Genomic DNA, 70,267 nt, shown 5'->3' with positions numbered 1-70,267 from the left:
GTGCAGGACCGCGAAGCCGCCCTCCAGGCCGAGTATGAGACAGAAGCGGCTGGCTGGGCGGAAGCAAGGCAGACTCTGATCACTGGCTATGGTCAGATCGAAGATCTGGTTGACGGTAAGCCGCCTACTTCTTCGTCCTTTCTTGCCGTCTGCCGCTTTTGGCTCGTTTTCTGACTTGGTGTTTTCTCTTCTTTCTCTTTCTTTCTTGCACAGAGTACTTCCCTGACTACTCTACCACCGCCAACCAGATCATCGAGGCCCGCCGCCAAGCGCGAAGGCAGGCTGGCTTCGAGATTGCACCAAGCGCTGGCCGTTCGCTGGAGGAGCAGCTCTTGGCGATCCAGGCCCGTCTCCAGCCGACTCACCGACTGCTCCGCCGGCTTCAGTGTGCTGGGGCACAAGTATTGGCCGCCCTCTGGCCCGGCGAAGTGGTTCCTCGCACCCCCAGTCGGACTGCCGACTGGCTGGAAGTGGCGGTCGGCCGTTTTGAAGCCTGGAAGGCTTCGACGGCTCGGTCCGGCGCCAGGCGGGCGCTGGAGTTCATCAAATCTTGGTATCCCGGCCTCAGTCTGGATCAGCTAGCTACCTGGCGGCAGCAGGCCGACACGGAGCTGGAGCCGGCGTGGCCGGCTATCATCCGGCGGGCTTCGGCGATTGCCGACTACACCGACACCAGCGTCTTCGCCCCTGAGGTAGATGACAACGGTGTCGCCCAGCCGGAAGAGTGGTTCGGGCTGAACCCAGCAGACGGTGAAGACTCGGCGGAGGAGATCGACTCCAGCGACGAGGGCGAGGAGGAGGAGGAGGAGGAGGGTGAAGACGCCGAGCCGGATGGTGGAGCGGCCGACCGGCCTCAGCCTGACCGCGCCTCCAGCACTACGTCACGCGCGGGTGCGCTGCCTGCCGCCGGTGGTGACCAAGCTGAGACCCGCCAGCCGGCCACTCCTTCAGCCGGCGACGCCATCTCCACCGACCAGCCTGGCTCCCGCACCGCGCCTTAGTCTAGTCTGCTATCTTTTGTTTTCCTGTCTTGTCACTTTTGGAACAATATTCTGTTAAGTCTGCACAATTCCACCCACTGGGGTGTATTCGAGCTTATGTCTATTGCCGGCCTGTTGGGGGCTTTATATGTATATACGACTTATGCATGCATTTGGCTTTTCCTCGTTCTTTGCTTTTCATCCTTCTACTGTTTCCTTTGCCGCCCTCCCTTGGTTGCCGCCTCCCCAGTCAGACAGCTGCTCTGCAATCTGTGGTTGGAAGAGTGCTTGGCCAATTGGGAGGGCAAGTACTCTAGCTTTGTTGGATTAGAGCTAAGTGTTTAGGAAGCCGGCCAGCCGGCTGTTCTGACAGCCGGCAAGCATGGTTGGAAGCCGTCTTTTTGCTATATAAGTTCGTTTAGTCCTTAGCCGTTTTTCATGTGGGCACCCTTTCTGCCTTGGCTCTTGCTAGTCGGACAGTCGGTTCTTCGAGCTGTGACTTTCAACAAGAGAAGACTCGGGAGCCGGCACACTACTTGTTTGACTTCAGGTGGAACTTTTAATATAGCTCAAGGCGGCCAGTCCCCGGGCCGACTAGTCGAACCCGGTGCCAGACAAGAAATCAAATGTAATAGTACATTCATGGATATGACACTCGTCATTCATAGATAAATGAAGGCAGTCCCCGAGTACCGCTCGGGGGGCCTATTGGTTTGTACTTAATACAAAAGGGTAGCATGATACATACTGCTTTTAACTGTAAAATCTTCTCAGGAGGTTCGCGTTCCATGGTCGCTCCGACTCCTTGCCGAAGTCATCTCTCTTGCGTGCTCTTGATTTTTGCGCGTCGATCAAGTAGTAGGAGTCGTTGCCGAGTGCCTTGCTGATGACGAAGGGGCCTTCCCAAGGGGCCGAGAGCTTGTGTTGGCCGGCTGTTCGCTGGATCAGCCGAAGCACAAGGTCGCCCTCTTGGAAGGATCTTGGCTTGACCTTGCGGTTGTGGTAGCGGCGCAACCCTTGCTGGTAGATGGCGGACCGGCTGAGTGCTAACAGCCGGCCTTCTTCTAGTAGGTCGACGCTGTCTTCTCTTGCTTCCTTGGCCTCCGCCTCCGTGTACATGGTGATCCGAGGCGAGTTGAACTCGAGGTCGGTTGGGATGACAGCCTCGGCACCATATACAAGGAAGAACGGAGTGAAGCCGGTTGACTTGTTGGGTGTAGTGCGCAGACTCCAGAGGACAGCCGGCAGCTCATCGAGCCAGCAGCCGGCCGATCGCTCTAGTGGTACAACCAGTCGGGGCTTGATGCCGGAGAGGATGAGTCCATTTGCTCGCTCGACCTGGCCGTTTGACTGTGGGTGGGCAACGGACGCTAAGTCCAGTCGGATGCCCTGCGTCGCGCAGAAACGTGCCAGTGCTCCTTTGGCAAAGTTTGTGCCGTTGTCGGTGATGATGATGTGCGGCACGCCGTACCGAGTAGTGATGTCGGTGATGAATGTTACAGCAGTCGGCCCGTTCAGCTTCTTGATTGGCTTCGCTTCGATCCACTTTGTGAACTTGTCCACGGCGACCAGTAGATGTGTCAAGCCGCCGCGGGCTGTCTTGAAAGGGCCCACCATGTCCAGTCCCCAGACGGCAAAGGGCCAGGTGAGGGGAATGGTCTTGAGTCCAAAAGCCGGCAGGTGTTGCTTGGAACTGAAAACTTGGCATCCTCTGCAGCTCTTGACTATCTCTTTGACATCTTCCAAGGCGGTCGGCCAGAAGAAGCCGTGGCGGAAAGCCTTGGCCACAAGTGATCTTGAGGCTGCGTGGTGGCCGCATTCGCCTTGGTGGATATCCTTGAGGGTTGCCACTCCTTTTTCTGGCTCGACACAGCACTGGAAGACTCCAGTAACGCTGCGCTTGACAAGCTCTTTGTTGATTATTGCGTATGCTCCGGCTCGTCGTTGCACTAGTCTTGCTGAGATTTCATTAGCCGGCAGCTCTCTGCTGACTAGGAACTTGAGGATGGGCTGGGCCCATGATGGAGCAGTGACTTCTTCTTCTGTTAACGTAGCCACCATGACTCGGGTGGGTGGGTCGGGAGGCGTGGAATTGGAGTCGGTCGCCGCTTCTTGTGTTGCTGCAGTCCCCGGGCCGACTGCTATAGTCCCGGGGCCGGGTTCTGAAGTCCCCGGGTTGGGTGTGACTACGGCAGTCGGCGGGCCGGTTGTCGAAGTCCCCAAGCCGCCTGCGGGGTTCCACCAGTCGGGTCCGGCTGCATCTGGCGCAGGCGGTACGAAGGTGGAGTCCGACTCTGGAGACGGCTTGATGGACGGCTTGAGGAGGCGCTGTTGGGAGACGCCAGTCGGTATGGCTTGTCAGGTGGAGCCGATCCGTGCTAGGGCATCTTCTTGGTCGTTGTCGGCCCTTGGCACGTGAAGGAACTCGCACCCTTCGAAGTACCCGCTGATCTGCTGGACGAGGAATCGATAGCTCGCCATGTTCGCGTCCTTGGCGTCCCAGTCGCCAGACGACTGCTGGACCACCAAGTCTGAGTCGCCGTAACACAGAATCCGGCGTATGCCGAGCTCTTTGGCTAGCCGGAGCCCATGTACGAGTGCCTCGTACTCGGCCACGTTGTTGGAGGCGGCGAAGCGGATCTGTAGCATGTACTTGAGCTTGTCGCCTTTGGGAGAGGTGAGGACGATGCCGGCTCCCAAGCCGGTGCGCATCTTGGACCCGTCAAAGTGCATCCGCCAATGGGTAGAGTCGGGAGCCGGCGGTAGGTACTGGGTCTCGGCCCAGTCGACGAGGAAGTCGGCCAATGCTTGGGACTTGATGGCGGTGCGGGGTTGGTAAAAGATCGTGTAGGGCTCCAGTGCAATGGCCCATTTAGCCACCCGGCCGGATGCATCCCGGCTGCCTATGATCTCGGCGAGCGGGGCGGTGCACACGACCGTGATGGGGTGCTCTTGGAAGTAGGGCTTCAGTTTCTTGGCGGCGAAGTACACCCCATAGCACATCTTCTGGTAGTGCGGGTAGTTCTGCTTTGAGCTGGATAGCACTTCGCTTAGATTGTACACCGGCCTCTGGACTAGCTGGGCTCGGCCTTCTTCCGGGCGCTGGACCACAACAACAGTACTGACCACTCGGCTAGTCGCGGCGATGTAGAGGAGCATGGGCTCCTTTTCAGTTGGCGCTGCCAGGACGGGCGGAGTGGTCAGCATTTTCTTCAACTCATGGAAGGCTTGGTCGGCTTGGTCATTCCACTCGAAGTGAGTGGACTTCTTCATGAGTCGGTACAGGGGGAGAGCCTTCTCTCCTAGTCGGCTGATAAAGCGATTCAAGGAGGCCAAGCACCCGGTGAACTTCTGCACATCTCGCAGTTTGGTGGGAATCTCCATCCTCTCGATGGCCTTGATCTTCACAGGGTTGCACTCGATGCCGCGTTCGGAGACCAGGAAGCCTAGCAGCTGGCCAGCTGGTACTCTGAACACGCACTTCTCGGGGTTGAGCTTGATTTGGAATCGGCACAAGTTGGCGAATGTTTCTTTGAGATCTTCCAACAGGGTGCCGCGCTTTTCTGTCTTCACCACAATGTCATCTAGATAGACGTGGGCATTTCTGCCGAGTTGTTTCAGGAGGCATTTCTGCATGCAACGCTGAAAAGTGGCACCGGCATTCCTCAAGCCGAATGTCATAGTCAGGTAGCAGAAAGCTCCAAATGGTGTGATGAAGGCAGTCTTCAGGCGGTCTGCTGGGTCCAACTTGATCTGATGGTACCCTGAGTAGGCATCCAAAAAACTCAACAGCTCGCATCTGGCTGTGGAGTCTATCACTTGGTCCATCCGTGGCAGAGCAAACGGATCCTTGGGGCAGGCCTTGTTCAGGCTGGTGTAGTCTATACACATACGCCACTTGTTATTCTTCTTCAATATGAGAACTGGGTTGGCAAGCCACTCTGGAAAAAACACTTCCATAATAAAGCCAGCGGCAAGGAGCCGGGCTATCTCTTCTCCCACGATTCTTCGCTTCTCTTCTGACAGTCGGCGGAGGGGTTGCTTGACCGGCTTCGCGTCACCTCGGACATGTAATTTGTGCTCGGCGAAATCCTTCGGGACACCCGGCATGTCCTTTGGGGACCATGCAAAAATGTCTCGATTCTCACGGAGGAAGTCGACGAGCTCGCCTTCCTATTTACTGTCCAAGTTCGCCCCAATGACAGCGAACCTCTCCGGATTCTCTGGGTCCAGAGGTATCTTCTTCGTCTCTTTGGCAGGCTAGAAGGAGCCCTGCGCATCACAATCTTTGGGGTTGGGGGACAGGGCCGGCTGCTTGCCGGCCATGGCCACAACCCGCTCCAGCATCTTCTTCTCTTCTGCCACTACGAGGGACTCGGCCAGCCGGCTACTGGCCATGGCACACTCTATGGACTTCTTGTAATCACCGGCTACCGTGATGATCCCCTTCGAGCTCGGCATCTTCATCTTCAGGTAGGCGTAGTGGGGCACAGCCATGAACTTGGCCAGAGCAGGTCGGCCAAGCAAAGCATGGTAGGGGCTCTCCAGATCCACTACTTCGAACCAGATCGCTTCTCGGCGAAAATGATCTTTGTCTCCGAAGAGAACATCCATTTTAATCATGCCGATTGGGGAGCAAGACAAGCCGGGGACGATACCATGGAACACGGTTCGGCTTGGCATAAGCTGCTTTGCCTTGATGTTCAGCTTCTCCATGGTATCGCGGTATAGTATATTGATACTGCTTCCGCCATCTATCAGGACGCGGGAGAATCGGGCAGCTCGCCTCTCCGTCGCGAGGGTAACATCCAAGACCAGTGCATAGGAGCCAGGGGATGGCATCACCTCTGGGTGGTCGGCCTGGCTCCAGCTGATTGGCTTCTCTGACCAGTGCATGAACTCGGGAGCGCTGGAGGCGACTGCGTTGACCTCTTGATGCTGGCGGCGCCGACTACGCTTGTCATCGGCTTGGCTGGTGAAGACGATGTAGGCGGCGTGCTCTTCAGGGAACTTGTCCTGGATGGCTCCGACTGCCGGCCGAGCCGCCTGCTGCTGGGGGGCTGGAGGCGGCGGGCCGGGTGGCGGAGGCGGCAACAACCCTTCGCCCTTGGAGATTCGCGTGAGCCAGTGGCATTTTCGGGTCGTGTGGTTGGACGGCTTCGCGCCGCTGTGGAACTTGCAGGGGGCGTCGAGAGTCTGCTCGTAAGAGAAAGACGGCTGCCAAGCCGGCCTGCCGCCCTTCTTCTTGAGAGCGGGCCGCTCTTCGGGCTGCTCATCTTCAACTGTGGCCACCTGCCGACTGGTGGAAGTCGGCATGGGGGCCTTGCGCTTGTGATCGTTCCGGTAGGAGCGCCGATTGGAGTCGCCAGCCGGCGTCTTGGGAGCCGGAGCAATCACCTTCCCAGAGGCGTCTACTCGCAGCTCGGTCTTCATCGAGGAGTCGGCCGTGGCGTACTTGTCCGCGATGACCAGCAGTTCGTCGAGGGTAGCCGGCTCGTCGCAGAGGAGTCGGTGCTTGAGGAGGGTGCCCTCTCGGCACCCGGCGGTGAAGTACTCGATGGCCTGGACCTCGTGCACCCCCTCGCAGGAGTTGCGGAGCTCGGCCCACCGCGTGAGGTAGTCGCGGGTCGACTCGCTGGGCCCTTGGACGCATAGGGAGAGCTGGCGAGGCTTGGGAGGCCGCTTGTACGTGCTGGTGAAGTTGCGGACGAAGACTTCCGTGAAGTCCAGCCAGCTGTTGATGCTGTAGGGCTTGAGGCTGTCGAGCCAGGTGCGCGCCGTGCCTTGCAGCATGAGGGGGACGTATTTCACGGCCACGCGCCGATTGCCGTTGGCTATGCTGATAGCAATGGAGTAGTCGATGAGCCAAACTTCTGGCTTCACTGAGCCGTTGTACTTGGGCGTGTCTCTGGGGAGCGAGAACCCTTTGGGGAAGGGCTCGTCGCGGATGCGGGGGCCAAAGCATGGCGGGCCGACATCGTCTTCTTCTTCTAACGCCAGGGATCGAGCAAGGCGGTCAATCCGGTGGCGGGCGTCGTTCTCGCCGACTCCTTCTCGGCGGCCTAGTCGGTCTCAAAGAGTCGGGTGCGTGACGGGCGGCGGGGTGAGACGTCTCTCTCTTCGAGGCGGGGGAGGAGGCAGGTTTCCTTGGCGCTCCACCACTCGAGGGCGGCCTTCCGCGTCGCGCTCGATGGTGATATGAGTCCGGCTGCGGCTAGCAGCCGGCTCCTTATCTTTCTTCTGGCGGGCGCCGCTCGCAGTCGGCGAGCGGGACGTCGCAGCGTGCTCTCGGCGCGGGGGATGACTATCGGCGCGGGCGCCGGCTTCATGCCGTTCTGCAGCCGCGTCGATCAGCTGCTGGATCCGTCTTGTCATGTAGGGGAGTTCGTCGGCTCCCAGCCCATTTAGCTCTTCGGCGGCCGCCTGAGCGGCTCGCAGATTCTCGAGCGGGGTAGCGTAGACGGGGCGATCTGCCCCCAGCATGCTGGCAATAGCCGCACCGCGCTTCTGGACGAAGCCGGCTCGGCTCGGCCCGCTAGGCGGCGGCGTACCGAAGGCGGCGCGATCGACTTCGCGCTGGTGGGCCTCGGTGAGGCGTCTCATGGAGGCTATCTTCTGGCCTTCCGCGATGAGGGCGAGGCGGCGTGCCTCCAGGGTCTCGGCGTCGGCGTCGGCCGGGATGGGGACGGAGAGGTCATGCATTGCCGCTTGCAGGGCGTCGTGGGCATTCTCGCCCGAGTTGGCGACGTGGCTGATGACCAACACTTCGGTGACAGCGCTGCTGCCACTGTCAGCTCGAGGGAGAGGGTCGTCGAAGACCACCACGTCGGAGGGGTAGGCGTCGAGCGATGCCGTGTCAGAGTCGAAGAGCATCGGGTCGGTGGAGCCGATCGACTCCACATCTGCAGCGGGCTCGCTAGAGACGTGAAGCTGGTCGAGGAGGCTGACGAGGCGGCTCTCGGGGTAGTCCGTGCCCGCGTCGGACGCGGGCTCGTCGGAGATGCGAGTCTCGCCGAGAAGATCGGCGAGGCAGCTCGCCGCGCAGGCGTCGTCGACGCCTTGCAGCGCGTCGAGGCAAACGCCATCGGGCGCAGCAGGCTGGCTGCACTCGCGGGGGAGGAAGAGGGTTCCCGTCCAGAACAGGTCTCCGGACGACGGTGCACCTGGCCCCACGGTGGGCGCCAAATCTCGGGTGGTAGGTGCGACATATGCCAACGGATGGCCTATCATAGTGGGTGCCAGTAAGACGTCGCCGGTGCCTGGAAATGGGATGAGGCGAAGACATGCACGCCGGCGAATCTTACCTAGGTTCAGGGCTCTCCGAGGAGATAACACCCCTAGTCCTGCTCTGCGGGGTCTCCGCATGATCACTAGATCATAAAGGGTAGCTACAGATGCTCCTAGAGCTGCTTGGTTCAAGGGAGAAGAAGAGCAAGGCTAGCTCTCGCTTCCCTCTCTCTATGGTGTGTGTGTAATGCTAAGGAGCCAACCCTTTGCATGGGTGCCCCGGGGGGTTTATATAGGCCTACCGCCCGGGGGTACAATTGTAATCCGGCTGGGCGCGGGTCCCAGCCGTCAGTGTCTACACTCGCCGGCTTCTCCGCCGGCCGCTGGGGCCTGCCGACTGGTGGGTCCCGCCGGCTGCCGGCCTCTCGGTCGACAGGCCGGCCCCACCGCCTAGGGTCTTGTCGGTGGCTGCTTACTGTAGCCTCGTCCCTGATGACGAGGGCTTCGTCGAGGTAAGCGTGGCTACAGTGTGCCTCCTCGAGGGCTCTCACTGTAGCCTTACCTCGTCTTGTCTCCTTAATGTGGCACATGCTTCGAGGGAGGGGGTAGCCGGCTTCTGGGGGCCGGCTACGCCCTTGGCCGACTGGGGGAGGCCGGGCCGCCTTCGCACCTCTCTCTAGCTAAAGGGGCCCGCCGCCCGTGGGCCGTACTGGCGTCTGTCGTGGGTGACGTTGAGGCCAGCATGGCTACATTGCCGAGCCGGACGGGAGACGGCCGTCCCGTACGGCGTCCTGTGGCCATGCCTGCCTCGGGCTTCGGGGGTAGTGGGCCGCACTATGGCCACACCCCGTCTTGTCACCGTTACGTGGGTGTAGTTTTGGTAGGTGCGGTCTTGGCCGGCTTCTTGGAGTCGGCGCTCCTCGTGGCCGACTCTAGGGAGTTGGCGTTCTTCATGGCCGACTCTGGGGAGTCGGCCATCCCGTGGTTATCTTGGGGGGGAGGTTGCTGAGGCTGGGTCGCCTTCGGAGAGTCGGCTTCAGAAGTAGCCGGCCTGGGAAGGCGGCCCAATGCTTGAAATGCTTGAAGGCCCAAAGGCCTGATAATTTTTTGGAAGAGCCAGGGGCAGTCGGTTAGGCTACCCGTGGCCATTTACTCCGACAGATGCAAGTTTTGAAAAACATGCAGATGAAATGCAGATGATGACATGGCAAAATGCAACACGCAAGCAGCTGACAAGGCAAGGACGGCGAATAACTAGGTGACACCTGGCGCATCAGATCCGGGGCATTACAGTTCCCACCCAAGGTTGATGAATGGTTGGTATTTCAATCACGGAAGGCTGACTCAGAAGAAGCTATATTATATGACAACGAAGATTGGAAGTACGAAGTGAAAGAGCCAGGAGGAACCACAAACGATGGCCGCCAACATGGAGGTCGGGCCTTCAAGGTGTCATTAACACAATGTGATTGCTCTTGCGGGAGGCCATTGTTGCTTCATCTCCCATGCTCACACTTGTATACCACCGGTCGTGTTAGGAATGTGGACATCAATCACCCACGCACCGTGAGGGAGTCGGAGTTCTCAATCATGACAGTCAAGAAAACATGGGCTCCCCGCTTTCACCTGTACTTTGACCAATCACAATGGCCGGAGTACCATGGAGTTCAACTATGGCCGGATCCGGAGTTGATGGTTGTTAAACGGGGTAGACGTAAGACAAAGCGTCTTAGAGGCGACATGGACGGATGGGGCCATGGTGGCTGCCGCGAAGCGGGCAATGACCAATTCCAAGAGCCTCGTGAGAGCTCCAGTTGTGGGGAGTGCGAAGGTCATGGCAACAACAAAAGAAAATGTATGAAACCAAGGAAAAGGTCCAAGAAAAATGATGCAAGCACAAGCCAACCAAGTGGTAGCCAACAAGTGCCAAGCCAACCAAGAGGTAGCCAACAAGTGCGAAGGCAACCACGTGGTAGCCAACCTAGTGGTAGCCAACAAGTGCCAAGGCAACCAAGTGGTAGCCAACAAGTGCCAAGCCAACCAAGTGGTAGCCAACAAGTGCCAAGCCAACCAAGTGGTAGCCAACAAGTGCCAAGCCAACCAAGTGTTAGCCAAAGAGGATCTAGGCAACAAAGAGGTCGGCAACTAGGACTTACAAGAGGCCGTGGTGGTAGTAGAGCTCGTGGTGGTGGTCTAGGCCGTGGTGGTGGTGTTGGCCGTGGTGATGGTCTTGTTCGTGGTGATGGTCTTGGCCTTCGTGATGGTCTTGGCCTTGGTGGTGGACTTGGCCGTGGTGATGGACAAGGGCAAGGTCGTTATAGAGGAATGTTTGGATACCTCGATGGACCATTTCTGTATGTTGCTCACTAACTATAATGTTTCATATGTTCTTCTTTTTCATATGTTCTTGTTGTCTTTACTAACCATTATGTTTCACTCATTGTAGGTATGGCAGCTTCCCAACCCAACAAACCAACAATGAAGGAGGATGGCGAAGATGAGATGGCGGGATGGTGGGAGAAGGCTGCGAAGAAGCTGAGAGAGGAGGATGCAGCCGCACTAAAGAAGAAGAAGGAAGAGGAGCTTGAAGAGAAGAGGAAGGAACAAGTGAGAGCGTCAAATGCGTGTCACGCTAGGGAGCAAGCGTTGGTGAGGAAATGTGAGGAGGCACAGAAGAAGCGTCAAAAGGATTTTGAAGAAAGAACCATGAAGCTTTGAGCAATTGCAGCTGAAAAAAGAGAGAGGGAGAATCAGATATTCATGGAGAGGGCGGTTAAGGAGGCTCACCTCATAAGGAAAAGGGAGGAGGAAGAGGAAGAAGAGAGGAAGAAGAAGAAGAAGAAGAAGAAGGGAAAGGGGCCTTGCTCTACGCAATAGAGCTATGTCATCTTCAACTTGCTTGTGGACGATGACCGTGTTATCCTCTAAACTATGATCTTCGATTTGGTTGTGAACTACTATGTTTCATGAACTACTATGTCTCCTCCTCGATTTGGTTGTAAACTACTATGTGTCGTGAAGTACTATGTATTTCCTCCTCGATTTGGTTGTATGAACTACTCCTCAAGTTGAAGTAGTATGTGTTATGAACTACTCCCTCCGTTCCAAAATAGATGACCCAACTTTGTACTAACTTTAGTACAAAGTTGGGTCATCTATTTTGGAACGGAGGGAGTACTATGTGTCGTGAAGTACTTTGTGCATATGTTGTCTTCACAGTTGTTTGCTTGCTATGTATCAATCCTACTTCACATCATCGTACTATGTGTGCTTATGCAAAATTCACTAAGTCCAAGTGCAACGCCTAGCTCGTGGGCGTTGCACTGCTCAGTGTGGCGCCTCCAGGCTAGGCATTGCACAAATCTGTAACATGCAGAGCTTCTGTTGCTCTCAGCAGTGCAGCACCTAGCTCTGAGGCGTTGCACCCCTGGGAAGACCTATCCAGAGAGCAACAGAAACTTTGCAAGTTACAGACTTGTGCAACGCCTAGCTTGGAGGCACCACACTGAGTAGTGCAACGCCCACGCCTACCTTGGAGGCGCCACACTGAGCAGTGCAACGCCTAGCTCGTGGGCGTTGCACTGCTCAGTGTGGCGCCTCCAAGCTAGGCGTTGCACAAGTCTGTAACTTGCAAAGTTTCTGTTGCTCTCTGGACTGCTCTTCCCAGGCGTGCAACGCCTAAGAGCTAGGCGCTGCACTGCTGCGTGGGACGCCTAGCCCTGAGTTGTTGCACGCCTGGGCAGAGCTATCCAGAGAACAACAGAAACTTTGCAAGTTATAGACTTGTGCGACGCCTAGCTTGGAGGCGCCACACTGAGCAGTGCAACGCCTAGCTCGTGGGCGTTACACTGCTCAGTGTGGCGCCTCCAAGCTAGGCGTTGCACTGCTCAGTGTGGCGCCTCCAAGCTAGGCGTCGCACAAGTCTATAACTTGCAAAGCTTCTGTTGCTCTCTGGATAGCTGTACACAGGCGTGCAACGCCTCAGAGCTAGGCGTTGCACTACTGCGTGCAACGCCTATCCCAGAGGCATTGCACGCCTGTGTACAGCTACCAGAGAGCAACATAAAGTTTGCCTCCAGTTTGGGGCCACAAATTTGCTAAGTGTTGGTGTGGCGCCTAGCTGGGAGGCGCTGCACTGTATAATGCAACGCCTCAGAGCTAGGCGTTGCACTGTACAGTGTGGCGCCTCTCTGCTAGGCGCCACACAAACACTTAGTGTTTTTTTGTCCCTCAAACTGGGTCATCTTCAGGCACAGTTCAACATTTCCTAGAATAAACAGTAATGATCTTTAAGTTCAACAAAGACAACATTTCCTAGAGTGACCATCACAACAAGTTTAACATTACTAAGACATACAATCACTTCAAGTTCAACATAGAGCTACCACCACTCCAAGTTCAACGACATAACAAGTTCAACATTACTAAGAGCTACCATCACTCCAAGTTCAACATTACATATAGAGGACGACGACTAGTTCCTTGAGCGCTTTTTGGCTCCTCCCCCCTCCTGTTAGCTATCTTCTTCGCCTTCCTAGGAAGAGCAACCCGCTCCGGCTCCGGCTCCGGTTCCTCCTCGTCATCCACATAGTCATCCAAAGCCGCCATCCGCGAGGTGCCGACCGTCCTTTTGCCTCTTTGGGTGAAGTCGTCAGGAGTGTATTTATTGATTCCCTTCCTAGGCTTTAACTCGTATGCAGACCGAACTTGGTAGGTCCCCAAGGTCATATCATCAACAACCTATTACAAAAACAAAAGATATGGAAAGACTGTGTGTCAAGATATAGTTAGCAATGCATCAACAATTGAATATATGCTCATGCCATACCTCTTGGGTGACCACACCCACATCCTCATCCTCCAAACGATCAGCATGGCCAGAAGTGGATCTGATGGTATCGCCGACCTAGACCGTTCTGGTGATACATACTCGGGGTCACGACAACCGAAAAGGTTTGATAGCCGCCTTAACTTTTGGCCCTGGTGCTGCAACATGTACAAGTGAATGAGACATCGAACGTACCAACACATGTTAAGTGCTAGTTTGAAGGAGATGTGAACCTTAATGAATGCTCGAAGTGCACCTTCCCCTTCGCTTTTGCCAGCCGGGGTTGTTTCCAGAATAGTCTCGGTCTCATCAGCTGCTTTCTTGATCTGGGCACGCTATGAACAGAAACGTGTTAGGCAAGCGAAGATGTGAATAGTGCGAATGGAAAAGAAAAAAGGGCAAATACCACAAAGTTCATCATTGGAGCTGAAGGGATCACTGAGTTGCCTTTTCTGACTAATGCGTTGTACTGGTGCTGGGCTAGCTCATCAAAAACGGTGGGATCTTCCAAAATCTCCTCAGCATACGCCGGCTTGCATACCTCCACACGGGTACTTGCAAGAAACCATGTGAGATAGTTGTTGAATGCGATCGGGCAGTGCTCACGAAGCTGGGCTCGTTTTCCAGCCCTAGCTTGCTCCACACTGAGTGCGAACTGTACGACATACTTCCTGTGATGCTTGGCCCAATCCTTGATCTTTCGCTGCTTTTTCCTATCCAACCTGCAAGTTAGAAACAGAATATTAGCACCATCGAAACCGCCGAGAAGTTGCTGAGTGCTCAAGGTTAATTATATCTTACGCGTGTAGCAACTTGTCCGTGTCCTCCCACTCCGGCGAGTGTGGCTGGAACAAACCAAACTGGCGGAGCACCCGGTGTGGCAGGTGAAGCTCAACCGCCCAGTTGCATATGAGTGGGCACCGCATATGCCAGAGATCCCTATCCCTAGTGCACATCGGATTCAGCCTGAACTCTATAGGGTTACCAAAACTCTCTCCTTTTCCATACGGCTCCCATTCCACCTGCAAAATTGGTATCGAGTTACGATAGAAGCATGATAATCACTTATGCAATGTCGATTCACCTGCTCAGACGTGATTGCGTCCAGCTCGCTCTTGTACAACTTGTACATGACCGAGGGATCATCCGTCGTCTCATTTAACACATCCCACTTGTAAGCCCAAGTGGGGAGCCGTAGTGGGTCGTCTTTGTCGTCCCAATCCTCGTACTTCACGGTCTTCAGTCGTCCAACCGGCAAACACTCCCAGCTCCATATGGAAAGTGCGAGCATACAACCGCCAATACCTCCAGATTGCCTACAACAGGCTTCGTCCAACTGCACATAAAAGAGAACAAGGTTGAATTAACAGCAAGATCGCATTGATAAGGTAGCAATGAGTGAAAAAGAAACAACTTCATACCTGTCTATACAAGTAAGCCAGTGTCGCCGAACCCCAACTCCATTTGCTATCGAAGACGGTCAACGCCTTCAGCTACATCCATGGAGCATTCTTGCATGTGCCATCAGCAAACATAGTCATGGATATCACATACCACATGTAGACACGAGCATATGTCTTGACCGTGTCCTCATTAGCTTCCTCAGGGCAAGTACCAAAGTGCCATGTAATCCATGTGAAAGGAGCACCGGCTGCGACTCTTTCCTTCTTCTTGTCTTCTGCTTCTGGTTCCCGAGGCTCCGGAGGAACCATACCGATAAGGGCATGCATCTGCGCGCGCCACCCATCAGAATCGGTGTTCATACATAGAGGATTCCCATCGATAGGAAGACCGGTGATCATAGCAATATCCTGGAGCGTCACGGTCATCTCCCCAGTCCGAAGATGGAAACTGCGTGTCGCCGGCCTCCAATGATCAATAAGCGCAGTGATTGCTGCAGCATTGTTTGGTGGCGTCAACCGGCTGACCAACTGAATGAAAGGGAGAAGTCCTGTCTCCCTTACATACGGTGTGTATCGCTCATCATAGCGCATCCACCCAAGGTTGACCCCGTGAGACCGAAGCTTCAGAGGTGCAAGCTCCTACAAACAAACAAATCATAAAATTACATATGGGGCATTTGTGTTTGAAATAAACACGAAATTCATAACACCGGCCACTTTCATTATTACCCGCTGCTCCACCGATATAGCGTACGACCGGTGTTGTTTGTCCCAGTGATTATCGAGAAGCCAAACCATCCTAACAATTTGAAACAAAGCTTTCTTGTCAACACGATTATCTTTTGAATACAAATAAACTAAAGTACCCCTACTATATGCAAAATTCAAAGCATATGTATTCAAAGCATTCTTGTCAATACGAATATAATTTCAACACAAATAAACTAAACTAGGCCAACTTCATGCAAGATTCAAGACAAATATCTTTTCCATAGAAATAACATGTCAACCTATGTATCCAAACCATATCTTTTCAATAAAATCAACTAAACTAGGGTTGCAAAATTAGGTATCTAATACATGCAACATTCTAATCTAATCAAAGCAAACAAGGGTTCCCCAAAATCTTCAAAATAGATACATTATATGGATAGAAAGAAGGGGATTGGAGAAGAATACCTTCTAGGATGGATTGGTGAAGGAATCCACGAACCAAATCGTCAGATCTGAAGAATTTGGGAGAGGGGATTGAGAGGGGGAGAGGAGTGGGCCGCTGTCGCGGCTTCTTCTGTTTCTTGTAACTGGTGGTGCAATGGGGTGGGTGGGGGAGGAGAGGGTCGCCGCGGCTAGATAAGTCACAGTGCAGCACCCGAGCGCTAGGCGCTGCACATTACATGTGTGGCGCCTAGCTCGGAGGCGTTGCACTGCTGGGTGCGGGCCCATGGGCTGCCACGATGGACAGAGGTGCAACGCCCCCGAGCTAGGCGCTGCACCATGGGGTGTGGCGCCCGGCGGGCGCCACACAAAAAGGTCAGCCGCGTGAAATAGTTTCACGGGCAGTTCATTCTGTGATTTGATTATGCCCCGAGGTCAAAATTGTCAAATTTGCCAGTTACTATAACATCACACATATCAAGAAAAGATGAGTCTACAACGTAATAAATGAAGTGATGCATGACACAACACATATGTTACTAACCACTATGGAGGTAGTAACTTAGACTAGTAACATATGCATGTTACTAGTCTAAGTTACTATCCATTGTGACTAGTCTAATGCAGCAGCCTCTCTGAGTTCTTGAGCCCATCACGGTGTGGAGAAATGTTCCCAAACCGCCTGCATCTTTTCCTCTTGACTAGTCAGCACCATTCCATTATGCTTTAAGTTGAGCATAAATTTTTTCTGGCGTCTTGTCGATGGTTTGGCTTGAAAGAATTTAGTATTAGCATCTCCATCTTTTAACCAGTCGATCCTGGCCCGCTGCCTGCTGTGAGCACGCTGGATAGCCGCAATACTGGCAGATTCATCTTAAGTGTTGCCCTTAACTGTCTCTCCCCATCAGAGAGATCTCTCATGATATCTAGCCTTTCTTTCTTTTTTTTGCGGGGGATATCTAGCCTTTCGACAGTAGCATGTTGGACTCCGCGTATATATGGACGTTTGCGTCTATACTGATGTTAAAATATAGACTCTATGCAGGTGATCCTACAGACGGCACCGCCATCGAACAACACGTCTGACATTGTGGGACACCTCAATGACCCGGCCGAGCGACAGTCCGTACACCACGTAGTCGCCAAGGCTGAGCCACCTCACACACCACGGATGGCCGTCGTTGGATCGCCGACGTCATCGAGCTCGATCAAGTCGAGAACAGTGGTGACGCCGGTGACTAACGATCTGGGCCGTTGAGGTTTGTCGCCGACCCGACGATCTGACCAGGGCCGATGTAACTCCCGTCGAGGAGAGTGATGTCGCCGGCGTTCCCGGTTGTGACGGCGTCGTCGACGGAGAGAATCATGAAGGTGCTGGTGGGGACAGAGCAGTTACCAGGGTTGTACATACCGTCGCCGTCGGCCGGGATGACCAGACCGCGGTCCACAAACCCGCCGACTCCGAGCCAGTAAACATTGGTGGATGTTAGAGTAGTCATTATGGTATACGACTTCTAGTCCAAGTCAGTTTTGTACCCCTACCCCAAGTCGGTTTGTACCCTCTTATATACTCTTGTATGCCGCACCAAATTATCAATAAGCAACAGTTTTATTCAGCTTTCATGGTGTCAGATACCGGTCCCAGGGTTTAGGGTATGGCTCCGCCAACGCCACCGCCGCCGCCGCCGCCCGGCTACTTCGAGCGCCGGGCCGCACTCATCGCCAAGGCTGCCAACGCCGCGGCCGCTTCTCTCTTGGCCCTCACCATAGCTCCACAAAACTACCCTGCACCCATCCTCGCCGCACCAATATCTCTTGCTGACACAATCTCCGACGTCAGCCCCTACATCCCCATAGTTCTTGATCTCGCCGCCCACAACTACTACCATTGGAGACATCTCTTCGATCTCCACCTCGGCCGCTGCAACCTGCGCTCGCATGTCGCCGCCAACTGTCTTCCCCGCCCCGACGATCCGCAATGGTTGAAAGACAATCTCGCGATCGTCCAGTGGTTCTACACCCGCATCACCATCGAAATCTTCAACATGCTCGATCACGACGGCGCCACCGCTGCCAACATCTGGCACTCCCTCCGTCAGCTCTTCCAAAGCAACACCGACGCTCGGAAAAACGCTCTCCACACCGAGCTTCGCAATATGGTGCAAGGAGACGCCCCGGTGAACCTGTTCTGCCAGCGCGTTAAGACCATTGGTGATGAGCTCCGCGAACTCGGCGATACAGTTAGCGACTCACAGCTAATCAATATCGTCGTCGGCGGCCTCAGCGAAGACTTTGACAAGCAAGCCTCGTTCATACCGATGATACGGCCCCCTCCTACCTTCGCTGAAGTTCGTTCCTTGCTACAACTCGCGGCGGAAACACAAGCTCGCAAGGACTCTTGCCCCAAGGTCTTTCATGCTGCGGCTCATCCTCCTCTGCCGTCTACACCAGCGCCGCCTTCCAGGCCGGCTCCTGCCGCCGGGCCGTCCGCATCGTCATCTGTTCAACCGCCCCCAGGCTGGCGTCCTAGTCTGAACTACCGCGGCAAAAACCCTATCTACAGGCCGCCGTCGACTCGTTCGGTTCCGCCTACGACATCACCAGCACCGAGTCCTGCACCACCCACCAGTGCTCCATCTGCGGTTGCATGGCGGCCTCCTCATGATCCTTGGACGGGGCTTGTTCAAGCATGGCCCATGCCCTGGTCCGCTCCGTCCACCCTCGGTGCTCCGCCGGCATACTCAGGTGCCTGGCAACCCGGTCTTCGGCCGCCTACTGGTGCTCCCGGGGTTCTCAACCCCCGACAGCCGGCCAATGCCTATCACGCCGCCCCGACGTATGCTCCTTATGGTCATTACAGCACCGACGGCGGCGCCTACTACACACCTCAGCCGGCCGTGCTCCCGACGCCACCCCCACCACAGCCGGCCAATGCCTACTACACTCCCTAGCCGGCCCTACTGCCTTCACCATCGTATCCGCCGGCACTGCTTCCGACGCCACCCTCACCTGCGACGCCGAGCTGGGATCAAGCTGCCTTTCTCCAGGCCATGAATAACTTTGCTGCACAAGGAAACTCAGGTACGGATTGGATCTTTGATTCAGGGGCCTCTAGTCATATGTCTGCATCTAGTAATTGGTTATCTTCTTGCACTAAATCTCCTTTCCCTTCCATTATCCTTGGAGATGGATCATCTATTCCTATATATTGTGTTGGTCAGGCTCAACTTCCCTCTTCCACCAAACCTCTTTTACTTCGCAATGTTCTAGTTGCACCCGCCCTCATTAAAAATCTTATCTCTGTTCGCCAATTTACTTGCGACAATCTAGTTTCGGCTGAATTTGACCCTTTTGGTTTATCTGTGAAGGATTACCTGACCAAGGCCGAGATCGCTCGCTTCAATAGCTCCGGTGATCTTTATTCTCTTAATGAAGTTCCTGCAGCCACCCCTCCAACATCCATGCTGGCCTCCGTCGATCTCTGGCATCGTCGCTTGGGCCATCCCAACCCCGCCGTCTTAGCTTCTATGCTTAGTGAATTTACCATACCATGTAATAGGGACTCTCATAATTCTGTGTTTTGCGAGTCTTGTCAATTAGGCAAACATGTGCGTCTTCCCTTTAGTTCCTCTAGTTCTTGTAGCACTTATCCCTTTGAATTAATACATTGTGATTTATGGACCTCTCCCATTGCAAGTGTTTCGGGTTTTAAATACTACCTTGTTATCCTAGATGATTTCACCCACTTTGTCTGGACTTTTCCTCTACGCAACAAATCCGAGGTCCATTCTCTTTTCCTTAATTTTCAACGCTATGTGTCTGTTCACTTCTTCCTCCTAATTCGCTTTATCCAATGTGACAATGGTCGCGAGTTTGATAACATTAAAAATCGTACTTTCTTCTTACAACATGGCATCCTGCTTAGGTTCTCATGTCCCTACACCTCCCCTCAAAATGGTAAAGCAGAACGCTCTCTTCGCACCCTCAATGATATAGTTCGCACTCTCCTCATTCAATCATCTATGCCTCCCAAGTTTTGGGCTGAAGCCCTACACATGGCCACCTTCCTTCTAAATATTCGACCTTCCAAAACTAAACCCAACACTACTCCCTATTATTCCATCTTTCTTTCCCACCCCGACTACTCCGCGGTTCGTGTTTTCGGCTGTCTCTGTTTTCCCAATGCCTACGCCACTTCTGCAAATAAATTGTCACCACGCTCTATCCCATGTGCTTTTCTCGGCTTCTCTGACGAGCACAAAGGCTATCGTTGTCTCGACCTTCACACCGGACACGTTCATGTCTCTCGTCATGTCACGTTTGCTGAGCACATTTTTCCTTTCTCACAACGCACTACTACACCATCCAACACCCCTAGCTCCGCAAACACCCCCTCTCCCCATCCTTTCCAACTATATACTCCCCTACCTGCCGAACACAACTTATCACCACCACCATTAACACCCACCATAGCCAATCCCAACCATACACTCACCCCACCCGAGACGTCCCCAACACCCCCGGCCCCTGCTCCCTCCCCAACACCCCCGGCCCCTACTCCCACTCCACCACCCAGCCCTGCTCCCACTCCACCACCCAGCCCTACTCCTTCGTCCGACTCTTCCGTTGCGCCGGACTCACCAGTACCCACCTTACCCCCTCGTGCTATTCCTACAGCAGCCCCGATTAATGATCATCGCATGCGTACTAGGGCCAAATCAGGATTTCATCAACCCCAAGACCGCCTAAACCTTCATACCTCCGTATCTCTCACTTCTCTTCCAAAGAATTACAAAACTGCTCTACTTGATCCCAATTGGGCCGCTGCCATGCAAGAAGAATATAGTGCTATACTTCAAAACAACACCTAGCAACTTGTTCCTCGTCTTCCCAATACAAATATTGTTTCTGGCAAATGGATTTTTCGCCAAAAGTTCCACTCCGATGGGAGCCTCTCACGATATAAAGCCAGGTGGGTTTGTCGTGGCTTTTCTCAGCAACAAGGAATTGATTACGAAGAAACCTTCTCTCCTATTGTTAAACCTAGCACCATTCGCACCGTTCTTAGTGTTGTTGTCTCCTCTTCATGGCCCATTCACCAACTTGATGTTAAAAATGCTTTCCTTCATGGTTCCCTTCAAGAAACTGTCTACTGCCAGCAACCTCTGGGTTTTGAAAATCCATCCTTTCCAACTCATGTATGTCTTCTTTAGAAATCTCTCTACGGTCTTAAACAGGCCCCACGAGCTTGGTTTCAACGCTTCTCCTCCTTCATTCAAACAATAGGCTTCACTCCATCTCTCTCCGACACCTCTCTTTTTGTGTATCATCAAACTTCTGACACTGCCTATTTACTTCTCTATGTAGATGATATCATTCTTACCGCCTCCTCTCAAAAGTTCTTAGATCATATTGTCTCTCTTCTTAGATCTGAATTTTCTATGACTGACCTAGGACTCCTTCATCATTTCTTAGGCATTGCTATTGTTCGAGATTCCTCCAGCCTTTTTCTTTCCCAACGCCAGTATATTCTTGATTTTCTTAATCGTGCTGGTATGCTTGACTGTCAATCATCTCGCACTCCTGTCGATACTAGTTTTAAACTTTCGGCTACCGGTGAACCCTTTTCCGATCCTACTCTCTATCGTAGCCTAACAGGTGCTCTCCAATATCTCACCATTACTCGTTCTGAAATCTCTTTTGCTGTTCAACAAGCATGTCTCTATATGCATGATCCCCGGGTTCCTCACTATAATCATGTTAAACGCATTCTTCGGTATTTAAAAGGAACTCTCAATCATGGTCTCCACCTCAATAATTCTTCTCCAAACTCGCTTACCGCATACTCTGATGCAGACTGGGCTGGTTGTCCTGACACTCGAAGGTCCACTTCCAGTTTTTGTGTTTTTCTTGGTAACAATTTGATTTCTTGGTCTTCGAAAAGACAGGTTACAGTCTCACGTTCGTCGGCCGAGGCTGAGTATCGCGCTGTGGCACATGCCGTTGCAGATACAATCTGGATTCGGCAGTTACTCTCCGAACTACACAGGCCTATTGAGCAGGCCACTATTGTCTACTATGACAACATATCAGTAGTCTACATGACCAGCAATCCAGTTCAACACCGACGCACAAAGCATATTGACATTGATATTCATTTTGTTTGTGAAAAGGTTGCTCTTGGTCAGGTTCGGGTGCTTCATGTTCCCTCTACGGCTCAGTTTGCTGACATTTTCACCAAGGCACTGCCTACTAAGCCGTTTCAAAATATCTGTTTCAGTCTCAACGTCGTCGAGCCTGCCGTTGATACTGCGGGGGATGTTAGAGTAGTCATTATGGTATACGACTTCTAGTCCAAGTCAGTTTTGTACCCCTACCCCAAGTCGGTTTGTACCCTCTTATATACTCTTGTATGCCGCACCAAATCATTAATAAGCAACAGTTTTATGCAGCTTTCAGTGGAAACGGCTGCCTCCACGGCGGCCAAGCCCATCGATCTTATAGCGTCTTCACGATCTTTGGTTGATCTCCCGGCAACTCCTCCAGCCCGGTTTGGTTGATCTTAGCAGTAGTATTTTGTAGCCATGAGTCCCCGACTAGGTAAGGTACGTGATAAGTATACAGGACTTTCGTGCGTGCGTACACATGTGACGGATTACAATTGGACTGCCAATCTACATGTAATACTATATATTTCTGATCGCACCTCCGCTGCCTGCAAAATCATCTATATAAATCGTTCAGTCTGCGCTAGCTTGTTTCGTTCGCCGACATGGACAAGAACCCCATGCTCAGCGGTGGCAGGTACACAATCGATCCCATCCATAGCTTGACTTTCTACACCATATGTGACTTCAATATACTGTAAAGTTTTTGACCTGCGGACAACCCTGTTCCTCTTTTTCTGCTATACAATCACAGACGCGAAGAACGACGCAGCAAATTGAGACGCTATGACGACGAGTGTGGTACAAGGATGTGCGATGAACGCTATGACGACGATGCCACGCTCCGAACGACAGTGTTGGGCCGTGAAGTAGCTCTGAGAGAGGGCATGGCTTTGATGACGGCCTACTTCGGCGAGCTTAAGAAACTGGGCATGCTCCGTTGGGCATATTACAAGGAACATCGAGACAGCATAAAAGAATCGCTGGCCATAATCAACCGGAGAATCAAGAAATACAAAGAATGTCGCTTGGAGTCTGGATTGTTCTATTTGGTGCCAAATCTTATGACTGGCAGGGTCACGGTCCGGAGTCACTTGCACCACATGCCGATCAAGGAAGCAACGAGGAAGCGAAGGTTAGAACTCCAAAAGAGAGAAGATGCTCTCGACAGATATAACAAGGGTGGCCAGGGATCTGTGGTCTCCGACGACGCTACTTCTGTTTCCCCCGTAAAGAGATTGTTGTTCTCCACTATGTGCTCCATGATCGTAGGTTGTGTAATTATCTTTGTTTAAAACTTCTTTCGTGTCTAAGCCTTTGAGCACGTAAGGTATGATAGCCTTACCGTGTTTTAGGCTGAAGCCTAATTTCAAGATGCTCCCAAATTAATCTGGGCAGTATAATCCTTTAGCACTTCACCTTTTTCTTCCTTTCTTCCTCCTCTGTTCCGGTAACCGGCAACGTTTCATCCTGTGAGAACTCTTTTCCTTCTCTGGATTCAGGAGAGATGATTTATAGCACGCAGGTCCGATGGACTCATCAGTTTGTACTGCCCTGCTGCTTCGCATGTCCATGCCATCATTCTTTCCATGAACTTGACAACGTGTTGTTGCAGTTGTTCCATTGGTCACTATTTTCACTTCTATTTCTTTATAAAAAAGGTTTTCGCCCCGCTTTATATATAAACCACCGACCGTACAAACACACCGATACAAACACACGTCACTACCGCACACGACACACACCCAAGGCAAATACAAAGGTGCCAAGCACCGCCACGCCACCCCAACGACTACCAAACAACATGAATCGCTTGGAGCCAACGCAATCTTCCGAGGAGAGGCGAGGCGGATAACGACGGAGCAAGGACTCCAGGACGGTGCCTCCAGAAGGGCACGACTATGGGTAGCCGCTACCGTCCGATCACGAAGATCAAGTTTTCACCTGGAGCATCACGAAGGAGTGGGAACACCGCGACGGAGCCTTCATGAAGGATACGGCGTCCACGGACGTCGCCACCGTCGGCCCATGAGCAAGTGGTGTACCCCGGCGCTCACACCCCTCCAACGCACCCTACCTCCGCCAACCACCCGCAACCAAACCACCCGCGTGGCCATGGCTGCACACCCGCACCTGAGACGCGAGCTCCGCCCACAAACGTCGCGTCTCCCACCGCCAAGGCCGCCGCCTGCATCCAGACACCCCCAAGACCAGCCAAAGTCACCGGCTTTGGCCCAAAGGACGCACCCGACCGCCAAACCGCAGCATACGTCCCGCCTCGAACAACGCCGGAGCTACATCGGCCCGCACTCGGCCGGGGAAAGGGGGAGGAGGGGGAGCGGACGCATCCGGACCGGCACACCCCCGTGCCGTTGACGGGTGGCCCGAACTCTCGTCGGCGCCTCCCATCCCTCCAGCCTACCTCCCCACCGGACACCCCCTTTGTCGCCCCACCTCGGCAGCCGGCGCAGCTCCACGTGAGACCACCAACACACACCCGTCCGCCGGAAAGGAAAACCCCAAGGTCCGCTGCCGACCACCAAGAAAGCTCACCGGGGAGCCCATCCGCGCTGCCCGCCGCCGCCCAACCACCGGAGCACCTGGAGCCGGCGAGCCCGCCCACCGACCTGCCGCTGCTGCGACGCTGCAGCCCCTGCCGCCCTCGGCCCGTGTCGCCCGGCCCCAGATCCAGCCGCGCCCGTCAGATCTGGCCACGCCGTCGCCGATCTCGGAGAGCCGAGCACGCACCAACACCTGGCCGCCCGCCGAGGGGGAGCAGAGGAACCGGAGCTCCACCTCTGCCCGCTGCACCGCCGTGTCGCCCGGCACAGCTCCACGCTCCGACCCGAGGCGCCGGCCCGCGCCAGCACCGCCCGAGCAGGAGGACGACGAGGCCCCGCCGCCGCCGGCGACGGCTGGGTTTTGCCCAGCCGCGCCCACGGGCGGCGGCGAGGGAGGGGGAGGGGAGAGGGGGCGGAGACCGGCGGGATTTAGGGTTGCCCCCCGGTCGCCTCGCGGGAGCGACGCGGGGGGAGGAGGACTCCACTTCTATTTCTTTTATAATAATTTGGTTGTGCTCTTAACATCGTGTTGTTGTAGAGGCTTGATTTCTTCTCAATATTATTATATTTCAACAAAATATAAAAAATCACTTACATCCGACTATATTTGTAAATTTACACTGAGAATTGTGTGTCAAGTAGTAATATTAATTACTCAGACTTGCCTTGCACGTGTAAGGCAAGCACAAAGAAATTTTTAGTATGGGTCACTTCTATTGTGTATCATTAGTGCATTATTAGGCCCTCTTTGTTAATTCGCAAAACAAAAAGTCCTCTTTGTTCATATATGATGACAAATATATATGCCTACTAACTAGGGTGAACAAAAGAAACAAGTCTGAGGTTACACATATGTTGGGTGTCCACGCAACCAGTGACAAACAAAGTTAAGAAGTAGCCAAATTTCACCGTGCATGCTTAAAGAGATGTACACAAGGGATGGTAGTTTAGAAGAAAAAATATTTATAATATAGCTAATCTAGTATCGTGCAACAACACAGTACTCCTACTGTAAAAAAAACACATTACTCCTCGTCCCCTACTTCTCTTATTGCCTCCATGAGGCTCGGCACCACGTTGGTAAGTGCAAGCCTTAACCCTGCCGAGCAAGGCCGCTCACTATTCTCCACGGTGGGGCTGGCATCACTAGTGAGCGTTCCAACGATGCATCCTCGAAGGTATGCCTCGCATGCCCTAAGCACGAATCTTCCACGGTGACGGAAGTGATCCTTGATGAACTCCTCGAATCCCTGCGGTGGGCGGCGTAATAGGTGGAGCATGGCCCGTAGGGTCGAAGAGCGATGACGCGTAAGGCGGTTCCGCCCGATTGCAGGTGGGCGGTGCACCTCGTCGCCGACCTTGCCACGCCGGCGCTTCTGATCTACGAGCGGGGCATCCTACTCCGACGCGGCGACTCCCCGGTGTTGACCCTTCTTGACGACCGCGGCGTACGGGTCGACTCGACGCGGGTACACGGGGAGATCCCGATCTGGGAGGGGACTCAGGTGCGGTTTCCTTGTCACGTTGTTTTGGTCGGCAGGGGATTGAGTCCCGGGGCGGAGGCGCGGCGCGATGCGCAGATCGAGGCGGAGGAGGAGAGAGAACGTCGGGAAGGGAGGCGGATTAAAGCTACGGCACGGAGCGGAGCGGCCATTCCCTCCCCTCTCGACGAAACACACCTCCCTTCTCTCCCACGAGCGAGCTCCCCGAAGGTAGGCGGTCATGGATTCCTGGAAGCAGAGACTCGAGAGGAGGGCTCTGGTGATAGCCAACGGCGACAAAGAGAAGCTGGCGAAGCTGCGGGAGATCATCTCCAGGTTCTCGACGGAGAGCAATCTGAAGAAGGCGGCGGGGTGTGCCTACCGGAGGCTCACCGAGGCGGAGGACTGGCGCCTCACTCCGTCAGGCGAGCCGGTGAGGGCGCTCCGGATGCTGCTGTGGGTGATGGAGGAGGCGGAATCAGACGATCCGATGCAGGCCATGAAGTGGATTGCGTTTCGTTCGTGTCGCACCGTCCCTGCGGATCCACCTGGATTCGTGGTCGGCGTGGTGATGGGTCTCCCCGCCCCAGCTCCGGTGGCGTCCAGGGCTGCAGTGGTGGAGAGGCGGCCAGATCTGGGGCGCGCCGAGGGCAGGAGGGGGATGAAGCTTGGGACGAAGAAGAAGATCTAGAAGAAGATGTCGTTGATTCTGAGGAGGTCACCGCGCTTCCCTCGCCGTTCCCCACGCCTGCTCGGTCTCGCTCGCTCCCAGGGACGAGAGTAGGAGCCTCGCCGGTGGGCGGCCGCTTCTGGTTGCTCGCCGGTGAGGTTTCCGACGAGGAGACTGGGCTCCCGTTGGATCTGCAAGGTACGATTCCCCCTTTTTCCAAATATGGCAGTGAACCTACATCGATAGGCGATAATAGAAGTAATAATAAGAGAAAAAAGCGGCTGATAGCTGCAAAAATCATAGAATGTAGTGATGAGAAGTGTGTTAATAGCCCTGCTCATGGGAAAAAACAGAGAGAGATGCTCGCCCCTGATCAGGTTTTACTGGGAAGGGAGGTTGTTAATAAAATGAGTAGAATTCAATATGTCCAAATTCCAGATTTCTGGTCTAATGAGGCAAACTATATTGAGGAAATGGAAATCAACAATGGCTTGGGTTGTTGTGTGGGGGATTACTCTGTCAGAAAAGGAGAATTTGGGGAAAGTGAGATATGGGGGCAAAATGGGCAACGGGAAGAAACGCCTTTGATAAATATGCTTTCTGAAAGTTTTGGCAGTATAAATAAAGCGCCTCTCTCCCTGTGGGGGGAAGAGTGTGATCCCCTCGAGGATTTAGGGTTTCCACCTCTTCCGCCGCCACCAGAAAGAGAGAAAGTAGAAGAGATGAACAGAGGTTTTGGGAATAATCGTGGAGGGGGAAGATTCAACCGTGGTGGCAGAGATGGTTTCCATTACAGAAAGAAAGAAGAAGATGTAGATAGATACAAAGGCACTTTCTCTCAGATTGGCAGGACGCCCGAAGGGTTTAGCTCAAGATCCACCATTGGGACTTCTAGCTACCAGGGAAATGGAGGCGGGACGCAGCTCCCAGATGCTGGTAGAACTACAGAAGACAATGATAGAGAGGGGGGCAAGCCAGAGGCTAACAGAGCCGGATCTGAGAACAAAGGTAAAGATCCTGTCCCTGGTGTCATTCCTCCTCCTGAATTTCTTCAACAGCAATAGTGGTTTGGGGCTCTCCTTGCCCAGATGGCACAACAGGGTGTTGGCATGGTAACTGGAACTGGCAAGCAAAAAGAGGAGGGGAAGATGATCGAGGGTGAGAGAGAGAAAGGGATGCAAAGCAGAGAGGTTAGCTACGGAGGAGATGTGGATAATGGTTCTGGATCCAGGCAAAATCAAAACGCTTGGGGGGGGAATGGCAGATTTCCACAGAGAGAAGGCCCTGATCTAGGAAAAAGTGGGAATAACTTCAGAATTCCCTGTAACAAGTGCAAAGATTTCAGACATCAAACTAGAGACTGCAAGCTTCCTAACTGTATCATATGTGGAAAAAATTCTCACATCACTGAAGACTGTAACTGGATGAAACAGATTAAGCCCCTGCCTAAATATGTTGGATATGCAGCCAGAGGTTTGGGAGTGCTCTTGGTTCAAAATTCCAAGGAGGTGGTGAGTAGTGAGCAGATTAACCCGATGGGAATTGTCACTATTGCATCTGAGGAGATCAATTAGACACAATTCTTGGAGGGGTTTAGCTACATGTTCAAATGGGACTGGCAATGGAGATGCAAAAAACATGGGGACAGGGCTTATCTCATGAGGTTCCCCAACAAGAGCAGACTGACTGAATTACACAAGTTTGGGAACTTTGACCTGTTGGGGACAAAGGTTGTCATAAATGTGGATAGTTGGACCTATGATACACAAGCCATAGGAAAGTTGCACACTGTGTGGGTGAAAATTGGCAAAATGCCTGAGTGTTTCAGACATTTTTTGGGGCTTGTGAAGTAGCTGCTACTATTGGCCCAGTCATGGAGATAGATATGACAACAATTCTGCTTGAAAAAAATTAGAGCCAGGGTGGGAGTGAGAGACTTTGAAAAAATTCCTACACATACTGAAGTAACAGACAAAGACCTCATGATATACAGAGTCACCTTGGAACTTGAAAAAGTGGTGGAACAGGGGTGGTATGAAGACAAGAGGAAACATGTGGATGTTGAAACAGACAGAGAATGTGAATCTGCAGACATGAGAAAAAAGATCAAGATTGGTGGAGTAGATATTGAAGGAAACAAAGAAAACATCTCCCTGGGAAGTGTGGGACTCAAGCAATTTGAGGATATGAGGAAAAAAATGAAGAGATCATGAACATTCAGAAAGAATATCTGGCTGAGGTGGGTTTGAGAAAAAAAAAGTTGAAGCTGATTTAGATAGACTAGTACATAGAATTCAAGAGATGGAGGAAGACAAAAACAAACAAAGAACCTGGAGGGCTGTGGAAGAACAGAAATACACTTCATGGGAAGAGGAGAAGAGAGCTATGTTAGATATGATCAAGAAGCAGCAAGTGATGATAGACAAATGTATGGAAAAGGTAGACCAGTGGGATAAAAAAGAAATCTCTGGAGATGATATGGGAGATAAAAATGACTCTGATAAAGACAATATTCAAGATCCTCTGATAGAAGACAATTACACTGAACCAGTGGATTATAATGCTAGCCAGGATTCTGTGGAATCTCTGGGATCAAAACTGGGGATCTTTGATAAAGAGGGGAAGGAAAAAGACAAAGAAGGTCCAACCAGAAGAAGTGACAGAAATCTAGATAAAAAGGACTCCAAGATTGAAGATCTGGCTAAGGAGAGAGCTGCTGATAAAGATAACTATGGTAAGTCCCCAACCCTTACTAAGGATCAAATCTCTTTGTTTGAAATGGCAGAGAAAGTAGGGGTGGACTTGGGATGTACTATTGACCTGGTCAGCGAAAACCTAGACCTGATTTCCAATATGGAACAGGCTAGAAGAGATATATATCTACAAAACATAAGAAATCAAGAGGAAAAAGAGAAAAATGAAAGCTCTCCAAATCAAATTGATATTGGTGATGCTAAACTAGAAGAACTGTGCTCAGGTGATGATCACTCTGATGCAGAAATGGATCTTGATTACTATGACACCCTGAGGAAAATATTCTCTAGTAATAAGAAAAATAAGAGTGGCACCTCAGCTGCTAGTGCTGGGAAGCTTGCTATATCTTTTAGGGGAGGGAGGAAGAAGAAAAAGAAACAATGAAAGGGATATTTTGGAATGTGAGGGGGATTAGACAGGACACAAAGAAAAACTTTGTTAGAGAGGCAATCATAGAGAAAATTTTAGATTTTGTTGGCCTTTTGGAGACCATTAAGGGTGACTTTATAAAAAATGAATTACACAACCTTGCTGGGGGGGGGGGGGAATTTCCTCTGGGAATGGGTTGCCCCTCGAGGCAAATCTGGAGGAATATTGGTAGGAATTAATAATGATAATTTTGACTTGTTACAAGTGGAAAAAGGCACACATTTTATTAGAACACTGCTTTTTGATTAAAAAAAAGCCAAGTTTAGTTGGAACTTGGTGAATGTCTATGGTGATGCTCAAAGAGAAGGGAAAGCAGCTTTTTTAGCTGAATTATCTAGGTTGTATCAAGATAACCCTCTCCCTTGTGTCATTGGGGGGATTTCAATATCATTAGGAACAGTGCAGAGAAAAATAAACCTGGGGGGTGGATCACTTCAGCTTTGTTTTTAATGCTATTATTGAACATGCTGGATTAAGAGACATCTCAATCAGTGGGAGACAATTCACTTGGGCAAATAATATGCCAAACCCTACATATGAGAAACTTGATAGGGTCTTGGTATGCCCAGATTGGGAAGATAAATACCCCATGACTATGGTCATAGCATTAGAAAGAGAGATTTCAGATCACACTCCACTGCTGTTGGATTCTGGTGAGCATAGAAATGCTCCTCCCATTTTCAGATTTGAAAATGCATGGATGCATATGGAAGGATTTAAGGAATTTGTGGAAAAAAAACTGGGAGGTGAGGTGTAATGGATCTAGTATGGACACTTGGCAAAAGAGACTCAGAAACATTAGACAAAAAGTCAAAGGGTGGGTTTTAAATGCTAATGCTATGTATAGGAAAAGAAAGAAGGAACTGTTAAATATGCTGGACATGATAGATAAGAATGCAGAATTGAGAGGGATTAATGCCCAAGAAAGAATTATGCAGAAAGAATTGAGAAGAGAATTAAAAGAAATCTTCAAATTAGAAGAAATCAAGTGGTTACAGAGATACAAAGATAAGGAAATCAAAGAAGGAGATTCCAATACTAGATATTATCATGCCAGAGTGAATGGGAGGAGAAGGAAGAATAGGATTGTCAGGTTAGAACAGGATGAGGGTGTGATTGAGGGAGAGAAAGAGCTGATTGAGTATATCACTACATTCTATAAAAATCTTTTTGGTCAAGCTGAAAACTCTACCATCAATCTCAACATACAAGGATCTGCAGAGATCTCTCCTCAAACACAAGATGAATTGGTTAAGGACTTCTCCATGGAAGAGATTAGGGAAGTGGTGTTCTCCATGGAAAAAAAAACAAAAGCCCAGGCCCTGATGGATTTGCTATTGAATTCTATCAAAACTTCTGGGATTTAATCAAAAATGATATAAAAAACATTCTGGATGATTTCCACAAAGGTGTGGTTGATTTAGCTAGGTTGAATTATGGGATCATTACCTTGGTCCCAAAGGTCAAAGATGCCAAACAGATACAGAAATTCAGGCCCATTTGCCTGTTGAATGTCAGCTTCAAAATCATCACTAAAGTCCTGATGAACAGGCTTAGTAAGGTTGTTAACCCCATCATCTCCCCCATTCAAACTGCTTTTGTGAAAGGCAGATACATTATGGAGGGAGTGGTGATCCTTCATGAAGCTATAAATTCAATCAAAATGAAAAAACAAAATGCTATGCTATTTAAGGTAGATTTTGAAAAGGCGTATGACAAAATCAAATGGCCTTTTGTCCATAAAATGCTGAAACTCAAAAATTTTCCTGACAAGTGGTGTGACTGGGTGATGCACACCATGAGGAGGGGGACAAGTGGGTGTGAAGGTAAATGACAATATTGGAAAGTTTTTTAAAACTTTTAAAGGGCTTCGCCAGGGGGACTCATTATCCCCCCTGTTGTTTGATCTAGCTGTTGACGCCCTAGCCATTATTATGGACAGAGCTAGAAATGAGGGATTTATTAAAGGGGTTCTCACTGACAATCATGAAAATGGAGTGAACATGCTGCAATATGCAGATGACACCATATTCCTAATCCAGGATGATGAGGTGTCAGCGAGAAATCTCAAATTTATTCTGACTGCTTTTGAACAAATGTCAGGACTCACGATTAATTTTCATAAAAGTGACATATACCTCTTTGGAGAAGCTAAGGACAAGAAAGAAATATATCAAGAGATTTTTACTTGTGCGTTGGGGGAGATGCCACTGAAATACCTAGGCCTGCCGGTCCATAATAAAAGGATCAGTAATGGGATGTGGAGGAATGTAACTGAGAAAATAGAGAAAAGATGTGCGTGCTGGCAAGGCAGATTGCTCAATATTGCTGGCAGAGTCACGTTAGTACAATCGTGCCTAACAAACATTCCTATATACATGATGTCTTTCTATCTGCTCCCTGTTGGGGTCAGGAAAAAAGTTGATTTCTTCAGGGCGAGACTGGTATGGCAAGCGGAAGAGGATAAAAAAAAGTATCATTTAGTTAACTGGAAAACATGCTGCCTTCCTAAACAACAAGGAGGTCTCGGGCTAATCAATCTAGAGAAATTTAACATTGCCTTGCTAGCTAAATGGATTTGGAAACTAGAAGCTGAGGAGGGACTTTGGCAAGACATCATTAGATCTAAATATATCCAGAACAAATGCTTGTCGGGCATTAAAAAAAGACAGGGGGACTCGCAATTCTGGACTAGCCTGATAAGTATCAAGAATTTAGTTTTCCCCCACATTAAAAAAATTAGGGGATGGGAGAAATACCAGATTCTGGGAAGATTGGTGGGTGGATGACAAACCACTAAAAGAAGCATGCCCCTCATTGTATGCGATTAGCAATGACAGAGAAATTACTGTCAGAGGGGTGATTGAAAAAGGGTGGAATGCTATGTCTTTCAGAAGAAAAATAGATGGAGGCTATGGGGGACTGTGGGATAGCCTTAAAAGAAGATGTGAGGACATAATGATGCACGGGGGCAGAGACAAGCCCATGTGGATGCTCAATGCTAACAGAATATTCACTGTAAAATCCCTATATCTACACCTAGTCCGTACTGACATGGGTTTTCCATACAAATTCCTGTGGAAAGTCAAAGTACCTGCAAAAATCAAGTTCTTTCTTTGGTTGCTAAGCAAAAAAAGTATCCTTACTAGAGACACCCTATTAAAAAGAGGGTGGAAAGGGGACAAACATTGTGTGTTTTGTGGATAGGAGGAAAACATTGATCATCTTTTCTTCTCTTGTTCGGTTGCCAGAATCATTTGGAATCTGGTGAGATGTTCATTTGACTTTAAGAAAACTCCCATAAACATTGATGACTGTTTTGGGGGGTGGCTAAACAATTTTAACAAAGAAAGTAAAAAAACTGGTGTTGATTGGCACTTCTGCTCTGCTTTGGGCGATTTGGAATTGCCGCAATGACATTGTGTTTGATAAGAAAAAGGTAAACGACCCGATTGGGATCGTTAAACGAATATGCTGCTGGATTACTGATTGGGCTATTTTGCAGAAAAAGGGCCCAGGGGAAAGAATGCTGACTTTGGGGGCAAGACTCATCGAGCAGGTGGCAAGTGAGATCTTCAAAGCTTCGCAAGGATGGCGCTTCGGGGTTCCGCGGCTGAAGGATTAGGGAAGCCGCGACATTTCAAGAGCTTGCTGCTGCTTTGCTTTATATTTGTCTTCTCCTTCGTTTAGCCTTTTGTGATGGAAACTTGTTATGATCTGGATATCCCGGGGGTGGGGGGTTGTGTCCCTGGCCACTCCCTGCGTGGGTTTCGCTTTTACTCTATGTTCCGCTTCTTACTATAAGACTTCTAGACTGCTCGTGGCTTCGGCCTGGTTTCTATAATGGAAATCGGAGGGGAAACCCTCTTTTGCTAAAAAAAAATGGCCCGTAGGGTGAGCAGATATGCCTTCTCGTTGTAAGGCAGCGCGTTGCGGCGGCCCTCCGGCGTGCCAACCAGGTCTTCGTAGCCTGCCTCATTGTAGTATGGCTGGTTATTGAGGACCAGGCCTTGGATGGACACGAGGACTTGAAGGAGGGTTGACATCGCCCGGGACCAGACCTCGGTGCCATCGCCACCAAAAGTGTTGAGCAGGCTGAGGCACACGGTGCCGGAGGCATATAGGTTGGGGTTGAGGCGGAGGCCAAACGAGTGGTAGTATACTTGCGGTGGTGCGGCCGGGTAGGACAACGGCAGTTGCAAGTCAAAAAAGAATAGCCCGTCCTGGTACGGGGTTCCACTTGCCCCGACAATCACCGCCCTGAGCAGGTCCATGCGATCTTTAAATGCACACACATAGATGGTGTCTGCATATGTACGTGAAAAGTTCATCGGTACTTCCATGCGCTCCATACTACTCCTTTTGTTTGAAATTAGATGATGCTCAAACGGATGTATCTAGACGTTTTTAGTGTCAGATACATCTGTTTGAGCTTATAACTAATTTTGGACGGAGGAAGTACTAGCTGGGTTTGGGTGGTAATGTACCTGGTAAGTCATTCATTAGTATTTTCCATTCCTTCTGCACGGTCTTAACCCACGTCTTTTCATTGCCGCCGTCCTACAGGTCATTTCCAAAAGAACATTGGTTAACTACATATATGAATCTGTATAAAATCTTTGCAGTGGTTCAACTATGCACCTCTATATCATATATATACAAACACGCTTCGAAAATGCCGTTTTTTGTAATGAGCAGTGTACCTGTGGGTTCATGGCTTCAAGGTAATGATGATCTGATGGGCTCTGCACTATATCAAAGCGTGGCAAGCGAAACGGATCGCCGCCATCACCAGTGGCATCTGTGGCCTTCTTGCCCTCATCCGGAGAGTCGTGGCTACCGGCGGTTGCATCGATGCTTGTCACCGCAGCAATGCTAGATAACATTGCAAGGCTTTCGCCACTACTGGAGAGAAGCATAGACACTTCGACGTTTTCACCCGCCACAGGTGACTCTGATATTGATGGCCAGGCCCGGTCCCGATGGGGGGGCAGGGGGGGCGGCCGCCCCGGGCCCCCGAAAGGGAGGGGCCCCCACCCAGGGATATGTGTGTTGTAGGCCTGCTGTGGCGTGGACTGAAAAATGTGTATTTTGGCCCAAGTTAATGGGTACACACGATTATAATGCATGTCCAGGCCTTGCGAAGCAGATAGGAGCGATCGTTTGTCTCAAAAAAAGAGATAGGAGCGATCGTGGATCGATTCCGTGGCTAGTGACGCATCAGTTATGATCTCGCAGATGTCGGCGGCTGCCACAGGATGCTTCGCTGCCCTTTCGCCGGTCACGCCGCAGCCTCGCCCTGATCGTCGTCTCCTCCTCCTTTTAGGCGTCATGACCGCGAGAAACAGTTGACCGGCAGGCGACGAGGGATGCCAATCGCGCATACGGCTGCAAACAGCTTCAGCCAAAGATGCCCATCACTGGTCCCTCCACCAAGAGATTAGAAGCTGATTCTTGAGCAGGTACCCATGCCCTAGCGATTTTTCCATAGTAATTACTAAAAAATATGAACGATAATCAATATTTAGTTTTCATTGCTGAAATAGGTAATTGATGATAGATCGATTAGGTATTAGGGATAGATCTCATCAGGGTTTGTCATTACTAGTTGAACGTGAATCAATAAGATTTTATCGAGGTATTTTTATAGATTTGCTCTAATTTCCAATTACTAAGGGCACGTCCAAGACATAGGTCTTTGTACGATGCTTACGGGAAATACATAAAAATTAACAGTTACAACATCTGTCTAAAAGTCTCTACCTCCGGTGCTAATTGCAATGTATAGATACTTTTCCGATTAGATTGGATAGTGTTTGTTCTCTGCAAGAGCAGATGCAAGCGCTCATCAATGAAAAGAAACCGGTCCGTGATTTTCTGGAGGGCGCTGGATTTGGCAGCGCTTCAAATTTTTCATCCTCGTCTGTAATTTCTGTGAGATTTAATCTTGGGATCAAATGAAAGCGGGGGGAATGGCCAGGAAATCGGTTTTGGTGACATGCTCTAAGGGGCCCCGAGCTTAAGCTTTGCCCCGGGCCCCTAAAATCTTAGGACCGGCCCTGTTGATGGCGGCCACCACTTTGCTAAATAGCTCTTGCCTTGAGCCAACGTTTCGGCTGCCAGTCGGGTGACAAATCGGACGGCAGCACCCAAGCCCCACGACCAAGTCGTAGCACGCCCGAATGCATTTGAAAGATCACCAGGGCCTTCCATGTTGCCATCCTCTACTGGGTTAGGATGGTAGTTGTCCTAAAATCAAATTTACGAGCAACATCTATTAGTTCAGACATAATAAGTGCAAATTTAAGGAGAGCGCACTATAAATATGTTTGATATAGTAACAGTATTGACAGCACCCAGTTCTCCAGGTGCATCATCGGCGCCGTTGTCCTCCAACCAGTCGCCCATTTCAGCCTGCAGTTCTGTGTAGATCTCATCATTGACGACTGTGATCTCATGCGGCAACACCTGATCAACGAAATATACATCGAAGCAGTTATGTCTTGCGAGTAGTGGTCCGTACTGAAATATTTGCATGGCCGTCTACGTACATACCGTTGACATGCTACCGTCACCCCATTTGACTTGGACTTGACCATCTGGAAGGCCAACAACACGCCCAACCCATGAAAGATCAGACGTCACGGCTATGTTCTTGTGACCTCGAGCCAGTGGTTGTTGCACTGGAGTTGCACATCCACTGCCAGTTAGTCCCGGAGACAGAAGGCGGACGACAACATCACCGTAGAAAGCACGGTGGTCATAGTCTCTGCCGAGATCATATGCACTCACGGTATCGTCGCACTCGTCCTCTCTGGCCTCCTCGACGCCTGACGCCGCCTTGAACCAAGACACATGCACCGTCTGGTCCTTGCAATTCAGGCTTCTAACGACACCCAAGCGTTGGGCAGTGCCATCATTGGTGGTAGTGGTGGCACTGTGGTTATCGACAACGTACTGGCCAGGGAAGAACTCGTGCTCGTTCATGATCTCAAAGGGCACGACGGACGTCGATGGCGCGCCATGCTGCACCGTGCCGTCCTGCCACAGCACGTCGACGGTTGTGCGCGTGTCGGAAACGCTCATGGGCAGCTCCAACTCCGTCTTCTTCCGAGCTTCTCGCCGCGTCCGCCTGTGCCGCACGAACAAAAATTTCCTCAGCTGATTCCGCTTCTTGCTTTGGATTGTATGAGTGGATGATGGCGCATGGCAATCATCAGACGCCGGTGTAGTCGGCCACAACTCGTCCAGTTCTTCGTCCGAACTGTAGCTATCATCGGGTGAACATGCGTGGTTTTCAGCTTGGCTAGAAAAATTGGACGAAGCAGCGGTCCGCTACGCCCCACGCGCAATTGGACGCCGGGCAGAAGAGCGTGAGATTCCGAGGGCTCTGGTAGGCCGGAGGAGCGGACTCCTGGACGAGTTGCTGGTCGGTGCCGCAGAGCGCCGACGCGAGCCAGTAGACAAGAACGCCGGCCATCTCCACTTTGCATACGGTGCCCAGCTGACGGCTGGGTTTCCAGTGGCCGTAAAGCCACCGAGAGGCCTTGAAGACGGCATGCGGGTCGCCGGTGACGCGCTGTCCCGGGTAGAACCGGGTGTTCGTCTGGCCTGCTTCTCCGCCGACCGTAGCTTCTTCGACTCCGCGTCCGTGACCCTGCAGACGGCGCCGTCGTCGAACAACACGTCGACGTCGAGTGACACCTCGACGACCCGGCCGAGCCACAGCCCGGACACCACGTAGTCGCCAAGGCTGAGCCCCCTGACACGCCGCAGGTCAGACGGCGACACGCCTCGGATGGCCCTCGTTGGATCGCCGAGCTAGAGCACGTCGAGCACAGTGGTGACCGCGGTGACGACGCCGATCTGGCCGCCGAGGTTTGACGCCGACCCGACGATCTGAACGGGACCGCGGTAACTCCTGTCGAGGAGATTGATGCCGCCGGCGTTCCCGGTCCTGACGGCGCCGTCGACGGAGAAAATCATGAAGGTGCTGGCGGGGACAGAGCGGTTATCGGGGTTGTACATACCGTTGGGCGGGACGACCAGACCGCGGTCCACGAACCCTCCGAGCTCTGGCTCGAACCTCACAAGGTCCAGCCAGTAAACATTGGTGGAGACGGCTGCCTCCTCGGCGGCCAAGCCCATCTGCACGATCGACCTTTGGTTGATCTCCCGGCAACTCCTCCAGCCCGGTTTGGTTGATCTTAGCAGTAGTATTTTGTAGCCACGAGTCCCCGACTATGTAAGGTACGTGATGAAGTATACTTCTTGTCCGGGTACGATAAGTATACAGGACTTTCGTGCGTGCGTACACATGTGTTGGATTACAATTGGACTGCCGATCTACATGTAATATACCTTCATTTTAGCTATGGGTGTGGCTAAATCTCAGTCGACTGAGAGTTAATGATGTCTCAATCAAGTGATAGAACATATAAAAAAGAAGAGAAAAATTAAAAGAAAATTCTAAATAGATCATTTAGCAATTCTGTTTAGCTATTCGGCAGTCGATTGAAAATAAAATTAGGCCTGCTAAAACAAGCTAGCCCGAGGAGAGCTCATCCATGTGTCTGTCAGCCCCCCCCCCCCCCCCCCCCCAGCCGCGCAACATGACAGGGGAATTATACCGCGGTATACATAAAGAGTTAAACAAAATTAAAAGAATGAAGTTTTTTAAGAAAGAATGAATTAGTGTTATAGGTTTCCCTTCAAGAGGAAAGGAACTGGAAAATAATAAAACAAATAATGATTTTCTTTTTGCAAACCATTTACACGGAAGTTGCACATTTTTATAATATGCAGGAATTATAATATAATATTGTAATTTTCATAAAAAGGAAGTTCCGTAAGAAAAATGAATTTGTGGCATTGGCATTATCATTAAAGAATAAAGGAAATAAAATAAAACTAAGATATCAAAATACCAAAGAAAGAATGAATTAGTGGCTTAGGTGTTACTCTTTAAGAAAAAAAATAAAACAGAATAAAAACTAGAGAAAGGTCAAAATAATGTAGTTTTCTAAGGAAGAATTAATTATTGACATTTGTATTAACTTCTAAGAAGAAACAAAGTACAATAAAAATAATAATAAGGTTTTCTAAGGAAGAATAAATTTGTGTCATTAGTATTACCCTTTAAGAACAAACAAAAAGGAAACAATAAAATAAATAATAATAAAAATTAAAATAATGAACAATGTAGTAGTAGATTTATTATTATCCTTTACAAAATAAATATAAAGTAAAAACTTTACAAAGCCTGCACACAACTTCACTCTTAAATTGCACTTTTTTAGTACACAAACAATAATCATATAATAGTGTAATTTTCGCACATATTGCAAAGTATTACTTTACACTCACCCAACATCCCAAAAAAATCCACAAAATAAAAATAAAACCAACTAACAAAGAGAAGCAAAAAAACAGAGGCAAAAACACATAAAACAGAAAAAAAAACATTAAAATGAAGGGAGAGACAAGAGGGTTGCATCACACAATTAATGGGCTTTGGCCCAGGAGGAAATCGACTGACCCAAATAAGGTGTCAGTCAAAAAAAGAAACAAACCCACAAAACAAACAACACAGGCCAGATTGCAAAAAAAAACACAGGCCAGAAAAAAACACAGCACGAATCTTGAAGAAAAAGCAACGGACAAAAAATCGACTGACCTAAATATAAAATAAAGTTGACTGACATCTCTACCTAATAATAAAGCACGCAGGGTTTCTGCCCGCCCGTCGCATCGCTTTGCAAAAACGCCCCTGCGTTTTTATGAAATCAACCCGCAGTCCGGATTTAAGTCACACCGAACCGTTAGTTTACAGTTTTTTGAAACCCCCCTGACTTTTTAGGTATTCCATCCACAGATCATATTTAAGTCAAACAAATGCTTTTCTAAACCATCCATATTTTTTAAACCGTAACTCCAATTTAAACATGTTATATATGAAATTTGATTAGAAAAATATGTAGAATATGAATATAAGATTATTTTAACCTGTTAAGTATTTATAAATATTATTTTGAAAGATATTTAAGTCAAACAAATGGTTTTCTAAATTATACGTATCTTTTAAACCGTAACTCCGATTTTAACATGTTATATATGAAATTTGATTAGAAAAATGTGTGAAATCTGAATATGATGTTAATTTTACCTGTTAAATATTTTTTAGATATTGTTTTGGAAGCAAACTTATAACTATAGCGCACGATCCATTTTTGTTTCGTACAGGCGGCGATCCGGATTGTAAATAAACACCCACTATAGTCATATAGGAAAAAGAAAACATCGAGAACTACACATGCATACCTTTGAATGCATCGCAGGGGAAAACAACAGATTTCTCATCGCGAGTGTGAGAGAAAGAGAGAGAGGGAGAGGGAGGAGAGAGGGAGAGAGGGAGAGAGAGACGTCTTAGGATTAACCACATTCAAATACGTTTTGGTTTGTGTGAACACTAAGGCCATCGCCGGCGAGGGTGAGAAGAAGGATAAACGGCACACAAATATGACGCGTCGCTAAAATAAAGGAGATGGACCTATTGTGATCTTGAGTGATGATTGTTCAGTTAAGAGTGTGTGTTGTGTTTTTTCTCCCGTTACAACGCACGGGCTTTTTTGCTAGTATAGCTAAAGTGAAAACAGTTCCTATTCCTAAAGCACCCACACATCACGTATACGGTTCCTCCCAGAGCGGCCGCTACAAACGATACTGGTGGGACGTTTGCTGACCCAACTGCAACACTACTGACGAATCACCGCCATAGGATTTCGAGAATGAACATCCCATATTCATCACAGCGATAATGCTTCATCTACGGGTAGCTACCTAACAGTCTACATAATCTGCCTAAAGTAAACCCCTCCCCCCCCCCCCCCCCCATTTTCAGGTGGGTGAGGCCCCTTTGTCCCCCTTCTTCAATCAGTTTTGTCCATGTGGCCTTTTACGTACGGGTCTGTTTAGGACACATCTAGATGTGACATAGTTTATGTCACATCTAAACTGATGTCCATTCTGTTTGTGGTCTATTTTTTTTGTCCTATTTTCCTTTTGTTTCTTGTTGCTGCATTATATATTTGTGCGCGCTTAGATGTGATATCCTTTAAAAACATCTAAATGTGAATTAATCAAAGTGTTTACGTAAAACACGTAACTTCAGATGTAGCATTACCGTTCATCACAGGGCACCATAAAAGAGCTCTTTTTAGTTTGCTCATTTGTACTACAGGTTAATTCCGGTGTTATGAAGCCCGCGCCAAGCCAAGCTCCCCTCCCCCCCTCCCGTGCCGCGCGCCACTCCGGCCGCAGCGGCCACCGGCCTCCGTCCCTGCCCGCCCGGGCCGGGGCGCCACCAAACCTGCAGGCCATGAGCCTGCGGTCCCCAGCTAGATCCCACCGCTCGGCCTGCTCCCCGCGTGGCGCTGGACCGGAGCGGAGCGCCCCTGCGACCGCAACGGATCTGCCTAGATCCAGTGGTCCTTTGCTGGCGCCGGTCGCTGCGCCGCCACCCCCTCCCCCCCCCCCCCCCCCCCGCGTCAACGGCTCGCCCTGGCTTCCCGGCACGTTTCCTGCTGCTGGGTGAGAGCTCCAAGGCGGGAGCTGCGCGCGGGCCAGCGGTTCATGCGGAGCACCCCTGCCCCGGGAGTTGCCGGCTCAAATCCATCGTGGTAGTGCCTTCCCCCGCACCGTCCATTTCCTCTTCGGGCGATGACGACGGATGGACGGAGGTCAAGCCGCGCGCTCAGTAGATCTTCAGGCAACTCCAGGCGTCGCCAGCAGAGGCGGATGGGTAGGCGCTCCGCCATTAAGGAGGACGCGGGCCGCGCTGCCTTCTTAAGCCAGTTCGCTGGCCGCTGCTTCAGATGCCTCAATAGCGAACACCGCCGCATAGACTGCCGAGACCCACTCCGTTGCATCATCTGCAAGCTGCAAGGCCATTTCGCTAGAGAGTGCCCACAGAACCCAAAGAAGAGACGCGGGGCGGGCGGCGCCACCCGCGGCCCGGTGAGGGAACGGCTTCGCTTCCCGACTCCGCCACCACCGGCCGCGCACCCCACCGGCATGGATCGTCAGGCCAACCTCACCGACCCCTCTCGCCGCCCCAGATCGAGCCACAAGGTGGTGGTCGCCACCCCGGCCATGGAGCACCAGGAGTTCCTGCTCCGGAAGCATGTCGTGCTCCTCACAGCCGCGTCGCCGCAGCACGCCGCCAGCCCCATGTCGATTGGCCGCGCCATCGAGGAGCAGCTCCGCACGCCGCCGCATCTGCTGCGCATCACCAGCCACGATCCAGAGGACTTCCTCGTCCATTTCGAGCTCCCGGCGCACAAGGAGAACGCCGTCCGCCGCGGCATCATCAAGGTGGACGGCGTCGAGTTCGCGGTCAAGGGGTGGCATGAAGATGAGCATGAGGTGCCGGACGACTGCACCCTCCACATTCGTGACGTCATCGAGCGCATGCCCATGCAGCTGTGGTCGCTGGAGGGAGCGGAAGAAGTCCTCGGCGACCTCTGCATCGTTGATCGCCTGGACAGCTGCACCCACGAGCGCGGGCATACCAAGACTTCGCCTGCTGGGTGTGGACGACCGACGTCGCACGCATCCCCACCAGGCGGGAGATCTGGCGCGCGGTCCGCGGAGCGGGCGGGGTCGAGGCCATGCTCGGGTTCTCGCCGCCAGGTGGCGCCACCGCCCGGCATCAGGCGCCGTGAGCTGCTGGTGCACGTCGACAGGATCGAAGACTGGACTCCCCGCACGCCGCAGTCCTCCCGCTCGCGCCAGAGAGCGGCCTCCCCTCGTCGAAATCGGGCGAAGACGCACCCCTCCCGGACATGTACATGGCGACGTGGACCAGGCACGTCGAGGACGGCCAGGGGCGCCGTCAGCCGCCTGCGGTGGCCTCCTTGGGCTGCCTCGGGCTGTAGCGTGGGGCCGGACGTAGGGACCACGACGACCACGACAGCGAGCGCGGCGGCCGGCGCTCATGGGCAGACACGCTGCTGGGCCGCGGCGGCGCCAAAGGAGCGCTCCCACCAGCAGCATCAGCGCAGCCGCACCCCCACCAGCAGGCACCGCAGCTTGGGTTGCCACGGGCGGGAGGTCGCCATCCGCGCCACCCCCCCCCCCCCTGCCGCTGCGTCGTGCTCCCTCGCCGCCGCCTCCACCACCCGAGCTGCGGAGCCGCGTCGACATTGACCCCGTCACTGCGTTCTTCACCAACGACGACACCCAGCTCCCTCCCCCACCACGCGTCGACCTCAGGCAGGCGGAGCTCGAGGAGGCCGTCGCGGACACCCTTGCCGTCCCACTGGAGTTCGACACCGACCACGCAGGCGCCAGCGATGCAAAGGCGTTGACCACCGGTGGGCCCGTTGCATGCATGCAGTCCGACACGGTCCATGCATGCAGGGCTGCGGCTCCCCCGGCCGCAACCACGACTGAGCTCGGGGCGGTGACGCACCAGGTGCAGCAGATGCAGCTGGGGCAAGACGGCGCCACCGCCCGGCTCCTCTTCCACGACGCCCCAGAGCCCCTCGTCGCCGCTGCGCCACCAGCCCGTAGGCCATCAGCACCGCCCAAGACGCGCGCTCCATCGGCCCCCGTCAGGCACAGCGCCCGCCAGGCGGCCAACCCCTCCTCCACCCTGGTTGCGCAGCGGGCCACCCTGCGCCTGGTCAAGGAGCTCGGCGTGCTCGGTCCAAGGAAGCGGATGACGGTGAAGGCAGCGGAGGCGCTGCTGCGGCGCTTCGACGAGCCACTTTCGGAGGGCGACATCGACTGCATTGCCAAGCTCACGCGCCTTGACGTCCAGGCGCTGCGCACCATGGCCAGCCTGGCCGGCCCGGACGGTGCAGCCGAAGAGTAGTCCATGTTAGGCACTAGTTTAGTTAGCCTCCGGTGGCAGCTGACACTTAGTCAGTCTGAGTTAGGTTTTTATTTCATGATTAGTGCTGGGCTACAAGGATTAGCTAGATGTCAGTGTAGTTTGGGGCCTATTGGTGGACACTGGCTCTCCCCGACCGATCGGTGGTGTAGTTGTACTTGTTTCATCTCTGCAGTAGTATCATTTTCGTCGCCGGAGCATATTTTGTTTGCCTTATGAGTACCACAACCATCCCAATGATGAACTGGAACGTCCGTGGGCTAAACTCCCCGGAGAAGAGGGCCACCATTTGCGAGGTAGCCGACACCCACAGCCTCGCTCTGTTGTGTTTGCAGGAGATGAAGATCGACGCCTGGTCGCCAGAGATGGTCAGGGAGGTAGGAGGCCGCAGACTCGACAACTGCGCCGTGCTGCCGGCGTTGGGCACCCGAGGCGGCGCCGCAATCTTCTGGGACTCCACCAAGATCACAATCGCCACGCAATCTGTGGGGCAGTTCTCCATTACTGCCAGAGTGTTCCTCCCCCACGGTGGCCTCTCCTTCTGGATCACCACCGTCTACGGCCCAACTGATGACACTAGAAAAGATGATTTCCTCGAGGAGCTGACCAGAAGCAGGCCACCCCTTGGCGAGCCGTGGCTGATCAACGGTGATTTCAACGTCATCTACGAGGCAAGGGATAAGAGCAACCACAACATCAACAGAAGGGTGATGAGCAGATTCAGGGATGCAATCGACCGGGCTTGCTTGCGAGAGATAAAGTGCAAAAACAGGCGCTTCACATGGAGCAACGAGAGGGAAAACCCTACTTTTGTCGCCATCGAGAAAGTGTTCTGCAACCAAGAATGGGAGTCAATCTTCCCCTCCTACACACTGATGGCTGCATCCACTTCCTGCTCTGACCACTGCCCCCTGTTGCTCACGGATGCCGCGGCGCCACCGCGAAAGGCAGTTTTCAAATTTGAATCCTTCTGGCCAAAGTTCCCGCATTTTCAGCAGATAGTGCAGAGGGCGTGGCAAAGGCCAGTAAATCACTCCTGCCCGTTCACCGGGATGAAGATCAAGCTCAAACGAACAGCAGCAGACCTGAAGATCTGGGCCAAGAGCATCTTCAGCAACACAAAATTGCAATTTCACATTGCGTCTGGGGTGGTGCTGAGATTGGATGTGGCGCAGGAGAGACGCCAACTAACTCAGAGAGAGTTTTGGCTGAGGAAAACCCTAAAGCTGAAGATTGTTGGACTTGCAGCTCTCGAACTAGTGCGGAAGAGGCAAGCTGCAAGGACTACCTGGCTCAAAGCGGACGATGCAAAGACAGCATTTTTCCAGGCCAAGATCAACTCCCGAAGAAGGAAAAACTACATCCACGGCCTGGAGTCAAAGAACAAGCAAGCCACGGATCACAAAGAGAAGGCGGAAATGATCCACGACCACTTCACCACCCTCCTGGGCAGCAAGGAGAGAAGGACGAAGACGATCGACTGGGATAAGATTCAGCTGCCTTGTCTGCATGCTGGGGAGGGCCTTGACAACCCCTTCACAGAGGATGAAGTCTGGGCGGCGATCTGCGCGTCTCCGGCCGAGAAGGCGCCAGGGCCGGACGGCTTCAGCGGGACCTTCTTTCGAGCATGCTGGCAAACGATCAAGGCAGACGTCATGGGAGTCTTCCATGCATTCTATCAGCTCACCGGAGGTGACTTCGCAGCTCTGAACCGTGCCATGATCATCCTTCTGCCAAAGAAGGATGGCGCAACAAAACTGTCAGACTTCCGCCCGATCAGTCTGATCCACTCGATGGCCAAGCTAATTGCAAAAGTGCTCTCGATCAGGCTAGCAGGTGTGCTTGATCAGCTTATCTCGCCGGCCCAGAGCGCTTTCTAGAAGAAGAAGGGCATTCATGACAGTTTCCTCTACGTCCAGAGCGCGTTGCGGCAGTTTCAGAGGAAGAAATCACCAATGCTCCTGCTAAAGATCGACATCGCCAAGGCATTCGACACGGTGTCATGGGAATACATACTCGAGCTGCTGCAATGCATGAACTTCCCGGCGCGCTGGCGGGACTGGATCACGCTGCTCCTCTCCACCGCGTCCTCCGCCTGCCTGCTCAACGGAGACCCGGGCTCTGTGATTCTCCATCAGCGGGGACTGCGGCAGGGAGACCCACTCTCACCGATCCTCTTCATCCTGGCGATTGATCCCCTCCACCAGCTGTTAGAGGGGGCGTAGCAGGCCGGCGCCATCGCGCCCCTGCCGACCGGCACGGCGCGCCTACGCGTCACGCTGTACGCGGACGACGCGATCTTCTTTGCCAATCCGGTGCGCCAGGAGATCGACGCCATCATGCAGCTCCTAGAGGGGTTCGGGGACACGACGGGGTTGCGCGGCAACCCTCAAAAATCGTCGGCGGCAGCCCTAAACTGCGGCAATGTAGACCTCATAGACGTCCTTCATAGCTTCGGCGGCGCCAGGGTATGCTTCCCGATCAGGTATCTAGGTCTCCCGCTCTGCATCGGCAGACTACGGCTTGTGCACATCCAGTACCTCCTCGATCGCATCCGCGCAAGGCTGGCGGCTTGGAAAGGCCGGCTCCTGCCGATCGCCGGGCGCCGTGTGCTGGTCAGGTGCGTACTATGTGCGCTGCCAGCTTTCGCAATGGCTGTCCTGCGAATCCCGAAGAGATTCTACAAGGACGTCGACAAGGCGCGACGTCGGTTCCTGTGGGCACAAGACGAAGAGGTCACTGGCGGTCGATGCAAAGTAAACTGGAGGCTTGTCACGTCCCCGGTCAATCGTGGCGGCCTCGGCATCCCCAACATGGAGCGGTTCGCGCGTGCCTTGCGCCTCCGTTGGCTCTGGCTGGCGTGGACGGATCCGGCCAGGCCATGGGCACGCCTAGAACTGCCTTGCGACGACAAGGATAGAGCACTCTTCGCCTCGGCAACGACGCTGACGGTAGGCGACGGCAACAGAGCCCTCTTCTGGCACTGCTCCTGGCTCGGCGAGCAACCACTACGCCTGGACTACCCCGACCTATTTGGACTCTCAACCAGGTAGAACCGCACGGTGGCGGAGGCGATACGCGATGACAGATGGGTCATGGACCTCAGGCGCGGCAACAACCTGGAAATCATCCCCCAGGTCGTGCTGCTACAGCGCCGCATCAGAGAGGCCAGTTTGGCACTGCAAGAAGGGATCGAGGACAAGATCACCTGGAAAGCCAGCGGGAATTACACGGCGAGGTCGGCATACAACTCTCAACTCCCTTCGCAACCAACCTCGGCCATGAAAACCTTGGTATGGAGGATCTGGGCACCCGGAAAGATCAAGTTCTATCTCTGGCTGCTCCACCACAACCGGCTCTGGTGCAACGATCGCCTGCAACGTAGGGGCTGGGAAAATCCATATTTCTGCCAACTTTGCTGCCGCAACCTCGAGTCCTCCTTCCACCTGCTTTGGGAGTGCAACACATCAAGGGAAGTTTGGATGAAGGCAGCCACCTGGGAGGGCTGTGCGGCACTCTCCCCGGCCTCCTGGAGTGCAAGCAACTCAACAACCGAAGTTGTCGCCGCAATCCTCAACTCCGCGGCGCCAGGGGAAAGAAGAGGAGTCAAGTCCATGGTGGCTTTGATCGCCTGGCAAATCTGGCTCGAAAGAAACAAATGCACTTTCAGAGGAAAGACACCAAGCACACTCAGCGTAATTGAGGCCTGCCGGAGAGACGTCGAGCAATGGAGACTCGCCGGAGCACATGCCATAGCGCCCCCGTTCGAGGAAACAACGTGAGGAATAGACCTAGGTTTTTGCGATGCGGCGGAGGGGGAGAGGGCCAATGCTCCCTCCTCCTACGCCTCTGTATCACTTTTCTCTTGCTTGATCATTTGATCACAAATTCTGTAACTCTCCCCTGCTAAGCCAATGAAAAGCCAGCAAGTCTGGATCTTTCAAAAAAAAAAATTCCGGTGTCATATCAGTTGATCCAATGTAGGAATTGTGTGGGTAGTGGACTGGCAAGATGCGGCAGAATCATACTATACGGTGCAGCCTGCTGGCAACAGCATACGTTGATCACTCTTTCTGCGAAATTACACAACTGGCTGTGGAGAAATTGATATACGTACGGATCCCTTTCGATCCGCTACGTAGCCCCAATCATTTCCTAAGTGGCCTTGGGCTGAACGAGCAAACGTATATAAACAAGAAGGAATACACGTTTTATATGCCCCGTTCGTCGATCGCCATTAACGAGAAATCTACAAGAACAATGCGTGACGTTGCGACACCTCTGCACTGAGCTAGCTATATATACGCAGCACGGCCGGTTTGTCCGGCTATCATGCAACCAATCCATCTGCTAGCTGTTTGGTGCCATAGCAAACAAATGACTCGTGGGCGTGGGGTTTCCTCTCTGCTCTTGTGCTGCTTGCTTCTCCTTGCTCCTCACCTCGGCAGCTCCTACCGCACCAGCTACACCCGTGCCGGAAAGCTGGTCGCCGTCCGTTCAGCTGACGGTGCATCTCCGACGACCTTCTGCTCGGACATCCCCTCAGGTGAACCCACATGCAACATTAAGCTAGTGACTTAAGTGATAGAACTTTAGATCGGAGTAGGCTAGTAGATTCGGTGAACCTACCTTGTCTAGCAGCAGATGAACTCGAGCTGGAGGCCATCGTGGTGCTGGGGCGCACGACGATGGCGGAGAGTGGGCGAGGCGATGGAGCTTCCCGTGAGCACCGCGCTAACCCTAGATCGGTAGGGATTGTAGGTGGGGATTGTGGCAGCGATTAACCTCGTGCGTCGTGCCCCGGCCCCCACCTCTGTTTATATAGCGCGGGTCACAGGGGCCCACCAACCATGGTTTGGTTGGGCGCCCCCGATCAGGGCGCGAGTCAAGGGCCCGTTCGACCCGTTGGGTTCGAACGGGAGAGAGATCAACCTAACATTCTCTCCCTTGATCTCAACTTTACTTTTAACTTTATACTTTCTAGTTTATTTGTTTCATCACATATTGGTACATAGAGCATGCTTCATCGTCACGGCTTAATTGCCGTTAGAATCATACAGCTACAACATACGTTATGTTCAGAAACAAATTCTGTTCCTTTTGGGCCTATCCAGGAGTCATAAGGCTTTCCCTTAAACCCATGCCGGCTAAGTGTTCCTTGAACACATTGGGTGGTAAGCCTTTCGTTAGCGGAGCCGCAAGCATATCTTTTGTCCTTATATGCTCGAGATTTATAGTTTGATCCTGGATTTTATCTTTCACAACATAATACCTTATCTCTATTGTTTTGGCAGCATTACTCGACTTGTTGTTGTGAGCGTAAAATACCGCGGGCTGGTTGTCGCAGTACATCTTTAGTGGTTTGTGAATACAATCTACCACTTTCAAGTCGGGTACAAATTTCTTTAATCATATCGCCTGCCCCGTGGCTTCGAAGCATGCTATGAATTCTGCATACATCGTGGATGATGCAACTATCGACTGTTTGGAGTTTTTCCACGAAATAGCTCCCCCAGCGAGGGTGAATATGTATCCTGACGTGGATTTTCTATCATCTCTGTCCCCCGCAAAATCTGCGTCTAAATACCCTTTTATCTTTAGGGAATCACTTCTCCTATATATTAGCATGTAGTCCTTCGTGCCTTGCGCATAACGCAATGCTTTCTTTACCATCTTCCAGTGCTCTAGGCCTGGATTCTCTTGATATCTACCGAGTACCCCGATGATAAAAGCTAAGTCAGGGCGAGTGCACACTTGTGCATACTGTAAGCTGCCAACTGCCGAAGCATATGGTACTGCTTTCATTTGATCGATCTCATACTGGTTCTTGGGACATTGAAATTTTCCAAAACTATCGCCCTTGACTATTGGAGCAGATGTGGCTTTACTCGCATGCATATTATACTTTTTAAGAACCTTCTCTAAATATGCTTGCTGAGATAGTCCTAAGACTCCATTGTTCCTATCTCGGTGAATTTCTATGCCCAAAACATATGATGCTTCACCAAGATCTGTTATGTCAAAATTTGAGGATAAGTATTTCTTTGTTTCTTGTAGTAGACTAACATCACTACTAGCAAGCAGGATATCATCCACATACAAGATTAGGAAAATATATTTCCCACTTTTAAACATTGCATAAATGCAATTATCCTCAATATTTTCTTTAAATCCAAAACTTTTAATCGTTTGATTAAACTTTAGATACCACTGCCGAGAGGCTTGTCTTAATCCATAAATGGATTTCTTCAGGCGGCATTCCGTATTTTCCTTGCCTTCCATGATAAAACCCTTGGGTTGTTTCATGTAGACCTTTTCTTTTAAATCACCATTCAGAAATGCCGTCTTAACATCCATTTGATGCAACTCTAAATCAAAATGAGCAACTAATGCCATTATGATTCTGAAGGAATCCTTACATGAGACTGGAGAAAATGTCTCATTGTAATCTATCCCTTCTCTTTGTGTAAATCCTTTTGCCATGAGTCGTGCTTTATACTTTTCTATATTCCCTTTAGAGTCATACTTAATTTTGTGGACCCATTTACAGCCTACTGTTTTGGCTCCTTTAGGAATTTCCTCTAAGTCCCAAACATCTTTGGAACTCATCGATTTCATCTCGTCTTCCATTGCCTTCATCCACTTCGATGAATGAGGGCTTCTCATGGCTTCTTCATATGAGGTGGGATCTTTTTCCATATGAACCATTTCTGTGTTATAAACTTTAAAGTCAGTAGAAATAGCTGACTTTCTTGGTCTTGTAGACCTTCTAAGGGCCTCAGTTTCTGGCACATTTTGTGCCTCAACTTCCGGCACTTCTTCTAAATTTTGCTGTTGCACCTCCCTTTCATGCTCAACAACGGGTTCAGCCGGCTCCTGACGGACAGGTTCCGGGTCTTCCCCCATAGCTGTCATGGGTGGAGTTGCAACTGGTAGTGAGAAAAATGGCTCCTGAATCATCGGATTAGGTGCATGCACCCTCTTCTCCTCAAGATCAATTTTCCGAGCTACCAAGCTCCCCCTCATCATTTCGTCCTCTAAGAAGACTGCATGTCTCGTTTCTACAAACTTTGTATATCTGTCAGGGCAGCAGAAACGAAAACCTTTTGATCTGTCTGGATAGCCAATGAAGTGGCAACTTATTGTTTTGGGATCTAACTTTGCAATGTTTGGATTAAACATTTTGGCCTCAGCAGGGCACCCCCACACCCTGAAGTGTTGTAGGGAGGGCACCCTTCTTGTCCATAGCTCGTACGGTGTTTTGGGACCGACTTGCTTGGTACTCTATTGAGAATGTGAATGGCGGTTTCAAGCGCCTCCATCCATAATCCCAATGGCAAGTTGGAATAACTCATCATGTTGCGCACCATATCCATAAGTGTACGGTTGCGCCTTTCAGCTACTCCATTCTTTTCTCCCAGAGTGGGATACATTAAAAGCACATGAGTTATCATATCTTTCTCTTTCCAGAATTTCTCACGCCATACGGGATTTTTGACATAATATCATGTCAGCTTTACCCTGTTACGCAGGTATTTTCCCAGACTTTTCCCGCCATGCGGGTTTTATCATAATCATCTTTTCCCGCCATGCGGGTAATTCCCTGTAAGGGAACATAAATGCCAGAATTGGCTCTTTTGACTGCATATTCAATCATCAAATTTAGGAATAAATCAGAATGCTCTTTGGCACACATGCTTTATCCGACGTTGGTCAAATTAAACACGCATGTTGCTTATTTCATCTCAAATAATGTTGACTGAAAAATCTTCTTCATAGAGAGTACATGAAAGACATTCATCAACCAAGACTCTCAATGATATATCTCTTTTCTTTTGATGCCATTCTTTAGAGAGAACATACTCCCTCACGTTATGACCTTTCTTGGTCATCTTTCGGGTCACAAGTACCCAGCCATTCACTTTCACGAATGAAAGCATGGAAAACTTTTAGTCTAAGAAAACTTAGCCAATAATCAACAATAATGGGCATAAAAATAACCCTACGTTTGGTCTGGTTAAAAGAAATGCACATTAAACTTTTGAAACTTTCTTTTATATTCTAAATCACCATTGTGGCAGAATTAGAATCAACATCATCCTTATACATTAATTCCATATCACCGTTGGGCGGAAATGGAAATAATGCATATAACTTATAAACAATGTGATGATAGTATTTCTATTAAACAACTTTGCTAAGAATTAATCTTCACCATCAACTTTATTGCAGCGGGAACAAGCAATATACATTTCTCTAGTTCAAGAGCATTTCTTGATCTTTATCCGTTCTCTAAAAAATTGATCACTTTGATACCAAATTTATCAGAGATTTAAACTTTGAACATAAAACTCATAGAATTATAGCACTGTTATCATCAATGTTGGTCAGAAAATAACAATACCATATTTTTAACTTTAAAACAAATATCTTTTCCTTTGTCATAGCGGAAACTATCTGCATCTTATTTCACCCACAGGGGAAAAACATTGCTTAGAGCATTTCTTCCAATTAAACTTTCCCGTTGGTTCCAATTTAATTGGAGGATAAAACTTTTACTTTGCAGCGGAAACTTTACAATATTCTATTCAAAAAACAATCTGTACTCTTTTACTCTCTAAGCAATTTTAACCAGTTGGTTAAAAATGCATTACAGAAGCAACAATTTAATCTTTTACTTTAATTCTATTCACTTTTAAAAGAGCATTTTTATTTTAAATAATAAAACATGATCATGTTATTAACAACGTTGGTCATAAAAAATAACATAATCATATTCATTTTAATAATTACTTTAACATGCTCTTAAAAACATAATTCTATCTAAACTTTTATTTTCTTTGTAAAAGAGCACTATTAATTATTTACGCAGCGGAAAATCATGAATAAAAATTCACGAACTTTTACTCTTTACAGAAACTTTTTCTTTGACAGAATAAAAAATTCTGAACTTTTTAATTTTCTTTATAAAATTCATGAACATTTATTTTCTGAAAATTTTCTTTTTGCATTTTCAGAAACTTTTTCTGTCACTTTTCTATTTTCTAGACAAAATTTTCGTTGGAAAAAATTGCATAGGAAAGCTATTTAAAATCTGCCCAGAAACTGGACAAAATCTACAGCAGCAACGGCGTGCGGCTAAGGCCTCGGCCCAGCCGGCCTGGACCCAGCGCGCCCGCGGCGGCTGGCCACGGCCCAGCGGCGACTGCGCCCGGAGCTGGCGGCCTCGGCCCAGCTCGCGCCTTCTCTTTCGGCCCAGTGGCCCGCAGCGGCTGAGCTAGGGTTTCGCTCGTGGTCGTCCGATCTGATCGGACGGTCCAGCGCCCTTTTAGCTGGATCAAAACTGCCTCCCCCTCGCGCGCCGCTCGCCTCTCAGCCTCTCGCTCCCGTCCTCTCTGTCGCGCCGCTCTCGTCCGCTCGGGGCAGAGCTCACTTCACTGGCCACCGGCCAGCCGCCGACGGCGAGTCTGCCCGGCGCGGCGCACTCTTTCTCTTCCCTCTTTTGTTTCCTCCCTCCAGCTTCCCTTTTCTGTTGCAGAGAGGACTAGGGGCGAGCCCTTCCTCTGATTTGTCGCTCTGTCCCGAACGCGTGGGCATCGCGCCGCGCCCAGGGCGCCGGCGACGGCGTCGACCGGCCACCGCGCCGCGCGGGCCTCCTTTTCCCTACGCCCTCCGTTCCTCCCTGCACCCTCCTGTAACAGAGAGAGAGAGAGAGAGGCGGGGCTGAGCCCTCCTTTGCTCCACTACGCGCGACGGCGCCAGTGGAGGAGCTTCGCCCCGGCCGCTGGCAACGGCATCAAAACCACCGCGCCGCGCGAGCCTGGGCTCCTGCCATCTATTCCACCCCTTCCTTGTTTCTCTGTTTCTCCACCACCCACTTCTCCTCTCTGTGTTCACCGAGGACAACGACGGCGTGAAGCAGCGGTGCCCCCTCTGTCCCCCTTGCCGGTGTGCGCGAGCTCCCGTGGGAGAGCGCGCCGCCGTCAAGCGGTGCGGTGGTGGTGCCCTTTTGCCCCCTTGGGGAGGCTGTGTTCTTCTTCCCCGCACCTCGGCTTGCCGATGCGTGTGGGGATCGAGAGGAACGGCGCGGCCTTGCGGCGGCGCGATTTCTTTGCCCTTTGCCCCTATTGTTCTTTTAGGGTTAGGGTTCTTTGGGGGGATCTCTTTTCTTTTTCTTTTTCTGTTGTTGTTTCTTTTCTGTTGTTGTTTCTTTGTACCGAAACTAGCCCGATCTGGCTGATACCATTGATAGAACTTTAGATCGGAGTAGGCTAGTAGATCCGGTGAACCTACCTTGTCCAGCAGCAGATGAACTCGAGCTGGAGGCCATCGTGGTGCTGGGGCGCACGGCGATGGCGGAGAGTGGGCGAGGCGATGGAGCCTCCCGTGAGCACCGCGCTAACCCTAGATCGGTAGGGATTATAGGTGGGGATTGTGGCAGCGATTAACCTCGTGCGTCGTGCCCCGGCCCCCACCTCTGTTTATATAGCGCGGTCACAGGGGCCCACCAGCCATGGTTTGGTTGGGCGCCCCCAATCAGGGCGCGAGTTAAGGGCCCGTTCGACCCGTTGGGTTCGAGCGGGAGAGAGATCAACCTACGTTGTTAACGCGGGTAGAAGTAGTCCTTCGTTTATGCTTTGAATAACTTGCATGGGTTCACTTTCTTTCGGAGAAGATGGCGGCGGTGGAATTGCAGGGCGGCTGCCCGTGGCGCATCGCCTGAACCCGTGCTCTCCGTACGCAGGCGCTAAGAGCCAAGGCGAGCCCTCAGAGTCGGCGGCCGACGTCCTCCGCCGCGACGCCCTGGGCCTCCGCTCGCTCTACGGGGACTCTGGCTCGGCGTCGGACGTGACGATCCCTAGCACCGGCAGCCCTCTCGTGGCTTACCCGGGCGCGTCTGAGTACCACGTCGTCGTCGGCTACGGCACGCCGCTGCAGAGGCTCGCCGTCGGGTTTGACACGGCCAGCAGCGGCGTCTCCCTGCTGGCATGCAAGCCGTGCGCCGCCGCCGGGGCGTCGTGCAACAAGGCCTTCGACCAGTCCCGGTCGTCCACGCTCGCCCAAATCCCTGCAACTCGCTGGACTGCCCGCTCAGCGCTTGCTCCGGGCCCAGCTGCACGTTCTCCGTCAGCAAGAACGACACCGTGGTGCTCAACGGCACGGTCGTCACGGACACGCTCGCGCTCTCCGGGTCGACCACCATGCAGGGCTTCAGGTTCGCGTGCCTGGAGACGGGCTACGCCGGAAGTTCCAGAACTGTCGACGACACCCCGTCCGGCGTCCTCGACCTCAGCCGGGATATCCACTCCCTGGCGTCGCGGGCGCCTTTCTCTCCGGACACGGTGGCCTTCTCGTACTGCCTGCCGTCGGACACGACCTCACACGGCTTCCTCTCCATCGCCGCCGCCCGGCCGGAGCTCTCGGGCCGCTTCGTGAGCTACGCCACCCTGCGGACCAGCCCCGCCCGCCCCAACCTGTACTTGGTCCAGCTCACCGCGATAAGCGTCGGCGGGAAGGACATCCCGGTCCCGCCCGCGGGGCTCGCCGGCGACTCGCTGATCGCGCTCCGTACGACCTTCACCTACCTGAGGCCGGACATCTACGCGGCCCTCCGCGACGCGTTCGTCGGGCAGATGAGCCGGTACCGCCACCGCCGCGCGCCGCCGGTGGGGGAGCTCGACACGTGCTACGACTTCGCCGGCCTGCGCTCGGTTTTGCTGCCGGCCATCGCGCTCCAGTTCGACGGCGGGGCGAGCATGTACCTTGACATCGAGCACGTGTTCTACCTCGAGGAACGCCACAGCATCTTCGCCGTGGCGTGCCTCGCGTTCGCCGCGGCGACGGCCTACCCTGTAGGGTCCGAGGCGCCCGTCGCCGTTATCGGGACATTGGCACAGGCGGCGACCGAGGTGGCGTACGAGTTGCACGGCGGGAAAGTCGGGTTCGTCCGCGGCAGCTGCTGATAAAGGAGAATATCACAGAGGTAATATCACAGGTGGTGCTTAAACTTGCCACCGATGTTCACTTTAGTGCCTGAAGTTGAAAAATACACCGAACTGGTTTCAAAACTTGGCTATAGCGTGCAAATACAGTGCATCCTATTAATAGACGTGTTTTTACGCTGATGTGGCACCGTAGTTCGCTTAGCATGCACAGACAACCTCGCCCTAGGAAAGAACCAGTATGCCATACGTTTTCTCGTTCCTGTTAATGAAAACAGATCCTTTTTCTTAGAATAATGAAAACATTTCCTTTTTTTTAGATAAGAAAGAAGAGACACGTACGTGGGTTTTAATCGGCTCAGCAGTGCAGCCCAGTTTGCGCATCTTAGTTTCATTTAGAAATTTGTAAAAAAGTTTGTAAATTATAATTACAGTAATAAAAATATTCACATATTTGTTTTAAACGTACCATATAAATAAAATGGTATTTCTGATTATAAAAATGGCTGTACAATTTAGAATTATATAAATATTTTCTATACTACAATTCATGAATATTATTTTAACTACATAAACCTTTTAATAGTTACATGTACATTTTTACAATTCATATTGTTTAAGAATTTTTCAACAATGTAAAATGTTCATAAATATCCAAAATTTAAAATTTCAGTTTATGAAAAATATTCACTACTGACTATGTTTTAATTATAATTTTTTTTGAATATATGACATGATGAAAGTTATACACATGTTTCTCGCAAAAAAAAGAAATTTATACATGTCTGAATATTAATGAAAATGTTTCTACCTATAACATTTTTTTTTCATTTAAGCATAAGCCAAGCATGCATAATCTTTTGGAAGTTACTCAAAAAATTAAGTTTTTTATAATTATTTTTGCATATACTAAACAATTTAGAAAATTTATTTACGAAAAGCTTTAACTATAAATCACATGTAAATTGCTGACTATTTTTTTAAATTACATGAACATTTTAGTTATTTAATTTATATGTATTTATAAAAAAATTGAAGCACAAATATTTGAAATGTATTTTTATTACTGTGATTATAATATATAATTTTTTTTACAAATTTCTAAATCAAACTAACATGCGCAAATTGGGCTGTACTGCAGCAGGCCATTAAAACCCACGAACGTGTTTCTTTATCTAACAAAATAGGAAATGTTTTCATTATTCTAAAAAAAGATATGTTTTCATTAACATGCACGAGAAAACGTATGGCGTACTGGCCAGTAGTTCCAGTTTGCTAGGGCGAGGTTGTCTGTACATGCTAAGCGAACTACGGTGCCACATCAGCGTAAAAACGTCTACTAATGGGATTAGCACTGTATTTGTACGCTCGTGCCAAGTTTTGAAACCAGTTCGGTGTATTTTTCAACTTCAGACACTAAAGTGAACATCGGTGGCAAGTTTAAGCACCACCTGTGATATTACCTCAATATCACACCAAAACCAACATTCGACATTCAGTGGATCAGCGAGCACGATGGTGGCACTCATCAGATGTTCCTTTGTATCTTATTTTGAAACAACGCATAGCATGTACGTGTCGAATGTAATAAAATTGTGGTTTTGCTAAATGTGAGGTGGCGGAAAAAATTTCGAGCGTCAATCGATTTGCTCCTTCGCAAGAGGCCGAATATAGGTGAGATGTGAGGAGAGCAGCGACGAGCCTCGACCACGGCGAGGCCGAGCCAGGACCTTGCCGGAGGCAGGTATGACGCTCCAAGCGGTAGCTATGACATCCCAGTCGGAGGTGAGGAAATAGGTTGATGGGTGCAGGTGCGGGGACGCCAAAACATGAGGCTGGAGGAAGGAGGGCTTAGAGGGATGGCCGCTACGGTGGCAAGCACGACGATTGGGGAGGGAGGGAGCATGAGACGGTCGCATGAGTGCCATCAGTTAGACCTGGGCTTGGAGGCGTTAAGAAACTAATTTGGGCTACGCAATCCTCACATTTGAGTGATGATCAGATAGCCCAAAAATTTGACCGGATGGTCACATAGAAATGTGATTGACTATTATTTTAGAAAAACAGGGAGACTCACCCAGCTCCATTAACAGAATGAAACGTAACTGACTATTTCTAAGTTGACTTTAAAAAATTGGCGCCAGTCTCCATTTAATTTCACCAACGTTTGATAGACTGTCTTCCTCGTCGGCCTATTTTCTTCCTCCTATACATGTACCACCGGCCAAATAGCCGACAACCTTTTTTTTAAGAAATCGACAGCCTATTTTCAAATGTATCGATGTTTTATCCGGTGCAACACCTTTTCTTGTCTGCAACTAAGAATTAGCAAAATCTTGGACACGATATTTCTTAGTTCGGGCCCAAATGAGCATGGATGAACAGTGAAATCCAAAAAATAATAATCAAGAAATCTGCTTTTTAGAAACATTGACACATGTTTTTAGTGCTTGTTAAGTTTCATCATTAAATGACATCTTGTGGCAAGAAAAAAAAACAAAATTGATGCAAAAATGCTATTTTTTAAAAGTATTTTGGACTGTTGATTTTTTTTCACGACTTGCACAAATGTCATTTCATAATGAAAATTTGGAAGCACTCGAAATATTTGTCAAAAAAATCATCTTGTTATTATTATTTTCGGATTTACTGTTGAGCGCAAGCTCAGTTGAGCTTGTGACCTTCCGCAAAATCAAAATCTTTTCTATGTCTCTTGTAATTTATCATCCATGCTATGGGAACAAGTAATTACAAACCAGAAGCCACCGCGCTTTTCTATGAACCAAAAATAATCGTTGTTGCTTGGTTGGAGATCGAGTTTGTTTTTTATTCAAATCATTGGAATCGAAAACCTCTGAGCTAAGTACGTTTAGCATCGTCGGTGGACGTGTGAAGGTGTGTCTCCGGTGGATTTGTCTTCGAAAACACTAATGCCCACACGCCTCGATCCCCACCCAGTACCTTTTGCACGAATCTTGGCACGAGAGGGCTGATTTTGTGTGCCACGTAGGACAACTCGCGTGTGTGGCATGTGAGGGAGTTCGCCCGCACGCTGTTTTCCTTCCGATGTCAGCGTTTGCGACTCGGGACGTGCGGTGGAACTGCCGTCGCGCCCGCACGCCCCGCACGACTTCTGTCCCCCATCTCCCACGACCGCCCAGTTGCCATGTTTTTTGCAGGTTACATGGCAACTGCCCTGTTCGTGATTGTAAGCAGATGACAACTCTCTTTTACCCTGAACATGTTATTGTTGTCACGTCTGTTTTGTAGCGCTACATGGCAACTGTCTAGTGTTAGTAGGTGGCAACTCCTAAAAATACCACCGTAGTCCACATGCCCGTCTCCTCTCCCACACACCAAAAGCTATCAGTTGCCATGTGTTTTTGCAGGGTACATGGCAACTGCCCTAGTGTGCTTGTAAGCAGATGGCAACTCTCTCTTTACCCGGACATGTTTTTTTGCCATGTTTAGTAGTACTACATGGCAACTGTCTAGTGTAGTAGGTGGCAACTCCTAAAGTTTTCAAATCATGGCAACTGTAGTAGACCAGACCATACATGGCAACAGCTGCAGTTGCCCAAAAATGGCATCCGGCACTTGACCTGAGATGACAACTGCAGTTGAGCAATGATGGCAACTGTAGTTGTCTGACATGGCAACTGTAGTTGTCCGACATGGCAACTGCAGTTCAGTGACATGGCAACTGGAGTTACACGTACATGGAAGAGGGTTCGGACCATGGCAACCGCGACAGGACGTGTGGTTACTGCCACGCGGGGCGTGTGGCTCGCAGGCGGGGACGGGCGACGGTCGAGACGGGTCGTGCGGGCCGCGTGGTCGCTCGCCCGGACGTGCTCATGCGGGCGATCGCGTCGCACACCGAACGTGTGGGCTGTAGCGGGGTGCGCTCGGACGTGCTCGGGCGGGCGGGCCTGTGTCGATGCCACACGGGGCGTGCGGCAGATACCCCCTAGATGCCACACGTGTGGCAGTTATCGACGTCCTTTGTCTTTGGTGGATCTGCTCAGATCTGATCGTCGTCCGTCTACGTTCGTGTGCCTTCGGGTTGGATCCTTCCGATCTACGCTACTCTTTATCGGTGACAGTTGTTGTTCTGGTGCGCTGGTCCTATGTGGCCTTAGCACGACGACTTACCGAGTGTCTACTACAAAAAGTTTTGCCCAGCTCCGGTGAAAGAGGGGCGATGACGGCAGTGCGCCTTCGGCTCGCTTCTGTGCTTGTAGTCGTCGCTAGGCGGTCTACGAATCTGGATGTCATTTTTATTATTTCTTATGTTCATTGTACTATCATGATTAAAGATGAATAAAAAAGGACGCCGCTAACTGCCACACGTGTGGGCGTTAAGGGATCTGCCCACACGTTCTGTGTGGTGCCTAAGAGGACCGGCCCACACGCCTGTGTGTGGGCAAAACAACTAGCGCCCACACGCCTCTTTTTTTCCCTCCCGGTCCCTCTTACACGCGTGCGTGTGGGCAAAATAGATAACGCCCACACGCCCGGTACGTCAGGCCTCGTACCTCGTGATCCCGCACGCCCCACGTGACACTTTACCGCGCGCCCGCAGTTGCCATGGGTCGGACCCTCGTCCATGTTCGTTTAAGTGCAATTGTCATGTCGCTGAACTACGGTTGCCATGTCGGACAACTACAGTTGTCATGTTTGCTCAACTGCAGTTGCCATCTCGGGTCAAAGTTCCAGATTGCCATTTTTTTTGACAACTATAGCTGTTACCATGTGTGGTCTGGTCTACTGCAGTTGCCATGATTTCAAAACTTTAGGAGTTGCCACCTACTAACCCTAGGCAGTTGCCATGTAGCGCTACAAAAACAGGCATGGCAAAAAAACATGTTCGGGTAAAAGAGAGAGTTGCCATGTGCTCACAAGCACGCTAGGGCAGTTGCCATGTAAAAAGAAAGAGTTGCCATCTGCTTACGTGCACGCTAGAGCAGTTTGCCATGTACCATGCAAAAATATGGCAAGTGACATGTTTGGGGTAAAAAAAGAGAGAGTTGTCATCTTCTTGCAATCACACTAGGGCAGTTGCCATGTACACTACAAAACGCATGGCAACTAGCGGCTTGGGGTGTGGGAGAGGAGGCGGGCGTGTGGGCAAGATGGCAAACGCCCACACACCAGCCCTTGTGCGTGACTGAAAACTGGTGTGTGGGCGAACTGCTAAACGCTCACACACCGGCCCCTCCGTGTGGTAAAATAGATGTGTGGGCGACCTCTCTCACACACCACACACACGCCTTGTCCTACGTGACACCCAAAATCAGTCAAAACGTGCCAAGATTCGTGCAGATACTGCTGGACGGCGATGGAGGCGTGTGGTTGAGATGGCTAACGCTCACACGAAACATTTCCGAGAAAAAAAATGCACTAATGGCACGATGAGACGACATGTACAAGCCACTCAAAGCTCATGGAGACGGCGAAATCGTGGGCCCAAGAACTTACCTGGCAGCGTCGGTATATAGGCTCGTCAACTTTTGAAGAAGTCAACTCAAAGCTCATGATTTGGTTCGTTTACTGAAAATCCTCCCTTTCTATACACACAAGAGGATCCAGGCAAATCTGGTGATCACACTGAAAATCCTCGCCGCCGTGGAACCTTGGCCGTAGTCGAGCCCCGTCGCCGCCGTGATCACAGCCGGTGCTGCGGCCGCCGGAGCCGTGTTCCTTGCCTCTGTCAGCGCCGTCGCGGCCGCGTCTCAGGCACCGTGCCTCGTCGCGTCCGGCCACGATGATGCGCGTCTCGCCGCCACGGCCGATCACATGCCGTCACCTGACCGTCGCCGAACACCGCCGCTCGGTCGGGAGGTTGGACACACGGCGAGGTTTCTACCAACCGCGCGGAAAGGATAAGAAGTCGCGCCAACTGCACGGCGCCCACACGGCCCACCCTTCTCGGCCCCATCCCCTCCACACGTCACCGAATCCAACGGACGCACGCAACCCGACGGCCATGGCGTCCGCCGCCGCCTCGGCCGCCCCCGAGTCCGACCGCGCCGCCCTCGTCAAGGCCTTCGACGAGTCCCGCACCGGCGTCCGCGGCCTCGTCGAGTCCGGCGTCTCCACCGTCCCGGACCTCTTCGTCCACCCCGACCCCTACGCCTCCGTCCCGCTCGCTCCCCCCGGCGTCTCCATCCCCGTCGTCGACCTCTCCCTCCCCGCGCCCGCCGCCGCCGCCGCCGCCGCCGCGGCCGCCCGCGACTGGGGCTTCTTCCACCTCGTCAACTACGAGGCCCTCGTCCCCTCCGACTACCCCGCGAGGGCCCTCGCCGCGGTGCGCGCCTTCAACGAGCTCCCCGCCCCCGAGCGCTCCGCGCACTACGGCCGGGCCATGGGCGGCGGGGTCTCCTACTCCTCAAACGTGGACCTGTACCGCTCCGCCGCCGCGAGCTGGCGCGACACCATCCAGGTGGGGTTCGGGCCTACGCGGCCCGACACGGAGCGCATCCCGCCGGTGTGCCGCTCGGAGATCGTCGAGTGGGAAGCGCACACCACCGCGGTGGCCCGCGCGGTGATGGCGCTGCTCTCCGAGGGGCTCGGGCTCAGCGAGGCCGCTCTGGAGGAGGCCTCGTGCCTGGAGGGGAAGGTCATGGTCTGCCATTACTACCCGGTGTGCCCGGAGCCTGAGCGCACCATGGGCTTAGTCCCGCACACCGACCCGGGCGTGCTCACCGTGCTTGCACAGGATGGCGTAGGTGGACTGCAGGTGAAGCACACCAATGAAGACGGGGAGAGCTACTGGGTGGACGCGAAACCTGTACCCGGCGCGCTTGTGATCAATGTTGGAGACCTCTTGCAGGTAAAATGCACTCTGTCAATGCCCAAATGCTGGCAATTGAATTCAGTTCTAAATACAGTCTGTGCCAACTCGGTTCAAGTTATACTTGAATTATCTAAAGCACGCGTGCTACCAATTCAGCTCAAACCAGATGATTTGGGAACGGTGGACATGTTCTAAATCTTCCACTTGTGTACTAATTGACTTTATGATGTGAGAATTTGTGCACTTAAAACTTTGAACCCAAGAACACATTTACTCTCATGATGGAAGAATGTAAACTACAGTAGAAAATACAAATGATAATAATTTGTGACTGGATAACCCCATGAACCGTTATGCTTTGAACTCACATTTGGTGTCATTTTATTTGCTCGTTGTGCGCCACCTGAAGTGTAGAAAATATGAAATGTGATTTTCCACCCGGTTGATTCATAAAATCGATCAAGTGGAGTGTCAAGTGTGTTCAGTAGCTGCAAGTTATTTTATCTCCAAAGTCTTGTTTGGCAAACAAGAGGGGTTATAACTCAAGATATCCTTCTTATTCCAACTTAGATCACCCTCTGATTATTTGTAAAAACTGCTGATTCATCAAAAAAAGATTACCATCAGATTCTTTTATGATATGTTGGCAACAAACCAGACACTCAAGCAACGGTGCTTTAGTGAACCCTGCAACTGCAAGTACCCATAAAGGATACCACTAGAAATTGTGAATAGCTATCCCACTTAATTATCCAATCAGTGAATCACTAGTCCGGATTGAAGTCGTATAACCAACACAGATATGTTTGAACTGCAGAAAGGCAGTCCATTTTACTCTGTAGCAACATGTTCTAACTTCCAACATTCTATCCCCTCTGTAAAATTTAGGCGTACTTTGACTACTCGAGTCCATGCTTTGACCAAGAATCGATCCAGTAATACTTATTGTGTTATACACATAAGATACTACTCATTTTGTCTTCCAAATCAATTTCTTCCAAATCAACTTTACAGCTCAACGTAATTCAACTCACTTGAGTTGGACATGTTATTGTAATAGTCGATACATTAGAAATTAATATTCCCTCCGATCCAAATTACTTGTCGCGGCTTTAGTACAATTTTATACTAAAGTTGTACTAAAGCTGCAACAAGTGATATGGATTGGAGGGAGTACCAGAAATTTAAGTCACATGGGTAACATGTGATGCTGGTTGATGAACAAAGCTGGCGCTGAAGATTATTGCTGTGTGGATTACACTTTCATCTACTCCCTCGGATCCGAACCGAGGGAGTATCTCTTTTTTTAAAGGGAAATCCTCTGTCTCATAGTTTTAATTATTAAAAAGAGACGCTATTACATACTCCCTCCGTTCCTAAATATATGTCTTTTTAGAGATTTCACTATGGACTACATACGGAGCAAAATGAGTGAATCTACACTCTAAAATATGTCTATGTACATCCGTATGTAGTTTGTAGTGGAATCTCTAAAAAGACTTATATTTAGGAACGGAGGGAGTAGAAAAGAAACTATTCACTAAAACAGAGCGTAATCTCATGGTTATCCCAAATTCTCATAAGACTATTCAAAGAGCTTGAGGAAATTTAAATCAGCTTCTTTTTATTGAATTGGATATCTAGACACTTAAAGTACTGGTCCACAGTGCAGTTTTGAGGAGCAGTTTCATAATGCCATCATCTCATGCGCATCTAATCTGTTTTTTTAACCCTATTCTTTCTTCAGATAATGTCCAACGATAAGTACACGAGTGTCGACCACAGGGTGGTGATGAATTCACGTGAAGAAGCCAGAGTTTCGATTGCTGTCTTTTTCAATCCTGGGAAGCGAGGGGATTCGGTTTTTTATGGACCGCTGCCAGACCTGGTTTCTGAAGAAAACCCACCGAAGTACAGGAGTTTCACGATGTCTGAATTTTTTGGGGCTTTCTTTAAACGAGACCTTGCTAGCAAAGCTCTACTTGAGAACTTCAAATTGTAAGATGGTCCAAACATCACCACACAATGTTTAAACTACCCCAAAGAAAAACAATGTTCAAACTTATGTACATGCAAGTATGTAACCATCTCTGTGCAAATGTCATTCTGCGAGAGTGAAATGCGATTATTCTACCTCATGTGGTTTCTCTTCCCAACACAATGCTAGTTTTTTTTTTCAATGCGTAATCATCATATTCTTGCTGTCTCAGTGGGTTGGCTTGTCGAGCTGACAGCTGAGTGTGGCCTTAAGGCTGTTAGTCTGCCTGCAAAAATCATTTTCCCTAATTATCCTTTCACACATCGAGGCCTCCTTTGGTGGTTCATAGGATAGGAATTTCATAGGAATAGAAAAATCATAGAAGGTGACATGACATCATCTCAATTCCTATAGAGAAAGATCTATTTATTTGATGCATAGGATAGGAATTTTTCATTGAGTCTAGGATAATGTTTTCTTTCCTTTAAAGTATGAAGGATTGGTTCCTATCCTACATAGGAATAGGAATCCATTCCTACAAACCAAGAGGCTCCATAGGAATTTTTCCTTGGAAATCCTATCCTACGAAATTCATATCCTACAAGATTCCTACAAACCAAACCAAGGAAGGCCTGAGTATATTGTTTCTTCCTGTGATTAGCAAGTGGACTGACATGTATATTGACTGCAACTATCATCGCTTGGCCTGCTGGCTTGAGCATTCAGGCACTCATTACTTCATTTTTTTAGAAATGGACTCATTACTTCATTAGCCGCTGGAAGTTGTATTCTTGTGCCTCTGGTTGAAATTCTCTATCTTTCGCAATCTGATTTTGACTGAAAGATTTGATGGTACCATCATTTGTGCCATGATTCTAGTTCATCCGAATGTCCTTTCCGCTGGCTGTTGATAACGTTAGTGTGGCGCCTTTACACTGCTTTCATCACATCTGCCAAGCAGAGGAGGTACGAATGGTCCAGGAGAGTCGACATGACACCACCTCGCTCGGCATGAAAACAGGGTGCACTCACGCATACATAGTACATACACACATCTCAAAAATGCGAGTGTTCGAGTATTTTTCAACTTTAAATTCACATGTGTTAGAAATCAAGCTTCCTGTTTGGGTTATTTCTCATTCCAGTTTTGGTGCTTCTTGCCACAAAACGGGGGTTTTAACTGAAATTTCATACTCCATAAGAAGATCCATAATTAATTATGAAATGCATCGCCATGCTTGTTTCGCTTGCTTTTATATGATATTATAAGGTGCCCAAATGGAAGGGCGTGCAAAGGGCACGTTGGGTAGTGCTCCGCCACGAACGGTGCAGCTTCAAGGTTTTGCTTGCTGTTCAGGCTCTGAAGCGCACACGCTAGCTGCATGTGGGGCTAGTAAGCATGGACAGGTACGCGATTGCTACTGATGCTGTGTATATATAAATAGCTCAGTCAACTGAGCTCGTGAGTTGTCTTGACTTTGGACTCTCGATCATAACCAAGCACTATGATATGATAATAACTATATAAATATATAATCACCAGTCTTTCTGTACCCGTTTGATTTACAGCTTGCGCATACCGTGCAGATAACATAGTATAAGTTGTGTGCATCTGCCAGGGATCGATCGGAACACGGAAAGTTGAGAGCAGTCTGAATGAGCAACTGAATAGAGAGGACAATATAATTTCATTTAGAAAATGAGAGAGGATATATAATTTGAGAATGAGATGACGAACGAAAGCAACCAGAGTTCAGATTAGCATTATAGGAAGTTAAATTCTTGAAGACTTTGAACGCAGCGGTGCATCAGATATACTCCTATTTTGCAGCATGCCGTTTAGAGTGCGGTGCAAGTGCAATCTCCGCACGTCAGGCCGACTAGCTTGCAGCTGCATGCATGGGGAAACCAGGCGTGCACGGCCACTGAATCGGCCGAAGCTACGAGAGCGCCCAACAGTTTTATAGTTTGGCGTGAAGGAACCGGCTTTACCGCCGCAGCAGGCAGCACGCAGCCCCAGCTCCTTGCCTAACAAAAATGTCGAATCCGATCAGTTGAGTTGAGTCGAGTTCCCCTGTGCTGTGCTTAATCTGGGAACTGCAGGCGACTCGTGTAGCATCCGGCAAGACCACCCTGTCGATCGTGCACACGTACGTGGGTACATGAGGCTGAGGTCAACCGTGCAATAGTGTCCGATTGATCAGATCCGTGATTCGTGCACGTCAAGGACTCTCGGTGGTCCGGGTCGGAAGGCATGGAGAAAGGGTGGCGCGTCGTGGCCCCGTCGATCCTTCCGGACGCGCGGTCTTCCTCTCGTTTGTCTTGGCTTTCGCGCGTCGCCTCGCCGGGAAATCTTTTGCTTCGCATCTCGTGGGAACGTGGGGCTCGATGCGGACGTATAGCTAGCTGTGGATTGCACGCGTGGCCAACGTGCGCGCGCACGTCGTGGCGTACGTGGCGGCGCGCGTGCGCTGGCTCCTCCATTCGCGTGATCGCGTCGGCGTCCGTCGGCCTCCATTCGCGCACAGGAAAAAGTTACCGTCCTTCGGCGTTTGTCACGGACGTACAGCGTTTATTTTCGAGGTTACGACAAGATGAATCGTAGCTTCACGTACGTACGCTGTACCATTTTTTCTCCAAAAGAGGTTAAAACCCGGCTCTGCATCCATGCTTGCCCGCAGCCATATTTATTAATTATTCAACAATGATCTGAAAAGAATATACCAACATTTACACTTACAAACTCGATAATGTGAAGTGCCTCACACCCCATCATCTAAAACCGGGGACGTCGTCGCTGATGTATCACGTATAACCGGTGCAGCAAATCTAAAACGTACATCGCATGCATACATTTTAGCAGTCGCCACCATCATCAAACCGCTGACCCATCTCATGGAAAGAGATCCGCATCATCCTTGATAGTCTGGCCCTCCTTCGATGCCGCGACGGCGCCACCGCCATGCACTCGTCCATCCAGGCACATTTATCGCCGAGACTTAGCCACACCATCCCGCCAAGATCCGTCGTCGTCGACACGGTAGATACAATGTCGCTCCACCTGCCAACCTCCACACCGTCGCTGCCGCTGTAGTTGCCACGTGGAGCCCACCACTCACAGTAACTGTCCCCGAACTCCCAAGCCCCCCCTAAAGACGGTGCCTCCATTGAGGGTACGACGCGCAAGACGCCACCGCCGCCCAATCCAAGACGGATTTTGGATTTTCCTCCGGGAGGGGGTCGGAGGTGGATAGAGGGGCCTCGGGTTCGCCTCCAAGGACGACAACGACGTCGAGAGACGTCGCCAATGCCGGGCCAAATCAGCTGACCAAAGTTTCCTCCGGTCCCCATCCTATACCACGAACCTCCATCTGCTGAAGATCCGGCAGCGAGCCGTGAACCGAAACATACAGAGAGGAAAGTACCATGGGGCTCAACCCACCAAGAAGGAAGATCGAGGAGAGCACACGACACAGATCCATACATGCGCTAGATCCAGGAATCCGACCAGGCCAACGACGAACGCCACCACCCCTCGCTAGCCGACGACGTCCAAGCGTCGGGTCCAGAGGGATCCGACCGGAACCAGACGGCGCACACGACCACCAGGTCTTGCCCACTGCTACCTCTTGAGCACTGCGTTGGTTTTTTCCTTGAAGAGGAAAGGGTGATGCAGTAAAGTAGCGTAAGTATTTTCCTCAGTTTTTGAGAACCAAGGTATCAATCCAGTAGGAGGCCACGCACAAGTCCCGCGCACCTACACAAACAAATAAGAACCTCGCAACCAACGCGATAAAGGGGTTGTCAATCCCTTCACGGTCACTTACGAGAGTGAGATCTGATAGATATGATAAGATAATATTTTTGGTATTTTTATGATAAAGAGAAATAAAGATGCAAAGTAAAATAAACGGCAATAAAAGTAGCTAAGTGTTGGAAGATTAATATGATGGAAAATAGACCCGGGGGCCATAGGTTTCACTAGTGGCTTCTCTCAAGAGCATAAGTATTACGGTGGGTGAATAAATTACTGTCGAGCAATTGATAGAATTGAGCATAGTTATGAAAATATCTAGGTATGATCATGTATATAGGCATCACGTCCGTGACAAGTAGACCGACTCCTGCCTGCATCTACTACTATTACTCCACACATCGACCGCTATCCAGCATGCATCTAGAGTATTAAGTTCATAAGAACAGAGTAACGCTTTAAGCAAGATGACATGATGTAGATGGATAAACTCATGCAATATGATATAAACCCCATCTTTTTACCCTCGATGGCAACAATACAATACGTGTCGTTTCCCCTACTGTCACTGGGATCGAGCACCGCAAGATTGAACCCAAAGCTAAGCACTTCTCCCAATTCAAGAAAGATCAATCTAGTAGGCCAAACCAAACTGATAATTCGAAGAGACTTGCAAAGATAACCAATCATACATAAAAGAATTCAGAGGAGATTCAAATATTGTTCATAGATAATCTGGATCATAAACCCACAATTCATCGGATCTCGACAAACACACCGCAAAAGAAGATTACATCGAATAGATCTCCAAGAGAATCGAGGAGAACTTTGTATTGAGATCCAAAGAGAGAGAAGAAGCCATCTAACTAATAACTATGGACCCGAAGGTCTGAGGTAAACTACTCACACATCATCGGAGAGGCTATGGTGTTGATGTAGAAGCCCTCCGTGATCAATGCCCCCTCCGGCAGGACGCCGAAAAAGGCCCCAAGATGGGATCTCACGGGTACAAAAGGTTGCGGCGGTGGAATTAGGTTTTCGTGGATGCCTCTGATGGTTTGGGGGTACGTAGGTATATATAGGAGGAAGAAGTACGTCGGTGGAGCAACGTGGGCCCCACGAGGGTGGAGGGCGCGCCGGGGGGAGGGGGGTAGGCGCGCCCCCTGCCTCGTGCTTTCCTCGTTGATTACTTTACGTGGACTCCAAGTCCTCTGGATCACGTTCGTTCCAAAAATCACGTTCCCGAAGGTTTCATTCCATTTGGACTCCGTTTGATATTCCTTTTCTGCGAAATTCTGAAATAGGCAAAAACAACAATTTGGGCTGGGCCTCCGGTTAATAGGTTAGTTCCAAAAATAATATAGAAGTGTATAAATAAGCACATTAAACATCCAAAACAGAATATATAATAGCATGGAACAATCAAAAATTATAGATACGTTGGAGACGTATCAAGCATCCCCAAGCTTAATTCCTGCTCGTCCTCAAGAAGATAAATGATAAAAACAGAATTTTTGATGTGGAATGCTTCTTGGCATACTTCTTAATGTAAATCTTATATTGTGGCATGAATATCTAGGTCCGAAAGATTCAAGATAAAAGTTTAATGTTGACATAAAAACAATAATACTTTGAACATGCTAACCAAGCAATTATGTCTTATCAAAATAACATAGCCAAAGAAAGCTTATCCCTACAAAATCATATAGTTAGGCTATGTTCCAATACTGTCACACAAACGTTCTCATCATGCATAACCTCGATGACAAGCCGAGCAATTGGTTCATACTTTTAACAGCTTCAGTCTTTTCAACTTTTACGCCATACATGAGCACAAGCCATGGATATAGCACTATGGGTAGAGTAAAGTATAATGATGGGGGTTATGAGAGAAGACAAAAAGGTAGAAAGTCTCACATTGATGCGGCTAATCAATAGGCTATGGAGATGCCCATCAATTGATGTCAATGGGAGGAGTAGGGATTGCCATGCAACGGATGCACTAGAGCTATAAATACATGAAAGCTCAATCAAAATAACTAAGTGGGTGTGCATCCAACTTGCTTGCTCATGAAGATCTAGGGCATTTTGAGGAAGCCCATCATTGGAATATACAAGCCAAGTTCTATAATGAAAAATTCCGTTGGGCCTTTTTTTGAGCAAGCAAGTTTGAAGCACAAGTGACAACATAGGAGACTCTCTATCATGAAGATCATGGTGCTACTTTGAAGCACAAGTGTGGTAA

At 50.5% G+C, this 70,267-nt stretch overlaps 5 protein-coding genes across 5 annotated transcripts; 4 read left to right on the top strand and 1 right to left on the bottom strand.

The window, feature by feature from the left end:
• The first annotated feature begins 26,024 nt into the window (after window positions 1–26,024).
• LOC120968287 (uncharacterized) lies at window positions 26,025–33,514 on the top strand. The gene is made up of 2 exons (XM_045230567.2): window positions 26,025–26,670; window positions 33,161–33,514. The coding sequence occupies exon 1, from the start codon at window positions 26,044–26,046 to the stop codon at window positions 26,491–26,493; it is 450 nt and encodes a 149-aa protein (XP_045086502.1). The 5' UTR covers window positions 26,025–26,043; the 3' UTR covers window positions 26,494–26,670; window positions 33,161–33,514.
• A 13-nt stretch (window positions 33,515–33,527) lies between these two features.
• LOC109763680 (probable ubiquitin-conjugating enzyme E2 23) lies at window positions 33,528–38,084 on the bottom strand. Its single transcript, XM_073503632.1, has 8 exons — window positions 37,547–38,084; window positions 37,151–37,417; window positions 36,211–36,787; window positions 35,974–36,123; window positions 35,710–35,904; window positions 34,359–34,730; window positions 34,143–34,215; window positions 33,528–33,961 (listed from the first exon to the last, which is right to left on the bottom strand). Exons 1-8 carry the CDS (start codon window positions 37,801–37,803, stop codon window positions 33,528–33,530), a joined length of 2,325 nt encoding a protein of 774 aa, XP_073359733.1. The 5' UTR covers window positions 37,804–38,084.
• Window positions 38,085–46,644: 8,560 nt separating this feature from the next.
• LOC141026980 (uncharacterized) lies at window positions 46,645–47,331 on the top strand. Its single transcript, XM_073503887.1, has one exon. It carries the CDS (start codon window positions 46,645–46,647, stop codon window positions 47,329–47,331), a length of 687 nt encoding a protein of 228 aa, XP_073359988.1.
• A 6,406-nt stretch (window positions 47,332–53,737) lies between these two features.
• On the top strand, window positions 53,738–55,512 carry LOC109763681 (aspartyl protease family protein At5g10770-like). The gene is made up of 3 exons (XM_073503628.1): window positions 53,738–53,935; window positions 54,222–54,522; window positions 54,570–55,512. Exons 1-3 carry the CDS (start codon window positions 53,902–53,904, stop codon window positions 55,510–55,512), a joined length of 1,278 nt encoding a protein of 425 aa, XP_073359729.1. The 5' UTR covers window positions 53,738–53,901.
• Window positions 55,513–60,942: 5,430 nt separating this feature from the next.
• Window positions 60,943–64,428, top strand: LOC109763686 (1-aminocyclopropane-1-carboxylate oxidase homolog 4). The gene is made up of 2 exons (XM_020322546.4): window positions 60,943–62,326; window positions 64,038–64,428. Exons 1-2 carry the CDS (start codon window positions 61,259–61,261, stop codon window positions 64,290–64,292), a joined length of 1,323 nt encoding a protein of 440 aa, XP_020178135.1. The 5' UTR covers window positions 60,943–61,258; the 3' UTR covers window positions 64,293–64,428.
• The last annotated feature ends 5,839 nt before the right edge of the window (window positions 64,429–70,267 follow it).

Source organism: Aegilops tauschii, chromosome 7 (genome assembly GCF_002575655.3).
Source record: "Aegilops tauschii subsp. strangulata cultivar AL8/78 chromosome 7, Aet v6.0, whole genome shotgun sequence".
Lineage (NCBI taxonomy): Eukaryota > Viridiplantae > Streptophyta > Magnoliopsida > Poales > Poaceae > Aegilops > Aegilops tauschii.
The sequence above is the reverse complement of the archived record's forward strand: the minus strand, read 5'-3'. Positions and strand labels throughout refer to the sequence as shown.

Excerpts from the sequence above, each read along its gene's own strand:
- LOC120968287 (XM_045230567.2), top strand. The coding sequence starts at position 26,044 with ATGGATTCCTGGAAGCAGAGACTCGAGAGGAGGGCTCTGGTGATAGCC.
- LOC109763680 (XM_073503632.1), bottom strand. The coding sequence starts at position 37,803 with ATGGGCTTGGCCGCCGAGGAGGCAGCCGTCTCCACCAATGTTTACTGG. Across the intron at positions 36,788-37,150 it reads CCAGCCGTCAGCTGGGCACC|GCGGACGCGGCGAGAAGCTC; the intron begins GTATGCAAAGTG and ends CGTGCGGCACAG. Across the intron at positions 34,731-35,709 it reads GGCCGCCATCAACAGGGCCG|TCCACGCCACAGCAGGCCTA; the intron begins GTCCTAAGATTT and ends CACATTTTTCAG.
- LOC141026980 (XM_073503887.1), top strand. The coding sequence starts at position 46,645 with ATGGACCTCAGGCGCGGCAACAACCTGGAAATCATCCCCCAGGTCGTG.
- LOC109763681 (XM_073503628.1), top strand. The coding sequence starts at position 53,902 with ATGGCGGAGAGTGGGCGAGGCGATGGAGCCTCCC. Across the intron at positions 53,936-54,221 it reads GCGAGGCGATGGAGCCTCCC|AAGATGGCGGCGGTGGAATT; the intron begins GTGAGCACCGCG and ends TTTCTTTCGGAG. Across the intron at positions 54,523-54,569 it reads TTTGACACGGCCAGCAGCGG|GCAACAAGGCCTTCGACCAG; the intron begins CGTCTCCCTGCT and ends CCGGGGCGTCGT.
- LOC109763686 (XM_020322546.4), top strand. The coding sequence starts at position 61,259 with ATGATGCGCGTCTCGCCGCCACGGCCGATCACATGCCGTCACCTGACC. Across the intron at positions 62,327-64,037 it reads ATGTTGGAGACCTCTTGCAG|ATAATGTCCAACGATAAGTA; the intron begins GTAAAATGCACT and ends TTCTTTCTTCAG.